The sequence below is a fragment of the Gastrolobium bilobum genome, unplaced genomic scaffold (assembly GCF_033153095.1).
Source record: "Gastrolobium bilobum isolate Gb01-03AN ecotype WA unplaced genomic scaffold, APGP_CSIRO_Gbil_v1 utg31257, whole genome shotgun sequence".
In the NCBI taxonomy this organism is placed as follows: domain Eukaryota; kingdom Viridiplantae; phylum Streptophyta; class Magnoliopsida; order Fabales; family Fabaceae; genus Gastrolobium; species Gastrolobium bilobum.
The window spans coordinates 134620-206708 of NW_026897159.1; the positions used below are offsets into that span (position 1 = coordinate 134620).

General features: G+C 34.0%; 3 protein-coding genes across 5 annotated transcripts; all 3 read right to left on the minus strand.

The window, feature by feature from the left end:
• Positions 1–8456: 8456 nt before the first annotated feature.
• Positions 8457–9779, minus strand: LOC133304598 (probable aspartic proteinase GIP2). The gene has a single exon (XM_061504648.1). The coding sequence runs from the start codon at positions 9777–9779 to the stop codon at positions 8457–8459; it is 1323 nt and encodes a 440-aa protein (XP_061360632.1).
• A 35919-nt stretch (positions 9780–45698) lies between these two features.
• LOC133304589 (uncharacterized) lies at positions 45699–50394 on the minus strand. 3 transcript variants are annotated; one of them, XR_009750620.1, is made up of 12 exons: positions 50169–50394; positions 50031–50090; positions 49764–49931; positions 49609–49629; positions 49138–49204; positions 48117–48325; positions 47903–48007; positions 47759–47792; positions 47518–47624; positions 46459–46508; positions 46275–46358; positions 45699–46145 (listed from the first exon to the last, which is right to left on the minus strand). XR_009750620.1 is itself a non-coding variant. In XM_061504639.1 (12 exons), exons 1-11 carry the CDS (start codon positions 50373–50375, stop codon positions 46321–46323), a joined length of 1050 nt encoding a protein of 349 aa, XP_061360623.1. In that variant the 5' UTR covers positions 50376–50394; the 3' UTR covers positions 45699–46145; positions 46275–46320. The 3 variants fall into 3 exon arrangements, 1 of the variants encoding a protein (XP_061360623.1); XM_061504639.1 differs by having other exon boundaries at positions 46275–46342; XR_009750621.1 differs by lacking the exon at positions 49609–49629.
• Positions 50395–61185: 10791 nt separating this feature from the next.
• On the minus strand, positions 61186–61852 carry LOC133304593 (early nodulin-like protein 3). The gene is made up of 3 exons (XM_061504643.1): positions 61645–61852; positions 61515–61549; positions 61186–61425 (listed from the first exon to the last, which is right to left on the minus strand). The coding sequence occupies exons 1-3, from the start codon at positions 61850–61852 to the stop codon at positions 61186–61188; spliced, it is 483 nt and encodes a 160-aa protein (XP_061360627.1).
• Between the last annotated feature and the right edge of the window lie 10237 nt (positions 61853–72089).

The window sequence follows — 72089 nt, forward strand, 5'->3', positions numbered from 1 at the left end:
AATCGTTTGTCCAACAATTCCAACATTTGCTCAAATCGCCGATTGCTTTCTTCCTTATACTGTGTCAAATCGTCAACAACTTCTTGAACCCGCATGTTGATAGTTTCTTGAATCCACCAAATGGAAGCACTAGTTGATAAGGGACGCGTACCCTTAAAGAGAGAAACACCTGTTATCAAAAAAAAAAAAAAAAAGAGAGAAACACCAGAACAATCTTATTATTTGCATGCCTTACACCTACCCCTAGTGGGGTATATATCAACCGAGTTTGTTAGCCAACGTGGCTTAACATGACTACAACAGACCCCTCAATACACATATAAACTAACTAACTGACACGTATACTTCATTAACCGTATTGCTATTTTACAGAGTTCCAATTTAACATAGTCTACAGCCCAAGATGGGCAACCTTTCACCCTTGTACTCTTCTCCCTAGTTATTATATCTGTAACAGTGACGTTATCACAAGTCTAGCCCCTGACGTAATTAGTTATTCCCAGAACGCGTACCATAAATATTCAACGTATAAAAATTAACATATATTATCAATAAAACAATAAATAAAGTTGTTTTTTTATTTTTTAATTATAAGTTGTAAAAATAAACATAGAAATAAAATATAATAATATTTTAAATAATTAAAATTATACTCAATAAAAATATTTTAAATTTATCAAAAACTAATATTCTTTTAATTATTGTTTATTACAAAATTTAGAAAAAAAATTATAATTTTTTTTTAAAAAATATCATGCGACAATTCTAATAAAAAAAGCATACTGAGAAGGATACCAAAAAAAAATAAAAAATACTGAGAATTTATGTGCATAACTAATTACCATTTGTTTTATTAAATAAAAAGTTGATGTATCAAAAAAAAAAAAAAGTTCAAGTTATGAAAATTGAAAAAATGGGAGAAGGTAATATCGATAAAGAGGCACTAGTAAGTAAAGGGCATGTATATTTTCACGGATCTGAATTGGTATATGTGATCTATATCCATTAACGAATCAACGCTTTTTGACATTGTAGTCTTCTGGTTTGGAATGGAACGTGGCAACTCTCTGCACGATCGAGTCTTCATCTAGAATGGTCCTTGATGTAATAGTTTGATTTTGTTAGTTCGGACAACAAAGAGTGATCTTAAGAGCTTCGCCATTGTAATTAACAGAAGGGTTGTATTCAGGTAAATAATTCGTAATTGACAGAAGGTAGGTTACGTTTACTGTATAAAATATCCCTAAAAACACGAGTAAAAGAAGAAAGTTAAACTATTGTCATATTGTGGTGTCGCCGGAAAGGCTACTGAAAACCCTCACCTGAAAGACAATATTAATGATTATCGGAATCTGAACTAGATTAAGCTTGTGCATCTATCCAACCCTGCTTAGGACGTGACTACTGAAGTGTCATTTTAACTATAGTGTAAGACCAATAATTGAATAACATTGCATCTAAAAAATTTTATTTAAAAAAAGGTACTATAATAAATGGAAATTGAAACTTCTTAATCCTTCCATCTACCCAGTGAAACAAATTAGTGTTTTAGATATCTATAAATGGGATAAATTAGTCTTATGCAGCAGGAAACAAGAAATATCTCCAGCTGACAATTTGATTTTTGTGCCAAATTTTTTTTTTTTCTTATATACTGGCTCCACGTAATTTTTTTTTATCTCACTGACAGAAGAGAAAGACTCACCTGCAACAGAAGAGTAATAATTCCCTTTATAAAATGATAAATAATTATATAATTATTTTTTTCAAACTGAATCGAAATCACTCCCTAATAAATGGCAATTGAAACTTCTTAATTAGTCCTTCAATCTATTCAGGATAGTGTACGTAATAAATGGAGGTGGAAAACTTTTTCCGCAGATTCATCCGTGTGAACAGATATTATTCTAACTGCTGTATAAAAACCATTTAACCAATATAGCATATTAAATTACCTTTATAAAATATAAATATAATAACTAAAACATTATTGTGGTACTTGGATAATACTTATGTCTTGGATATACAACATTTACTTTAGACTTTGTTCTCCACATTTCAAAACACATACTTAATGAATTATTTATCTTAATAAATATAATAATTAAAAAGTTTTTTTTTTTTTTTTGTAAATAACTTAGAAATATCCTTACTCAACCTTGTCCGGTTACCTTATCCTCAGAGTACGACCTTTTAAGACTAGCTCATCATTGAAACAGAGGGTATATTGGACTACTGTCATCGAAGGAAGGATGAGACTAATCTCCCTTAGAGGAGGAGACAATTTCCCGTTGACCCCCAAATAATTTCAAGAATTTGCTTTAGCCAAGATTCGAACCCCTAACTAAAGTAAATCCTTGAACACTTAGTTGCAGCTACCCTTGGGAGTTATTAAAAAGGTTTTTGTAGGAATATAATGATTCTAACCATAACTTAGTATAGAAAAATTTTCTCTGATTTTAATTAAATAATGTTAACATTATAGTATTTTAAAATAGTCAGACATCACAAATATATATATAATATTATCTGCCACAAAATTTTTATAAGCGTGATTTTTTTCTACAAATCAAAGCTTTCTATTATAAAGGGATTGATGTTTCTCACATTATAGGAGATAAAATTATTTTCTACACACACATAAAAGTGTATATGGTCTATATTTTTTTTTCCTATTCACATGGCCCACATGAGCAGTGGCGGATCCAGAATTTTTTATAATAGAGGAAAAAAAAATTAAATTATAAGTATTATTAAGATGTATAAGAGATATTAACTATTATAAATATTTTTGAGGGAGGGATTAACTGTTAATACAAATAGCCTATTATTATTAAAAAATATTATTTTATACATAAAATACTAAAAAATTGAAATTTAGGAAGGGGGCAAGAGGCAACCGCCTATGCTAGCCTTTCCCTCGATCCAACCCTGCACATGAGCCTCACAAAATTTATGTGTGTTTAGAAGATAATTATCTCCTACAACATGAGAAATAAATTAGCAATTATATATGAAATTATTGTTTATCAAGTTATAAAGAGTTTTTCCTAAAATTGCAAGTACCCTTCATTCTTTGGTTTCTCAATATTAAAGTCATCATTTATGATTTCCCTAGCCTCTATTTATAGGAAAAATTATATCATGCAAATGATAAAGTAATAATTAGATTTTATTTACACAATAATTATTGTTGAGATATATAGTCACATATTGGTTGTATGAGCAACTAATGTGGAGTTTATAAGGCCTTGGGCACTCTCACCCTTTGAGCTAGCTTTTGGGGTGGTGTATCATAAGGTTCTTTACATAGTATCAGAGCTTGAGTGACTAAAAGGTCACAAGTTCGATCCTCTCCGTCCCCCACTTTAAAGTGGAATAAAAAAGCACAAAAAGGTAAACCAAAAATTGGGGATGTGCAATATCCACACTTCAAGCCCAAAGGGCTCTTGTGTGAGAGAGCGTGTTGAGATATATAGTCTCACATTGATTGTATGAGCAACTAATGTGGAGTTTACAAGGTCTTGAACACTCTCACCCTTTGAGCTAGCTTTTTGGGTGGTGTATCTCAAGATTCTTTGCAATTATTAACAATTTTCATGTGGATTTATTAAAATTTTGTTTATAAATTCTAAAAACTTTATATGATTTATGCATTATATGTTCCAAGAGAACCCTAAATATGATCATCAAAAAACAATTAAAACAAACATAAAATAATAAACTTTACATATAAATTATTATATCATATATATATTTTTTAACTTAAATGATTATTTTTATTATTACAATTTATTTTAGGAATTTACATTATCAATATCTAACGCTAGACTCACACAGAAACTCGACATGAACCCGAATTTTAGTGAGTTTCCCCACATATTACATCGATGTCGCGACTCGCTACTCGCTACTGCCAGCTCATGAGCTCAATATGAACCGCGTATTCAAAGTTAGTTTGCCCCACATATGACATCGATGTCGCCAATGCGAGTGACCCCACATTACTGAGTCTCAATTTAGTGCGTTCTGACCCTCACGTATTTGGCAGATGCTTCTATCCAATTATTTAGAAATTAGACCAAACATTAAATTAGCAAAAATAAAATAAAATATTTATGCATGATTTAAAGATTTAATTATAATGAATTGTATTTTAAACAAAATATATGTATTTAATCATTATAATGTAATATGTTTAATAATATAAATATTATAACTAAAAAGTAGACGTGCCCTATTTGTTGAAAATGTATATATTAACTTTCATGATTCTCAAGTGCATTCATATTTTAAATATTATTTGTCAACAGTGGCAACGTGAGACGGATGAGTTTATCTGATTATCAGAGTGGGACAATCTCCCATAATTAGCTATTTCCAAAACGCTCAGCATAAATGTTCAACCAAATATTCCACCATGCATCAATAAATATCCGTACGTGTAATATTGGGCTAAATTGGAACAACCCAATATGTGTAAACTGAATTTGATCCGAAGTAATATTAGTCTAATTTGTAAAACCCAAATATGTCTCAATTAGTTACTGGGAAAGCGAGGTTATTCAAATTGCAGAGTCTTGGATATCTTATAATTAATTTACATGAGATTGAGATGAATCTTAATATATAATTATCTTTAACAGATGACATTAACTCATCATCAGTTGTTGGCTTCCGGTAATGTAAGGATATTTGCTACAACAGGCAAGACGTTGTGTTGCTTCGATATTCAAAAACAATGCAAGTGTATTGCTTTAAAAATCAGACCAAACCTAAATATGGCTGAAATGGTCAGTTTATCGATTTGGACAAATTTAGATAACAGGACGATTAGAGAACTAGGGGCAGAATCAAGGGAAGGGCGAGCATCAACAGTCATCTCTCCCTGAACTTAGGTTTTCTTTTATTATACGTATAAAATAATATTTATTTAATAATAATAGACTATTAGTGTTAATAGTTAACCCTTCCAAAAAATACTTATAATAGTCGTCAACATATCTTATTATTTTTAATAACACTTACTATTTTGGTATATTATTTTCGTCTCTCATCATAAAAAATCCTGGGTCTGTCACTATATAGAACCAGCCAAAAATCAGTGGTTAAAATCATTTTGAACATAATTTTGTTATTTTTTAATTAACCAAAAATGTTTCTTAAAACAAATAAAGACCCATATATATATAATTTAACTTTTTATTGTTAAATTTATATCTTACAAGACCTACAATATGTTGTTTAATATTAATTTAAAATTTTACTTAACTTAGTTTCAGTGATCTGTTTTGTTTAAATGCTATTTGAATTAACTCGAAGTTAACTGAAACAGAGAAACCTTAAACAACTCTAGATAAAATGAAGGAGAGGTGTGAATGGGTTTAGTCTTGCGCTTTGGAATCCATGTATTTTAATTCAAAGGCTTATATTCGATTTATTGCATTTCACTACCAACTATTTAGGTGGTGTTTGGTTGAAGAAATCTGAAAATTTTCCCATCCAAATGAACTTGGCATTCCAGAAAGTTGTTGTTTGGTTGAGAGGTTTATTGAAGTTTCCCATCTATGCTATTTGCATAGCATTTCCTATTTGGTTGTAGAAAGCCATGCATTGGCACTGTTTAGAATCTGAAGTTGGGGGTGGTTTTTTGGGGATAGCTGGGTAAGTTGGAAAATAAGAAAATGAAGCAGACCAAAATACCCCTTTGTAATCTTTCTCCTCTTTCTTTCCACCGTTTCAACCCAGCAGCAGCCACCTGCAACCACCAACAGCAGCCACCTGCAACCACCATCAGCGGTTCTTTCCACCGTCTCAACCCAGCAGCAGCCACCCGCAACCACCAACAGCAACCACCTACAACCACCATCAGCCGCCGCGGGCGGTCACCATGGACAAAAAGATAGAAATTGTAGCTCATAGCGAGGAAGAAAGAGAGAGAGAGAGGGAGTGAAAATGACTGGAACAGAAACCATAAAGGCCATGAAGCACAGATAACTATTACTGCTACCAAACAGATACAGGCTATGAATAAAGAAAAGTGATCATCATGATTCATCAGATTAAATTTACTGTTCCATTTTTTCAGTATGTTCGAAGCAACAACCCACAGATGCTAGAATTTTACATTTTCCAAAAAATTTCACTAATTTACAATTTTTTTTTCCAAAAATTTTAAAAACAGGGATATTTTCGTAATTGTCACTTATTTCCCCATCTATATCTTACCTCGAACCAAACATAGATTTTATAAATCTTACCTAATTTGCCCAGTAAATTTTTTTCCAACCAAACAACTTTTTTTACATTTTCCTATCAAACTCATTTTTCAATCATTTCCCTATCAATTACATTTCCCTATTTTCTTAAAATTTATCCTTAACCAACCGGCCCCTTAAGATTTGTGGTATGCTGGATATTTTGAAACGAGACTGTGGGCTTCGTGCCTAATGATCATTACGAGGGCCATACTTAAATTGGATATTCTCAAATTTGTGTAGGGAAACCAAGGCCAGCTATAATTTACTTGTTTGAGAGTCATCCAATATGAAGCACCGACACTTCAAAAATTCTGACGTGTTGTGTCCGACACTCCCCGACACTTCAACACGCGTTATAGAAATTCAAAAAAAGTTCAAAGGTTTCGTTGTGTTGAGTTGTTAGTTCCAACTATTAGATTCGTTGGATTACGATTACCATTTTATTGAGTTTAATATAAATATTTGGGATATCTTATGTTTCTTTGCAAAATTGATAAATATTATAAGTTTAGTTTCATTTTTTGTTAAATTATTGAATATTAAATATAATATACACTACGTAAATTGAAAATATTTTTAATATCAAAATGTGCCCTAACGTGTCGAAATCTAACATTTTTTACAATTAATGTGTTGGAGTATCGTGTCATATCGTGTCATGTGTCCCGTGTCAGTATCGGTGCTACATAGTCCGGGCATAAATAAAACAAGTCGTTTTTTAGGTTCAATCAAGACAATTTTCTTTTTTGTGACATTTTGGGCTTAGCTTAACTTCTTGTGCTACATAGGTATGGGCTTATGTGCCCTGTTTTTATTATGGAAAAGAATATTCAAATAAGAAATTTAAATATTTGGGCTTTGATTCGATAGAGTATTTGGGTAACTAAACCAAGGAGAAATATCCAATTGTCTGTTGAGCCCAAAAAATATATGCAAAACAAAAGACGAAGAAGAGAGTTCAATTTTTTTATTTATATTTTTTTTGGATAAACCACAAGTATTGATTATGGAAGACAATTTTGTTGGAGTTGTGAACTTTCACATAAGATACTTTTTATTTATAAGGACTTGAACCAAAATTTTTGTTTAAATAAAATCAAACATGTAGTATTTGAACCAATAAAATTCTAATTTTGCTTCTTCTATTTCTTGAAGATACTTTTTATTTATAAGGACTTGAACCAAAAATTTTGTTTAAATAAAATCAAACATGTAGTATTTGAACCAATAAAATTCTAATTTTGCTTCTTCTATTTCTTGACTTCACCTCTGTGATTCACATCGCAATCTGAGGCAAATCACAGGGTGTGTACTTCGTGTCGACTTTAAATATTTTGGTTGCATATACATCTACTTGTGTTAATTTTCTTCAATAATTTTAGCTTCCACATCCTTTTAGAATTGAATATTTCCTTCAATAAAAAAGATTTTGCACCGTCTGTTTTTCAATTTTACATGCATCCACAGCCAACCTTTTCACTTTTTCCCGCTCAACTTTTGTCTTTATTTTAAGGCATTAACGTATCTATAGTGAATGTAGATAAGTTATCTACATTCGCTCCAAAAATGATGTCGTTTTGAGTTGAAAAATTAAAAAATTATAGTAAAAAAAATTATTATAACCCTGAAATAAATTATAATTACAAAAATATCTTGATTTTCGTCCTAAAACGACGTCATTTTGGGTTCAATGTAAATAAGTTATATACATTGACAGTAAAAAAAGCGAACCTTATTGTAATTAACATGGCTGGACCCATCAAAGTTTTGGTAAATCACTTTGATTTTTGGGAATTATTTTTATTATGTTACATAACCTAAAATCATCTTCCTACACACACAAATTTATATGGAATCCACTTTAAATTTTTTCTCTTTTTCCTATTCTCTCTCCTCTCTCCTCTTTTGTGAGAGTAGGAAATTTGCTTTTAGGTTATGTTACATAACAAAAGCAATTCCCTTGATTTTTATGACGCACATTGAGGAAGAATAAAACCAAGTGCAAAGGAACTCAACATGTAACATACTTTCGTCCACTATAATAGCTCCGTCAAGCAACTGTCGTTTTTATTTTGAAAACAAAAAGTATTTAAACTTTGGGAGGCTATGCATAAATTAATAGAATCTCACTTATTCACCTCCTAGTCTACACACAGATCTTAAAATACAAAAACCGTGCTCTAAATAATCAAAATTCTAAGCAGAAGAGGTAAAATTAAAGTTGGCACAATTGGTGTGCTCCAAGAAGAGCGAGCGAAACCCAAGCCTTGAGGTTGCTAAATCAAATTGTAGCAAATTATTCTCCAACTGATGTGATCCAATTGTGATTGAAGTCATTGGGTGTGAACCACCCACCACAAATCCAACTTGGGATGTACTTGGGTCTGATCCAGCATCCACAAAACCCAAGCAAATTACATCATTAAACTGCACCATTGAATTTGCCCCAATAATGCTCCACAACACATCCTCAGTTTGCAACACTAGATCAATGGAAGGCACAGCTGGGCCCATTCTTGAAAACCCAATGTCTTTGGTTGCAAAGCAAGTCCCAAATGGAGCAACAGGCGCAACTGTAGGGGCTCCTACAGCTTTTACAAAGGCCCCAGCTACAGCTTTGTAGATTGTGGTCTCCATAACAGTGTATGGATTAACAGTGCTAATCTTAGTCCCACCAATGCCATTTCTATCTATAGATAAGAGGGTTGTATTCAGTGGTACTTTCTTGCCAGAGACTCTAATAGATTTCACCCCAATGAAGTATTCCACAGAGGGTTCCCCCAAGAAAGCACTTGGAGCAGTGCTGACAGGGTTTGTAATGAGAGGGGTGAAAGTGAGAACCTTTGAAACATCCATGTTCAAATTATAAGGGCCATCACCAAAGAATATTACACCATCTGTTCTAGGTGAAGAACTCAAACAAATTGCAAATTTCTTTTGAAAGCTGAAAAATGAGGCAAACTGAGAAGGAAGTGAAACTTTAGTCCTTCCAAGACCAGCCATACCTGTGACACCACTTGGAAGACCCTTTTGGACAACTTTTGATCCACAAATGAAGAGAAAGTTAGGCACAGAAACCACCCTACCGGGATTGTTTCCATCAGTGGATGGGAGAGAAACAACATCTCCATGAATGTCACCATACGTAGACACACCAGTTACAGTGTTGCTTGGAGACCGACCACAAATTTTCTCACCACTGCAACCATATAACCCAAAAAGTGAGCATTGAGCAGAGCCACAGTGGGCAGGTTTAGAGGTGGATGAGACATAGCCCTCTTCACAATTCACCCAAAAGTAGCCACCACCAAGATCAACACTTATCTTTACTGGCACTAGTGGTGTCCTTTGTTTGATTTGGGTAACATATTGAGGAGTAGTGGAAGAAACATCTTTGGTGACAGGAAGAACAAGTGCCTTTGGTCTGAAAGAGGTTTGAGCTATGGAAGGGGAGATGATCAATGAGAGAAAGGACAAAATGATGAAGAATCTAACTGACGCAACCATTGGAACAAGCATTAACTTAAAGAGAGAGAGATCATAAAAATATAGATAAGAAGGAAACGTGTGATATAATTAATGGGGAAGGAAAGAGACCTCTACTTATATAGGTTTCTCATGTGGGACTTTTCTTCAATTTTTGGATGATACCTTTAGACTTCAGCAACATGAGCACACGAGATCAATAATGGGTGTCAAAAATGGCAACTAAGTTGATGCAATGGCCGGCTCAAACATCCATTAAATATTCCGCGTAGATCTTTGACTCTCACTCTAGTTTTCAAAAGGCATAATATATGGGAAAACGTTTTTTTTATCGTCTTATATCTTAAACGTTGATTTTCGTCAACGATTAAGATTTATTGTAAAGAATTTCTCTGACATTCCACGTTTTCGAAACTTAATTAATAAATTTGTTCAATAAATCTTAATCGTTGATTGACGAAAATCACCAATTAGGATCTAAAATGACACAAAATTATATTTTTTAAAAAATAAATATTTATTCCAATATATATATATATATATATATATATATATATATATATATATATATGGGGTAAAATATTATTACTATCAAATAATATTATTACTAATATCACTACCATATCTTAATTGTTGATTTCCGCAAATCAACGGTTACTATATCCACAAATCAAATTAATTAATTAATTATTAATTCACGATAAATGATAACTTTTGATTTGCGGAAATCAACGGTTAAGATATGATAATAACATTGATAGTAACATTATTTGGTAGTAATAATATCCTATCCCTATATATAAATAATAAAAATTTTGAAATATTATTTTAAATTTTGTATCATTTTTTAGAAAAATAAAAGTATGATATAACTTTTAAATATATTTTATTAATAAAATTAATCCTAGCTTAAGAACTAATTTGATCAATGTTAATAAAATTAGACCGGACCGGCCCGGCCCGACTGAATCGACCCAAGAACTAATAAATCGGTTAAAATCGGTCCGGGTGAAGTAACGGACCGACCATACGTCAGAATCGGTGCGACCTGTTGTGACCCGACCAATTTTCGTGAAAACAGGTGACCCGGTAACCTGGTCCGGTCCCAAAAAAAATAAAAAAAATCCCAAAAAAAAATTTCAAAAAAAAGAAGTCATAATGAACATATTTGAGTATTTTTTGTTTATGGACTTACATAGGTTATGTACCTACATCACTAATATCATCTCAATTATGCATTATGCAAGAAATTTTGATTTGATTTATAGTTAGAGATGTTGTTTACTTAACTTGTAGTCTCATGTCACGATCATTATATTTTTGTTTAATCCTTTATTGGATAATAATGTGTGATTTATTATTTTTTATATTAAAATATTTTTGAAATTTTTATAATTTCTTTTAGATATTTGAGAATGAATATAGTTTTTTAATATAAATTATAGAAGGGATAGGTTATTGTGCCTACTCCTATTTTACCTACTTTTGCCTACCTCTTTCATTACCGTTCGATTACCATCTCATCCAACGATCCATATTTGTGATATAAAATAAACCTTTTTTTCCATTTTTTCTTCTTCTCACTTTCTTCCATACCTTTTCTCTCTCCTCCCCTTTCTCTCTTCCTCTGCCATATACCTAATTTTTTTCCCTTCTGCCGTCGTGGACCTCAATCTCCTGACAAACTGTTCGATTCTAATGATATTTTTAATCCTTATAAATTAATACGATTGAATCGATGACTAACAAAGAAGTTTTGATGTGATTCAAAGCGGTGGTGCCACTAGGTCGATCTGTTCACAGAATCCTCCTTGTCTCTGCTTCAATATGTCGATCTGTTCTTCCACATGATAGATACTCTTAATTTCTAATAATTAATTGGCTATCCGTATCAACATAATTGCTGGAATGGCACCAATTAACCCTCTTTCCAGATTTTTCCAATATCAATTTTTTTTATTCTTTAATTTTTTTATTTATTTTGAATCTTTTCCAACTCTGCACAGATCTTTTGAATCACATTAAAACTTCTTTGTTAGTCATCGATTCAATCTTATTAATTTATAAAATTTATGTTGTTCTTCAGATCTAAAAACTTGTTGTGATTTTTCAATCCATTGACACTGGTAATTTGATAGAAACTGATTCAGAAGGAGAAAATTTATATTACAATAATAAAAACAGAGACTAATGTATATTGACGATGATTTCAAATGCTGTGGTAATTGATTTCAAATGCTTCTGCGCCGTTCACCTGAGCAAAGATTAACGATAAAGGAAAAAAATAGGTATATGGCAGAGGAAGAGAGAAAGGGGAGGAGAGAGAAAGGGTATGGGAGAAAGTGAGAAGAAAGAAAGGAAAAAAAAAGGTTTATTTTATATCACAAATATGGATCGTTGGATGAGATGGTAATCGAACGGTAACGAAAGGGGTAGGCAAAAGTAGGTAAAATAAGAGTAGGCACAATAACCTATCCCATTATGGAATTGCATATAATTACCGAGTTACGTGGTTCAACTAGTGACCCAGTATCTCGACCGGGTTAATGATCGGGTCGCGTTTAATAACATTGAATTGGATCAATAATAAATATAGGGGCATTAACATCTTACACCGATATAAAAATAATAAGTTTTACATCAAATCTTAACCGTTTATTTTCGTGCATCTAATGATTAAGATTTATTGGGTTCCACTTATTAATTTTCAATAAATCTCAACCGTTGAAAGCACAAAAATCGATAATTAAGATATGATGTAAGACTTACTATTTTTACATCAGTATAAATTGATCCTCTTCCATAAATACAATATATGGGTAAGTATATGACAAATATAACGTTGTTTTTTCGGTGTTGAATATTTGTAAATTTCCTTTTGGGAGAAAAAGAAAGAAAGGGAAAAGTGTTTATATTTTTAAATGACACGATTTATATCCTTTCACCCTCACAAAGAGGTGGGACCCACACCTTTATTTATTTTTGTCAACTCTCTCTCCTCCTTTATCTATCTGTGATTCACTCCTAAAATGACATAACTTTCTATATTTTAAAATGATACACATTTTTTTCAAAAAAAAAAAAGAAAAATAGAGGAGAGGGTGTGTGTAGAGGTTTACGTCCAGTTTTTGTAGGAAATCTTAGATTTATGCGGAAGCGGTTTAGGACCTAGTACATTGGTATGCTTACCGAATCATCATCGTTTCACAATTACCTCTCGGTGCGCAGGTCTCGTGTAGAATCTTCCCTTGTAGGATTCCTCTTCACGAACAGCTCACCTCAGCGCCGCAGCACGAACAACCTCCTTGAAGCTGGACTGTGGCAGATCTTCCAGACTATCTCTCGAGGAGGATGAGATGGTTGTGTGGGCAACCGTTCAGATGATGAACGTCTGCCTTTTGGGGTTTGTTTCTGATGATCTATTCACCTTGGAGGCACAAGAGGAGAAAACCATGAATATATACGCTTAGGTCTTAGACATAACTCAACCCTAAGCCTCATGGGCTCAAGTTTCACTGAAGCCCAATAGGACTTTAGTGACCAAAAGAGCATATATCCAACAATCTCCCACTTGCTCTTTAAGATACAAACTTGAGTTCGTAAACCCAAGACCATGTAGCCCATAAGCTATCATCATCTGATAATATACCTCATCCCTTGTCTCGAGCTAGCCTGGGGACCTACCATTTGTCATTGATCAAGGCTCCTGATAATCTTTACAAGATTATCTAATTCGGTGCTACTCCACTAAAAGCCCGAACGTGAACTCCAAGATTAATGACCTTTATAACATTAATATGCATTGCCCCTTTATAGAATGTCTATAATTCATTGATTAGTTTTCTGTAACCCAATCAATTATTTATTCCCTTGACTTTGATAATTTCTCTAATGGATTACATGCACTGGCCAGTGTCTTTAATATCCAAGTACCGAAATATATCAAGGGGACATTTCCTATAAATTCCTTGTTGTTTATCTCATAAATACTGATAATCAAATAATCTCACTCCCAAAACACCGAGTTATTGGCCGTCAAAAGATCGGACCTCACCCGTTGGTAAATCAAAGAATGAAAACTATTTGATTACCTATTTATAATAAACTCAGGATTAAGAGCAATCACATAACTATAGTTAACTGGAGATTTGATACCTTATGACAGAAAAACAACCTTAATCAAATCTCTCCTTGATCCTTTCCATGTGAATGTTAATTCACACCAATATTTTACAATGATTCGGACAAAATCACTTCATAAAATATTGCAGCCTGAATGAAGTGCCCAACTTTATTTAATGGCTGTGACTTCATTCATCAATTGTGAGATCCTATGATCATGTCCTCCATGAACGTATCCATATGATCATATACTCCACAATTTGATCCGGACCTTTATGTTTGTAAATAGTGCGCAAAATAAATAAATAAAGCCTTATTTATGAAATTCAGAAAATTATTTTATTGTTTCATCGTCTTACTCCAAGAGCACAATGAAACCAATAACTCCCACTTGCTTAATGCAAGTCTGGGATCCTCCTAAGACCCAAAGAAGTAACATGCCTCTCGAACACAAGTTCAGGCAAACTCTTAGTAACTGGGTCTGCAAGATCCACCTCTAATGCTATCTGAGTTTAGTGAAAAACTCATAGCTCGAGGTTGATTTTCTTGAGTCAATATCCACTTGAAATAACTGAATTTTTGAAAACTCAGCTTTTCAAGACTCCCACTAGAATATACCAGCATATAATCTCTCGTTCTCCAAAGATACTTGAGTACATGCTTAACAATAATCTAGTATTCCTCTAGGTTCAAAATGGTACTATCTCTCTACTCCCACTGCGTGACAGATGTCTGGTTTAATGCCCAACATGATATGCATGAGTCTACCTTTGCCAAAGCATAAGATATCCTACTCATGCATTCTTTCTTCTTAGAAGTCTTTGGTTACTCCTTAGGAAGATGAATTCCACATCTGAGAATTATAATTCTTCTCTTAGAATTCTCATGTTGAATTTTGGCAAGAGTTTTGTCAATGTAAGTAGCCTGAGGTGATGCCAACAACTTATTCTTCCGGCCTCATAAGAGTTTTATACCAAGAATATAATTGGCTTCCCCAGTACTTCCATACCAAAACACTAACTTAGCCAACTCTTTATGCTTGATATTACCTCCACGTTGTTTCCAATAAGGAGCATATCATCTACATAAAGTACCAGAAAAAACTACTGTCTTCCGTTGGATCCTTTACATACAAATACACATCATTCATCAAGGTTCTCTCAAAATCAAAATTTTGATAACCTGATCAAAACTGATGTTCCAAGACCTGGATGCTTGCTTAAGACTATGAAATAGACTTTCACAACTTGCATACCGTGTGTTTCTACCCATTTGCTATAAACCCTTTTTGGTTGTAGTATGCAGATATCCTGACATCCAACTCCCAAAATTAAATCTCATAATTGAGACTTATAGCAACCAAGAGAATCTGGATAGACTCAAGCATGGCGTCTGGCAAAAAATGCCTCCAAGCTAGCTTTGAAGTTTTTCACCTTCCTGTCCATCCTCTCTTTGCCTTTTATGTCCACATGCACCTTGTTGGTTTTACCCCTCTTGGTGTTTTTACTAGGACCGAACGGAGTTGAAATACAAGTATTTCATCTCATTGTTCATAGCTTGAGCAACACTTGATCAACAACATTTTCTAGTGCATTATTGTAACTAGTAGGATCAATGTCACTCAACAAGAGACAACTTGAGAGTTAACAAGGTTCTCTCCCACTACGAATGTACTGCACTAGACCTTGTGTATTTATAGGTAAAACAAAGAGTGGGTCAAATGATGGATCTTCAATTTCTTGAGGATCCGCTTATACTTGATATTGTTCCTTTACATGTGATACTAATATTTCTACTAGTTTCACTTATATATTATCATGTTGAATTTTCAATCATGGTTCTCTTGTTTGTTCACTTAGAGATATATCTATCCCCTCTTGAACAATCAAGGGAACAGTGGATGAAGCTTCTAGAGATTCTGGAAATTCTTGATCTGAGATAAATCTCATCAAGAATAACCTAACTTCAGAGCTTATAATTTCTTATCTAGTCCTCCTTTAAGAAAATCATGTGAGTGCTCACTTAGATTATCTTGTCCTTAAGACTAAATAAGAAATCATCCCTAGTTCTCTTAGGGTAGCCAAAAGATATGCACTCTTCCATACAAGATTCCATCTCATTTGACTGCTGTTGTAGGACGTGTGCCATAGCACCCTAAATCCGAATATGGTTTGATTTGGGCTTGCACCCTTTCCATAATTCTTTAGGTGTCTTTACAACAAACTTTGACAGAATCAAGTTAAGAAGGTACATTTCCTTCTCTTAGGCATCTCCCTTGAACAATATTGGCAAAGATGAATAACTGAACATGATCTTCACCAAGTCTAGAAATGTTTGATTTTTGCATACTGCAACTTCATTCAACTAACACGTTCTTAGAGTTGACAGTTACGAAAACAATCCCCTCTTAAATCAGGTAAGACCTGAAATTACCAGATAGGTAGCCAAACACTTTAGTAGACCAAAGTGTTTTGATTTGAACACCTACATGCTTTTCTGCCTCAGACTAAAACTCTTGGAAATTTCCAAAAGCTTTAGACTTATGGCGCACTTGGTTCATCTGTCCAAATCCAAAGTAAACATTCATATAATGAAGTACTCATCACCTCTTCTGGTCTGAACGCTAAGTGGTCCACATACTTTAGTATGTACCAATTCTAGTTGAATAGTTGCGCAAACCTTTTTGGCCCTTGTAGGATTGCTTGGCCACTTTACCTTCCAAATAGGACTAACATGTAGCTGTTAGTTAAAAGATTCTTGAACTTTCAGTATCTCTTTTAACTAAAACATATTTTCTACTTGAGATAATGTGACTCAATCACAAAGGCCAAAGTTATGTTTCATTTGAAACTTTTATTTCTTTGGTGAAAATCCTTGTTCATCATCCTTTCCATTCAACATAACAAATTTAAAAAGGTTATAGGACATAGGTAATAAAGACTATTTAAACAATGTACCAGAACAAACAAGACGAAGATGAACTTCGAAATGTAACTGAGGAATCAATTGCATTGTCAACCCATGTTTTAACCAAAACAACTAACAAAAATTGAATTCCTCTTGAAATCTGGAACAAATAAACATTCACCCAAAACCATAGTCTTATAAATAACTTGTCCTACTGCAAATGCAGACACAAGTTCCCATTTTCAAGCTTAAAATATCTATGTCCATTGCTGACAGGCATGCCATGTTTGAACTACTACAAAGAGTAACAAACATAATCAGTGATTCCTGAATCAATAATTCATTCACTGATCAGGCCTTGATATGCCCATGTCAGGTTCTTTTCATCTCCTCTGGGCAATTTTTCTTTCAGTCTGCACTTAAAGAACTTGCCTTGCGGCTTCTTCATAGCAACTGGTTTGACAACTGATAACCAAGTCATTTTGTTCTTGTTACCACCCTTGGGTTTCCCTTTGGATTTAACAAGACTCTTAGCAAAACCTGCACCGACTGCATTCTGTCTAGCAGAGCTGCTAGACGCAGCTAACATGTCATTAAGAGTCTGAAGCATTTCTACTCCACTCTTAATCATGTACACTTGCTTCTGCAAGTATTTGGAAAGACTGACAATAATATAGCAGCGAACTACCATATCTGTCATTTCCCAATCTGAGAAATGCATCTTAGTTTCCGAAGACGCATCCTCTGCAGCTTGCTATAGCCCTCGCATTGTCTGAACAAATTTTAGCTTCTATGTTTTAGAACAATATCAAAAAAATTTGCTTTTCACTTATTCATAGTTGGTACCATCTAGAGGTTTTCGACTCAAAATCATTTCTAAGATATTTTCTGAAAAACATATAAAGCACACAATTACAAACAAATAATGCAATAAACAAACGAAGTGCAAGTAGATTCTCATAACTACTCTTGTTTATTGTTAACAATCCTTCAGTTTATCTTTACAAGGCTTACGATGGGCAAGTCACTTGTAAAAACCAAAATTGTTATTTGGGCCTTCAGTGCCATTGCCAGAGCCTCGATGGGAGGGTTAACAATTTTACCAAAGTTGAATGTAATTAACCATTGTTTAATTTCAAAATTATCCTTAGTGTCTAAGCATTGCCGACGATGGGCCGTACAATCCTTTACTAAAATTTTGAAATTATTAAGATTTAATCTAGTGAAATCTGATTATCCTTATCCGATGGGGCTTCAACGATAACCATTTCACTAATAAACCCACAAATGGAGCCCGCAGGTTTTAAAATTAATTAATTTTTAAAACCTTCACCCATTCAACATTTTTGTTTGAGAATTTTCATAAGCCCAGTCGAATTCATTGTTTAATTTCAAAATTATCTTTAATAACTTAGTACTATCGACGATGGGTCGTACAATACTTTATTAAAATTTTGAAATTATTAAGGCTCAATAAAATCCAATCATGCTTATCCGTTGGGGCCTTACATGATTATTTTATTGATAGGCCCACAATGCGCCTGGAGGTTAAATTAATTTCTTAATTTAAATCTCCTCCCATAGATATTCAAGTCCAATCTAATAAAATCCAATCATGCTTATTCGATGGGACTTCACATGATTATTTTATTAATGGTCCTATAATGCGCTTGAAGGTTAAATTAATCTCTTAATTTAAATCTCCTTCCATTCAACATAAGCAACATTTTCTAATTTCCAAGAATTATTTAATTGAGAGTATCCTTTGTTCGATTTCAAAAACTATATAATTAAGAGCACCGATAAACGTGCACTAAGCTTAACATAATTTTGAAAGCATTAAGGTCCTGAAATCCGGTCACTTTACGTCATCGTGTGCTCCAAACAATCATGATACATGAATGTTGTATGCAGCGTGTGTTATTCCATGACCATTTCAGAAAAAAACCCACAAATTACTCGCAAAATAAAAGAACTCTCTTAGGAAATTTTCTCTAATTATTTTTCTAGATTTAAATCATCCAAATAGCTGACTTAATTATTAATCTAGATTGCAACAATCTTAATAATTATCATTTATGAGGATAATTTGAAATCAAAATAATTTCCATAACGATTATTTGTCTTGATGTTAATTATCCAAAATTAATTAATTCAATTATTAATCTAGATTTTTAATAAAAATCATAATAATTATTAATTAATTTCTTAGGATGATTTAAAATCAAAATAATCCCATAATAACTATCATACTACTCGTTGAAGACATAATAGCTATTATGCTCATGCAATCATACAAGTTATGCAACAATATGGCACCACCTATTCTATATGGCATGTTATCGCAATAAAGCATGTTATCAATCATATAATTTATACCAATCAATAAAAGCATTAAATAATAAATCATAATTACTTTAATCCATGGCCTTCCTATTTTAAAGAAAATAAAATAAAATAAAATAAAATAATACAACTTTGGAATTCGACTTTCGCCTAGCCCATAGTATCTGTCTCAAGCCCCTTTAGGGTTTCATGGGCCCAAAGACCCAATCCTTTGGCGAGAAACCCTAGGACGCGAAAAAGGAACCCTAGCCGTCAGGTCTGCCGCGCCGTCACCCGAAGTCAAATCAGGCCGAAACTCCAGGGCAAGGACTGCGACATAGAGACAAGTAGACCGCCGCCGGAACCACCCAAAAAGGTGGCCGGACGCTCCCTCACTCTCCCATTCTTTGCCGGAGAGTGGCGGCCACTCTCAGACGCTTGTGGAGGCACGTGGAGGAGCGTTAAGACTCCGATGGCGACGATCCACCCACCGTTGCGTTCGTCTTTCCGTCCTATTTCCAACCATATATAGATCGCCCCATTCCGAGATCGGGAAGTCCTCGAAAAGTCTCCGACAGTACTGACTGCGCATCTTACTCGCGGTTTCTCGATCTTGAACTTTTACAAAATATTGGAAAAATACACAGAAATTCCGAAAATAAATAAAAACAGCAAGGAGGAAACCTAATCATATGGGATTAGCCTCCTTGTTACAAATCGAGAAATACACGAGAGACCCTAACCATGGATTAAAGCATTTTTATCGATTAAAATTTAAACTTTTATGAAAATGAATTATAAAATGCACATGCTAGATTCATACCATAATCCTAGAACCCTAGGTGCCACATTTCAAGAAGCAAAACTAATTACATGAATAGTGAAACTAGATTCACATACCAATGTACAGCCAAGGCTTTGATACCAATTGAAGGAAATCTTAGATTTATGCGGAAGCGGTTTAGGACCTAGTACATTGGTATGCTTACCGAATCATCATCGTTTCACAATTACCTCTCTGTGCGCAGGTCTCGTGTAGAATCTTCCCTTGTAGGATTCCTCTTCACGAACAGCTCACCTCAGCGCCGCAGCACGAACAACCTCCTTGAAGCTGGACTGTGGCAGATCTTCCAGACTATCTCTCGAGGAGGATGAGATGGTTGTGTGGGCAACCGTTCAGATGATGAACGTCTGCCTCTTAGGTTTGTTTCTGATGATCTGATCACCTTGGAGGCACAAGAGGAGAAAACTATGAATATATACGCTTAGGTCTTAGACATAACTCAACCCTAAGCCTCATGGGCTCAAGTTTCACTGAAGCCCAATAGGACTTTAGTGACCAAAAGAGCATATATCCAACAAAACATTTGTTGGAAATGGCATGAAATTAGATGCAGTATCAGAAAAATTGGGCGTTTTGAAAGATGTATTATATAAAAATACATGTGTGTTGACTGATGAATATAATTTAATTTTATATATGCAGACTGATGAATTTAATATAATTTTAAAAGAATTATTAAAATAATATAATTTTTTTGGAAAATAAATAATATATTTTTAAAAAGAGAAAGTGAATACTGGTGTAGGATCTGATCATATTTGTGGGGTTGGAATGATTAAAAATAGTCAAATCATATTATTTTAATAATTTTTTTAAAATTAAATAATTATATTAATTATTCAGCCATAATTTCAAACAGTATTATATTAATTTACACATGGCGACATCTTGGGGACTCAATGCTAACTCTTAGTTTTATGGGCTTTGAATGATTAAAAAATAGTTAAACAATTTTTTCAATAATTTTTTTAAAATTATTTTTTTAAAATGTATGAAAATTGAGAGTAGGTAACCGCATGCAGCAAAAAAATGGGAGAGTTACGTCCTCTTATTTGAAACAAAATAATAAAATTTAATAGAGATAGAGGAAATTTAAAGCTAACATTAATAATGAGAGAGAGAAAGGTAATTTAAACTTAATGGAGAGAGAGAAGTTTTTAATTTTTTATTATTAAATTTAATGGAGAGAGAGAGAATTTTTTAATTTTTTATTATTAAATTTAATTGTATTAATTTAAAAAGATAATAATATATTAAAGAAATCAATTTGTCCTATTTAAATGCAGTGACTTGGAAGATTTTAGATAACTGCTCATTCAGAATTCTTGCATCACACAAACAAATGAAAATCCTGTATACATATAACTACTTTCACAGGGAAGTTCATTTTGGTAATTGAAACAATTCTGTATTTGCTCTATTCTATCATGTATGAAATATATAAATTTTTCTGATGGCTCCTCCTACAATGTTTCAAAGACATTAGATCATTTTCCAGGAAACAAAAGTGTAATTAAGAGAAAAAGAAAAAATAAATTACTGACTAAAATTTTTGTAATTGAAGATACGAGGGATCCATATGCTAGTATAAAGATATGATATATACTTTCTTTCTCACTTAATTTTTTTTCTGTCTTGAAACCCAAAATTATGTTATTTTAGAGTTTGAGAGATTTTTTGATAAATTTAATTCTCTCTTACAATTGAATTTTATCAAAAACATCTACTTTTTTTTCAAATCCCCAAATAATAGATTGCTGAAAGTAACTTTATCACTTATGACGGAAAAATATTAAATGCATTTTTTTAAAAAAATATTTCCAAGAAATATATAAGTTCATAAGATTTTATCAGCTTTGAAAATGTTAATAATTTTTTAGCTACTTTATTAATTTAATTTGGTTTGGTTTTAGTGAAAAATATTTGTACTTAATCATACATTACTAAGTTTAACTATGACATTAACTACTTCAAAAGTCACATTTGGTGAGAGAATAAAAAATGAGAGACACACATTGTTGTAGATAGGGGTGTTAATAGGCCGAGCCAGGCCGTACTTTGATCCTAAAAGGCTAAGTTTGTGTTTAAATGTGTCAGTCTGGTCTAGCTTGTTACCTGTTATGAATATAATTATCGGCCTGTTGCCTGACTTATTTACAAAAAATAAAAGCTAGGTTTAGCCTGTTAAAAAAAATAATACAAATTTTTTTTATCCAAACAGAATATACAATCAACAACATTAATAATTTAACAAAGATTTATAAATTCAATTTATATCCAAATTATAATAAACCTAATTATATGACTTTTAAATTAGAGGGTTATAATGAGGACCTTATGGTCATAAATGGAATGAGGATGAAATTCTAAGAATTTTGATACCCATATTGAGGGTATTATGCACAGATGAATTTTCATCTGTTAATTTTGACTGTTGATGTAGTAACAGTCAGTATAATAGCTCCAAGTTAGCAAATTATAGTTAAAGAACTAATCTAATGATATAAACATCATGAATGAGGTTAGGATATGATTTGATGAAGATTGATACACATATTGGGGTATTTCTGAAAAGTCACTTCTGCCGAGTATTTTGTACTGACTTTACCAAGACACGAATTAAAACCCAAAGCTTGGACCTTTCACCATCAAAATGGTATCATGAAGCTCAAAATGCCAAGAAGTTGACCCCCTCACAACCAACTCAGAACTCAGCCTTGAAAACTCCTCCAAACAAAGGTCCAAACTCAGAAGCAAGGCTTCTAACTCACTCCCAACGATCTCTCTCACATATACAAGGTATAATGGTGAAGAAAAGTGGAAGAAAGGTGGTTTCTTGGTGAGTTCTCAAGCAAGGAAAGAAGGTGGCAACAAGGAGAGCTCAAACACCATAAAAGAGGCACGTAGAGTTGTAATAATCTGACCTAGGGCATTGTGCCCTTTAGCTTATATAGGTCCACTTAATTAATCACCCAGTATTAACAATAATATCTACGCTTAGCATTTTAATCTCAAACTTTAGATTCTGAACCTAGCCATTTTTCTAGGATTTATCATATTTTTATTTTATTTTTCGCAGCACCTTTCTGGCACCGGTTCTCATTATTTTGACTTGAAACTTGAAATCACAATCCTATATATTATTCTAGGAATAATCATGCACTTATTATAATTTTCTGGGATACTTCATCGGTACGCACTTATACCGTGGAGCAGAACCGGTATCTGCACTTTTTGTCAAAAAAATGACTTTCAACATTATTAATTACTTTCTATAATTATTAGGGTCAATTATGGAATTATATCAATTATCTCAATATTATCTAATTAAATTCCTTAATTAACGGTGTGGGTTCTTACATTTACCCCACCTTTTAAGGATTTTGTCCTCAAAATCAGAAACATACTTGTCTCGAAAGTCAGGATATTGCCGGAAAAGCTCATCCTCTCGCTCCCAAGTACACTCCTCAGGAGTTCTTCCTGTCCATTGCACTTTGACCATCGGAATGATCTTGCTCATCAGCTTCTTCTCGCCGCGATCGAGAATCATGAGTGGTCCGACGAGAGTCTTTAGGTTCTCCCGAACCTCCACATCATCCGGTTGCACCACGTGCGAAGGGTCCGCTATGTACCTCCGAAGCTGAGAGACGTGAAACACGTCGTGGATGTTGGCCAAGTTCAGAGGCAAGGAAAGCCGGTAGGCAACTGGTCCCACTCTACCAAGGATCTGGTATGTCCTAATGAATCGCGGGCTCAGCTTCCTCACTCTGAGTGCCCGACCAACACCGGTGACAGGTGAAAGTCTCACAAACACGTGCTCACCCTCACTGAACTCCAGTGGACGATGCTTGTCATCGTACTAACTCTTCTGGCAATTCTCTGTCTGCTTCAGCTTTTCCCTGATCATCTGGATCTGCAGGGTGGTATCTTGGATGAAGTCCAAGCCAAACAACTGACGATCTCCAACCTCAGACCAACAGGTAGGAGTCCGACACCTCCTACCATACAGTGCCTCGTAGGGCGCCATGCTCAGGCTAGCATGGAAACTGTTGTTGTAAGAAAACTCAACTAATGACAGATACCTATCCATGCTGAACCCTGCTCCAAAGTGAAAGCCCTCAACATGTCCTCCACATATATAAAGCCCGTGTAGGCCGAAAGCCCACAAAGTTCTATGGGCTAGGGCCAATCAGTAGGACTTCCAAAATTTTAATATCTGTTTTTATTTTTTAAAAAGAAAAAAAAGGTCTGATCGTTAAAAACCTATGTTTTTTTTATTTTATTAAAAAATAATAACATAGATACTTATCCCAAAATTTTGCAAAATTCTTACGTATTCACACAATTGCGGTGCAGAGGGGTAAAGAAGATATATGAATATCTTCATACTATGAAAATAGATCTGCTGCCAAGTGCAACTTAAACCTAAGAATAAGATACTCATAGTCATGGTAATTGACTAATTGTTGTGTCAAAAATCAAACACTGTCAAATAATTCAAATATTTTGAGACCTTACATCCTTAGGTTACTCATAAATGACAGAGAAAATGTTAAAACCATGAGTAGTATCAGTCCATCAACTATGTCACCAATTGCAGCAACATGAAGGATGAACCATGACAGATATGTCATCCAATACGTCAGTGGCTCGATTTACTACTATATTTACCCTTTTTTTTAATTTTAGATATATAGTAATCAATTTAGTCTTTTCGAAGGAGGAAAGAACATATGTTGTGCAAGTAAAAAGTTCCTGGGGATGTGAAGATACAGAAAAAGGAAGAGGGCATAAAATATAAATTATAAAAGATTGAACTTGAATAAAATCAACGTCGCTTAAATATATATCCGCGCAAAATCCAGAATATAATGCGCCCAAAATAAATGAGCAGAAGAACGGTAGTGAAGACTCTGACAGTTTTTTACATGGCAAAATTTAATAAGGTCCAAAAAATATCATTTTCATTTCTGTGTCCAAATGAACTCGAGACAATGCTCACGAAATATATGTTAGCACAGATCTTTCTTTTCAGCTGAGAAAAGAAAAACAACAACAGCAGAGTCTTGGTTATCCGATCAAGATCATAATTAAGTAACATTTTCCTTTTTTAAAAAAATAAAATAAACACAAAAGAAAGATCCATTTTCCTCTACTTCATTTTCTTCTTTTTTCACATGAATCACATCTTTTTTAATTTTTAAAAATGAAAAAAAAGGCTTCAACTCCAACAAATGAAACCATTCTATCAGAACCACAAAGAGAAGCCCCGAAGCACAAAAATGCAAAAGCATACACAAGCTGATGTCGAGAAACAATGATGTGGCACGAAACAAAAACAAAGTCATAGAAAAATCTGAAACTGAGAAGAAAAGGAAAGAACTCACCGATCCGAGGGTGAAAGAGAATGAGCCGGTGAGGAAGATGAAACCCCTAACAGAATCCAACCTAATAAGTGAGAAAGCTTTCAGGTCTAGTTAAAAGGGAGATGTTAAGAATAATTGTATTATTCACATAAGATACCAACAGTTAACAAAGCAAGGTTATAGTTATAGTTAAGGGGGGTTTTGAAGTAGGAGAAAAAAAAAATTCACAAGAAAATAATTTTGCCGGAATGTGGTGGGAAATACTTTTTCCCGGATAAGTTACAAAAATGTGTTTAATTGGTTAAAATTTGTTCTGCGAATATTTGGGTAAGTTTTTGAGTTGATGTTTGGTTGACCAAAATTGGTCGTGCGAATATTTGGCTAAGTTTCTGAGTTGATGTTTGGTTGATTGTGAAATAGTAGTAAGAAATGTAGGATTAATTTACAAAAATAACCCCAACTTTACAAATAGTACACAAAAAAGTCGGGTTAATTTTGTCCAGATTATTTCGCTATTTTTTTACTTCTCGAGCAAAAAAATATACCAACTTATCGATGGAGTAATTTACAATGTGTCTGTACCAGATTTTAAACGTTAACTACAAAAAGCAGGCAAAAGTGTTACCCGAAAAAGTGTAGCTTTTATTGCTATCAAACATGGATATCAAATTCTCCCTACACAGCTTTCCAAGGTGTTAGCACCTATTTTTGTCCTATATTTTGTGGTTCATAACCAATACAATAAAGGAAGGAATAAAGGGAAAGAGAGGTATTTTTATTTATATATTCAATTTTTTTAATAATATTCTTTTTAATTAATTAAGATAAATCAATTACAGATATTAAATACTCGTGCTTATTGAGACTTAATTAATAGAACATGAATTGAGATTTGAGAGTCACAAAAGAATGGGATGACAAATAGTAGTTGTATAAAACAGTTAAACTGAAGTAATTGTAACACAGAATTGATTAAAAGTAGATATGTTAATATGGGCTGGGGTTAAAAAGCATCCAGGAAAAAAGTCCACATATATAAATCCCATGTAGGCCAAAAGCCCAAAAAGTTCTATGGGCTAGGGCCAATCAGTAGGCCTTCCAAAATTTTAATATCTATTTTTATTTTTTAAAAAGAAAAAAAAAGGTCTGATCGTTAAAAACCTATGTTTTTTTTTACTTTATTAAAAAATAATAACATAGTTCCACGAATTGTTTCTCCCTTAATTCTTACTCAAATTAGGCTCATAATATGTTGAATTAAAGCTAAAGGTGTCTAGTTGTCGGCATAAAATTTTGAGAGAAATTGGTTTATTATATTTTCCATAATCGCAAAAATGGTAAAGGATGTTTAGGGCTCTGCTCGGAGTTGGCAAACAGCTTTGTTTGTCCAACTTCAAATGATGATAACCGGAGCTAGGGAACTCCAAATGAGGCATGTGATACCTTGTTAGAAATTTAATTGAGTCTAGATTAACATAATAAAAGATGAGAATTTTATAACAAGTGATTTACGCTTAGTGACTAGAAAACAGAAGCATGTACAGTTTTGGGAAAACCGTAAAAATGATATTTAAGCTAAGTGGGCTTATGGGAACCCTTACTAACTTTTAATAATCATAAATATGGCTTGGATGAGTTGAAAATAATCTAAGTTACCTAAGTGAGCCTTGCATGTGATTCTAAGTTATGTAATTAATTGAAGATTTAGGTAGCTTGTAATAATGCACTAAAATACGTAATTATATAATAATTGGTCTAGACTTATAATGGGCATATTATTGGCATATGAGTATGAAAAGTGGAATCATTAAATGATTAAGTCGTGGATATGACTTGATTAATTAATATGTAATTAATGATGTGAATGGTTCCTCCTCTAGGTGTTCCTAGAGAACCGTGCACTTGAGGATTTTGTTGGAGCATAAGTATATTATTGGAGTGTGGGCTTATGCTAAGCTCCCTGAGGTAAGCTCCTAGTTCTAGTTGACTCCTCTTTCTTGTGGCCCCACCATGATGGTTGGAATTATGGTTGTATTGTATGAAAGTATATGGTATGATGTATATGTGCATTCATTCACATTCATATAGATGTTATATGATCTTGATGTTATGATGATGCACTGATGATATATGTTATCAGGATCCTGGCTAGTAATCATGGTAAGTAGGTTGTCTATGACTTGACTCTGGGAGCTATTTCATACTAAGGTTGTGTTGACTGTCTATGGCTTGACCTTGGAAGTCACACATGTGTAACCGTCTAATTAAAATACGAGTAATTGAAATTTTTATGGTAATTGACACATGTGTATGAAATAGTGTGCTTGTAGGGGTGCAACATGTGTGATTAGACGTTTTATTAATCTTTATGAAAACATAACAATTAGACTATTGAAGAATTATCCAGTAAGAAGTTGACACATAATTTTTATGAATGAATGCATATAAATCCTGAATCAGTGAACGTCACCTCCAAAAATCATATACTAACCTCATTCATGATGTTTATATCATTAGATTAGCTCTCTAACTATAATTTGCTAGATTTTACGTGTGGGTGAATGGTGTACTTACCCATCCTTTCCTGCATGATAAGTCTATATGTGCGTTAATCCAACTTCAAATGGTGTTAGCATAGAATTTCAATGAGCCCACTTCCTGCATGACAAGTCGGATATAAAGAATATAATACAGACATACAACATAAATATAGCATCATCATATCATCCTTGTGTAACCCCAGGGTCAAAGCCATAGACGGTTACACATGTGTGACTTCTAGGGTCAAGCCATAGGCAGTCAACACAACCTCAGTATGAAATAGCTCCCAGAGTCAAGTCATAGGCAGCCTACATACCATGATCACTGGCCAAGATCCTCATAATACATATATCATCAGTGCATCATCATAACATCAAGATCATATAACATCTATATGGGTGTGAATGAATGCACATATACATCATACCATATACTTTCATACAAAACAACCATAATGCCCACCATCATGGTGGGGCCACAAGAGAGAGGAGTCAACTAGAACTAGGAGCTTACCTCACTGAGCTTATCACAAGCGCAACTCTAACAGTAAAATACGTATGCTCCAATAAACCCTCAAGTGACAAATCCTCTAGGCAAATCTAGAGCAGGAATCATTTACATCATTAAGGTTGCTGAGGCGACGAAGGAAGATGGTAGTTCCACTTCTTGGAGGGACAGGAAGTTTGGGAACAAGGGCAAGGGAAAGCAGTTGGCGGCTCGGCAAGCGCCAAATCAGTTTAAGAGGACTTCTGCTCAGGGGAGTGCAGCGAAACCTCCTTCTCCCAGGTGTTCGGGATGCGGGAAGACTCATTTTGAGCCGTGTTCTACCAGCCAGTTGGTTTGCTTTCAGTGTGGCAAAGAGGGTCATTTCTCCAGAGACTATCCGTCGACGATGACGAGAGCGACTGCTGTTCAGGCAGTGCCACTTCAGATGGTTCCCCTTCCACCTATTTCGGCACCTGTAGTGCCACCTGCTACTGGACGTGTGTATACGTTGGATCGCCAGCAGTCGGATAGATCTCCAAACCTTGTCAGAGTTACTTTGTCCATTGGTGATGCATCAGTTGATGTTTTGTTTGACTCTGGGGCTACGCATTCTTTTGTTGCAACCCCGATTGCTTTGGGGCTTAAGTTGCCCAGTGTTGTGCTTTCTCCAACGTTGCGGGTGACTACCGCCACCGGAGAAATATGTGATTCTACCACTGTACATCGCGATGTAGCGTTTCAGTGGGACGTCCGTGAGTTCTCGGTAGATCTGATAGGATTGCCGATGGCCAACTTGGAGATTATTTTGGGCATGGATTGGTTGTCCAGAAACTGTGCATTGATTGATTGTTGTGCCAAGAGAGTGGTGATGTCTCCATGTGATTCCACAGCTAGTTCCTCGCCATATATTTCGGTGCTGCAGGCTATGAGAGCTTTGCGAGCAGGGGCATTTGGTTATGTCATGTTGGGAGGATTGGTGAGTGGGACACGAGAGGATATCACTGGCATTCCTGTGGTGAGGGAATTCCTCAAGGTTTTTCCTGAGGAGATTCCTGAGTTTCCGCCACAGAGAAAGATAGAGTTCTCCATTGACTTGTTGCCTGGTGTGGGGCCTATTTCATTAGCTCCATACCGGATGTCGCCACCGGAGTTGGCGGAGCTGAAGAAGCGTATTGAGGATCTTTCAGCGAAAGATTTCATTCGATCGAGTGTGTCTCCTTGGGGAGCACCGGTCATCTTTGTGAAAAAGAAAGATGGGACAATGCGATTGTGCACCGACTACAGATAGCTGAACAAGGTGACGATCAAGAACAAGTATCCCCTTCCACGTATTGATGATTTGCTGGATCAACTCAGGGGTGCTTGCGTGTATTCGAAGATTGATCTCCGGTCCGGATACCATCAGATTCAGCTGAAGCAGGAGGATATCCCTAAGACCGCTTTTCGTTCGTGATACGGTCACTTTGAGTATTTGGTGATTCTGTTTGGACTCACAAATGCACCCGCAGTGTTCATGGACTACATGAACAGGATTTTCCAGCCGTACTTGGATCAGTTTGTGATCGTCTTCATTGACGACATCTTGATTTACTCCAAGACGGAGGAGGAGCATGCAGAGCATCTGAGGATTGTTTTGCAAGTGCTGAAGGAGAAGAAGTTGTATGCGAAGCCTTCAAAGTGTGAGTTTTGGCTCAAGTCTGTGAAGTTTCTTGGGCATGTCATTTCTGCTGAAGGAGTTGCAGTAGATCCGAATAAGATTGAGGCTGTGCTAGATTGGGAGAGGCCCAAGACGGTAACAGAAGTGAGGAGCTTTCTGGGTTTGGCAGGTTACTATCAGAGGTTCATTAAGGGATTCTCTACCATGGTTCTGCCATTGACTCGCCTTACCCGGAAGGAGACTCCGTTTGTGTGGACTCACGAGTGTGAGGAATGTTTTCAGGAGTTGAAGGAGAGATTGACTACCGCACCTGTGTTGATCCTTCCTGATCCTGATGAGGGCATAAAGCTTTACACGGACGCCTCCGGGAAGGGACTCGGTTGTGTGTTGATGCAGTTGGGCAAGGTGATTGCCTATGCTTCGAGGCAGTTGAAGCCTCATGAGGAGAACTACCCGACTCATGATTTGGAGTTGGCGGCTATTTTTTTTGCTTTCAAGATTTGGAGGCATTACCTGTTTGGGATGAAGTTTGCTGTGTTCAGTGACCATAAGAGCTTGAAGTATTTGTTTGATCAGAAAGAGTTAAACATGAGACAACGGAGATGGATGGAGTATCTGAAGGACTACGACTTTGAGTTGAAGTACCATCCTGGTAAGGCCAATGTGGTAGCTGATGCTTTGAGTCGGAAATCTGTGAGTCTATCCAGTTTGACTATGGGTGATTACGATATCATTGAGCAGTTTCAAGATTTGACAGTGACTTCCTTGTTTGGGGGTGCACTTCTCGAGATAGAGACTGTGAGAGTAGAGAATGAGCTTATGGAAAAGATCAAAGAGGCGCAAGTGCAGATAGAGTGCCTTGATTATGTGAAAAATCAGGATGGCGTGTCCTGAAATGAGGATGGACTTCTGTTGTTTCAGAAGCGGATTGTGATTCCTCGAGGTCCTTTGACCGAAGAGGTTATGGCTGAAGGACATAAGGGACAGTTTACTGTCCACCCTGGTGCAACTAAGATGTACCAAGACTTGAAGAGAAATTTTTGGTGGCCGGGTATGAAGAAGGACATAGCTGTTTATGTGTCTAAATGTTTGACTTGCCAGAAGGTGAAGATAGAACACCAGAAGCCGTCTGGTAAACTTCAACCTCTTGAGATTCCGGAATGGAGGTGGGAGAGCATTTCCATGGACTTCGTGCTGGGTTTGCTGAAGACTCAGGTTGGTTGTGACTCTATATGGGTCATTGTGGACAGATTGACGAAGTCTGCCCATTTTCTTCTAGTGAAGGTGAGCTTCACTACAGAGCAGTTGGCCAAACTGTATGTTCGCGAGATCGTGAGGCTTCACGGGGTGCCCGAGAGTATCATTAGTGATAGGGACCCGAAGTTCACATCTCGGTTCTGGGAGGCACTGCAGGGAGCTTTTGGTACGCAGTTGAGACTGAGTACAGCCTATCACCCTCAGACTGACGGTCAGACTGAGCGGACTATCCAGACCTTGGAGGACATGTTGCGGGCTTGCACGTTGGAGCAAGGCTCGGCATGGGATAGGTACCTTCCATTGGTGGAGTTTTCGTATAACAACAGTTTTCATGCTAGCCTAGGCATGGCACCCTACGAGGCGTTGTACGGTAGGAGGTGTCGTACACCTACTTGCTGGTCTGAGGTTGGAGATAAAGAGTTGTTTGGCTTGGACTTTGTCCAATATACCACCCTGCAGATCCAGATGATCAGGGAAAAATTGAAGGATGCGTAGAATCGCCAGAAGAGCTATTATGATGTTAAGCATCGTCCACTGGAGTTCAATGAGGGTGAGCACGTGTTTGTGAGACTTTCACCTGTCACCGGTGTTGGACGGGCACTCGGAGTGAGGAAGCTGAGCCTGCGGTTTATTAGGCCCTATCAGATTCTTGGTAGAGTAGGACCTGTTGCCTACCGGCTTGCCTTGCCTCCTAACCTAGCCAACATCCACGACGTGTTTCACGTGTCTCAGCTTCGGAAATACGTAGCGGATCCTTCGCACGTGGTGCAACCGGATGATGTGGAGGTTCGGGAGAACTTGAAAACTCTCGTCGGACCACTCAAGATTCTCGATCGAGGCGAGAAGCAGCTGAGGAGCAAGATCATTCCGATGGTCAAGATTCAATGGACGGGAAGAACTCCTAAGGAGTGTACCTGGGAGCGAGAGGACGAGCTTCTCCGGCAGTATCCCGACTTCAAAGACAGGTATGTTCTGATTTTGAGGACAAAGTTCTTTAAAAAGTGGGGTGAATGTAAGAACCCGCACCGTTAATTAAGGGATTTAATTAATTAATTATGAGAAATTAGGAAATAATTCCATAATTGACCCTAATAATTATTATGAGGCTTAAATAAATATAGTAAGTGGGTGATAATGCCGAAAGTCGCTTTTCGGAAGAAAAGTGCAGATACCGGTTCTGCTAGTCGGTATAAATGCGTACCGAAAAAGTATCCCGGAAAATTATGAAAAGTGAGTATATATTACTAGAATAATATATAGGACTTGTAAAACGAGTTCCAAGTTAAAATGATGAGAATTGGTGCCAGAACTGATATTGGCTATGAAAAAGCGCGTACCGGAAAGGTGCTCCGAAAAATATAATAAAAATATGATAATTCTTGTAAAATTGAGTAGGTTAAGAATCCTGAGTTTGGGATTAAAATGCTAAGTGTAGCAATTAACGTTAATACTGTGTGATTTCATTTAAGTGGACTATATATATGGCTTTTAGGCACAAAACGCTAGGCCATACACTCTTGTACGTGGATACCGTGGAGGCTGATCAGTTTTGCACTGTTTTATTGCTCTCTTCCCTCTTGTGTGAGCCTTGTGATCTTCTACCTCCATGATACCTCTTCCTAAACACTTGGTCTTGAGTGTGTGAGCCTTGTGAGCAGAAAATGGTCACCTTTCTGAGTTAGAGAACCTGTGTGAGAGAGGTTGAGCTTCTGAGTTTTGTGTTTGAGGGGTGGGAGTCTCATTCTTGGCATTTGGTGCTTCAAGAAACTTCCTTTGGTGAGGAGGGACCAACCTTCAACCTTCATTTTCGCTCACTGTTGAAGTCAGTACCTTGGAGCTGTTGTGTGAGCTCCAAGAGCACCATTTGTTTCTGTTTTTAACTTGGGGTAAGCCTTGCCATCCTTGAACTTGAGTTTTGATGCTTAAAAATGGAACCTTGATGCATGTAATGGGCTTAAGATGATAACCTAACGTTGGGTAATGTCAAACACACCTAGAAATGCATGTTTAGGCTTCTGTAATCGCTAAAAATGGAACCTTGAAAGGATATCTTCGCGAAAATGTAGAAACTGCATTCTGTCGCAAAATATCCAGATATTTGCCCGTGAAATATCCGGATATTGATATCCGGATATGGGAATCTGGATATCCGGATATTGATATCCGGATATTGGATATCCGGATATGTCCCCGAGGAATATCCGGATATTCTGGGTTTGCGAAGAACAGTAGCTGCACTGTTCATACAGTAGGCTATTGGGGGTTGTGGTTCCTAGAATGATGAAGTTGAGCTTCTGTAATGATTAAGTTAAGTCAGAATCAAGAGATTAATGGCTTATGGCTTTGTGAGAGGCCTTAAGACGTCAAGCGTAAAAGGAAAACGTAGTCTTTATGTTTATGCTTATGAGCTATGTATATTGATATGCTTGCTGGTCCTAAATCAGATTGTGATATGCTGTGTGTTGAACTTGAGCGGTGTGTGGACTCTTAGTTTGGATAGCGAGCTTGCAAGGTAAGCTTTCGTGTCCTCGATTTATCCATGTTGTGGTTCCACCATGTCCCATGGGGGTATGGTTATATGCATGTTGTGTTACATGCTTTTGATGTTTTGGAAATGCTATTGAGTTGTTATATGCAATGTTCCTTTATGATATACATGTGGTGTTCCACTTATACAGTAAGCCTGAGTATGTGGTACATACAATATGGTGAGGATGTGGGTGAGGTGCAAGCAATGTTCCTTGTACTATCTGTAGGTAATAGACGTATTCCTGCATTTCTCTGATCAGTAGAATAGTGTTAAACACACATGTCATGAATATCTGTTGCACTGCATAGTTTTGGAACTGATATTGAAATTACTTCTTTTAGAACTTATATTGCACATGTAAGTGAGCTTGGGGTGGAAGATCCTTGAGGACCCCTTATCTTACTGAGATTTCTTTTTAGAGATCTCACCCCACGTTTGGGGCACCGTTTTCAGGTTCAGGTAGTATGGGGGCTGATGCCTCTGGCGGCAGGAGGCCGGAGCTTAGCTAATTATGATATTGCTGGTTTTATGTGCTGACTTGTTGGATGCTGGATATGCTTGCTGCTATTATGCTTTTAGCTTCATTTATGTTATGGATTATCTTGTTGAGACGCTGTTGATTTGGTGAGCATGGGGATTGTCCATGCCACATAGACTTGTTTATCGTCTTGTTTTATTTAGTGTTGTAATTAATAACGTATCAGGATATTGTCTGGACTACGGGTTGTAGATCCGTGACTTAGATACTCACGTTGTTTATATATGAGGTATTTCAGTTAGATATCTTTGCAATACTTATATACAGGCGATGTTTTTATGAAAATGATTAAGTAATCAAGTTGGTAATGATAATGATGTCATAATTGAAAATAAAAAGATATTCTGCATTTTTAAATTAAGCATGGCTTAATACGATGACATGTTAACAAATCGGGTTAACACGGGGTGTTACACCTTGGTTCCTAAACCGCAAGAAATAGTTCCTATCGGTAATAAATGGGTCTTTGAAAGAAAGACTGATGCAAATGGCAACGTTCAAACCTACAAAGCTAGGTTGGTTGCGAAAGGATATCGTCAAAGACAAGGAGTTGACTATGATGAGACTTTCTCACCAGTTGCCATGATCAAATCTATTAGGATCATGCTTGTAATAGCAGCATATCACGACTATGAAATTTGGCAAATGGATGTCAAGACCGCCTTCTTGAATGGATTCTTGAAGGAGGAAGTGTACATGACACAACCTGAAGGTTTTGAAGCCAAATGTCAACAGCATATGGTATGCAAGCTTCAGAGGTCGATATATGGGCTAAAGCAAGCATCAAGGAGTTGGAATATCCGTTTTGATGAAGTCGTTAGGAGTAACGGTTTCATCAAGAACGAGGATGAACCTTGTGTTTACAAGAAGGTTAGTGGGAGTAATGTCGTCTTCCTGGTACTTTATGTAGATGACATATTGCTAATAGGAAATGACATCTCCACATTACAAACAACGAAAGACTGGCTTTCAGAAAGCTTCACCATGAAGGATTTGGGAGAAACGGCCTTTATACTTGGTATAAAGATCTATAGAGATAGATCCAAGAGGCTACTGGGTTTATCTCATTCCACGTATGTTGACAAGATGCTAAAGAGGTTTAGCATGGAAGGGTCGAAAAGGGGTTTTCTTCCCGTTAGTCATGGGGTACATCTTTCAAAGGCTATGTGTCCTAAGTCACAGCCTGAGAAGGATCGCATGAGTGGAATTCCATATGCTTCGGCTATTGGATCCATAATGTATGCCATGATATGTACGAGACCATATGTCTCATATGCTTTGAGCATTACGAGCAGATACCAGTCTGACCCTGGAGAGGGTCACTGGACAGCAGTCAAGACCATCCTTAAGTACTTAAGAAGAACTAAGGATGCGTTTCTGGTCTATGGTGGGGTTGATGAGCTTTCAGTGAAAGGGTTCACTGATGCCAGCTTTCAGAGTGACAAAGATGACTGCAAGTCACAGTCAGGGATCGTATTCACCTTAAATGGTGGGGCAGTATCTTGGAAGAGTTCCAAGCAGGAGACAACAACAGATTCAACGACAGAAGCTGAATACATAGCTGCTTCAGAAGCGGCTAAGGAGGCCGTGTGGATCAAGAAGTTCATATATGAACTAAGGGTGGTTCCAAGCGTGGATGAGCCCATACAGTTGCCGAACATAGTACAACACACACCATTGGTAGCTTGCTTTTCTTTTGTTTGTGGGCACTTGAATTGAATCCTTGAAGTCCACACTTTTGACCTCTTTCGGTAACAAAGTCATAATAATGTAAGACAATGGAATCACCTCTGAATCTAAAAAGTGTCATGATTTTTCCTTTGAAAAATATTCATGAATACCAGAATTTTCAAATCACTTTTATATTAATTGATGATATCTTACTTATTGACTAATAAGGTGTGTAAAGTAGTGTTAACAGAGTAATAGTTTGTTTGCTACACACTACAAAAAAAACGGTGTTTAGCCACGTTTAAAAACGTGGCTAATTGGCACAAAAAATGTGACTAAATAAAGCAACGACACTTTTAATGAATGTGGCTAATCGTGGCGTTGCAAAATTTTAGCTACGTTGGTTGTTTCATATAGCTACACTCTATGAATGTGGTAACATTTATTTAGCCACGGTCATAATTATTTAGCCACGCGAACGTCCATAGCTAATTTCTGTAAAAGAACATTTGATATCCTTATTTAGGCACGTCTTGACCATGGCTAATGTACTGTTATTTTTTAAAAATAATTGATAGCCAAACATGGCTATTTTTTTAATTTGCTAATATTGTTCAATTGTTAAGCCATTAAATCAAACCTCAAATTTAATTTCCATGCAGTCAACTTTTTCTCATAAATAGAAATAAGATCCATTACTTTTACTTTATTATAATCTAAATAAATTAACCTTCAAACTAAAGTGATTATCGCAATGCTAGCAAAATAACTTTAATTAGGGAGGAAGACTCCAACTTGATAATCACAACATTAGTAACTTAAGTGATTATCAACTAGTTCCTGTCTACAAAATCTCTGTGGCAATCATATTTCTCAGAAGCAGCACTAGAAATGCACCTGTAGCAGCAGACAAAAAAAGGAAATACATTGAAATTTGATGCACTTAATTTTGTTAAAAAAGTGACAACGAGTAAAATAAAATATTTAACAAAATCACCTTGGAAAGAACATGGAACATCCTAGGTTCAACAAGACTTTGTTACTCTTAAGTGGTCCGCTGTCCTGGGAAATCCAACAAGACTTTTCTAATTCATAATTGGGAACAAAGCATAACAAAATGGCTAATGCAATGCTTACCAGAATGCATTAGGCAATAAGAGATATCAAGAGACAAACTAGAACGAATTAAGCTACAGCTAAGATAATTAATTCTAAAGAAGTGCCTGCAGTAGAATCATATCAACAATAAATCACATACTTTTCAATTACTGAGAAACAGTATTGTATGTTGGGTTTAAACTTTAATAAATAAAGTAATTAAAATAAATAAGAAATGAAGGGTTTATGTTATGAAGAGGTGTGTCCCTAGGAATTTGTTAGTGGACAATTATTATGCTTAGAGTTTGGTGAAGAGGTGTGTCCCTAGGAATTTGTTAGTGGACAACTATTATGCTTAGAGTTACTAGGTAACCTTTTAATTATTTTAGTCATTTGCTATTGCTTATAAATAGCACTATGTAAACCATTTCAAAATGGACTTGGCATATACAGTAATAGAAAGAGGTATTGATCAGAGAAAAAGAACTTCTTGTGTGTTTGAGTGTTTGAGAGAAACACTATTAAAGGACCTGTGAATTACATTGTAGCCATAAAGGCAAGACTCCAACAGCACTGCAGACTGTAAGTAACATATAAGATAATAGTCAAAATCACATATCTTCAATAATTCAAATTATTACTAATGTTAAAGAAAAAATCTCACCACTACATCGGCCACCAACCTAGTCCCAAAATGCAAAGGCATTATTAGGAACAATGCCAAACTTTTCCACAAGTTGCATCAGAAATTAAGATGATAGAAAAAGACAACTATTGGCCCAGCCTTGAATAATTGATATATGCATACACATGGAAACCATACAAAGAATTTTTAACAAAGCTTGACACAAAAAACATATGTCTATACCGTGAGATTAGTGCTGACTGATTGCCACCATATGTTTTGCAACTGGTAAGGGCCTAAAGGTAAAATGGAATCGTAAGCCATTGTCTAGAACACTGTCAATTCCATTTAGTATATGTTGTTTATATATAAACTACAAATATGCTTTGAAGAAGCCAATAGCCCCAATAGATGCTATCGGCAGCGCAAAAAAAAAAAAAAAAAAAAAAAACTATTAGAGATGGATAACTAAATTAGAATCAAACTCCGATTTTAGTTTCAAAATGGTAAACTAAATTACACCATAACAAATTCAATTTTTTTGTGGTTAATATAACAGATTCAACTTAAATTTTCCCACACAACCCTGATAGGTGTCACCCAAAAATTTGATCTATATGGTACATAAATTCAAATGTTCAAAAGAAAGATGAAACCAACATCTGAATGGGATCAGTCACCACCACTACTAAGTGTTCAAAAGTCCTATCACACTGAGAATCGAACCACCTTATATGAAAAACACTTTAATCTTCATTAACTAAACTAATCCTGCTGAGACATTGGACCATTTTAATTTTTAAGTTTGCAAAAAAAAAAAAAAAAAAAAAAAATTGGTGAAAAATTACAAAATAAATTATATATCAATCACGATTAACATGAACAACTAATATGACATCATGTGTAAATTCATAAAATAACAAATACTATCTGTACTGATATATTTTTCATAAAATAATTTACAATGGAAAAAATTGTTATATGTTGTCAATTATTCAAATATTTTTTAAATTTTTATAATTGGTTATTAGACATTTATAATAGGAGAAGATTCACCGTTAATATTATTATTAAAATAATAATATGAATACTTTTATTTTTACACAATTTTTATTATATTTTTTATATTTTCATAATAAAACAAAGAATTGCATATTGATAGGCTCTTTCTCTATTATTCTTTTTATTTAAAAAGTGGAACAATAGTATTATATTTTTAATATATAAATAACATTACCTGAATATTTATGTCTCCACACAGTTGACACTTGACAGTGTTCCCTTATTTCTTTTCACATGCTATGATCAGCAAGAAATTAGTAACACTTCCAGTTAGGGGTGTGCATGAAGCGGTTCGGTTCGATTTTTATCAAAAACTGAACTGAACCAGTTTTAAACTATTTGATTTTTAAACCGAACCACTTTTTAAAAAAAAAATCGGTTTTAATTTGTCCAAACCAGTTTGAAATCGGTTTAAAAATCGGTTTATGGTTCATAACCGGTTTTGATTTAAAACCGATTTTGATATAAAACCGATTTTAAATCAAAACTGGTTATGAATCATAAACCGATTATTAAGTTAAAAACTGATTTTATAACAATTTTTTTCTGTAAAAATTCAAAACCAATTTTTGATGACAGACATTGTAAGCTTATTGAAGATTAAAGGAGGCTCAACACTAAGTTCATAGTCATATTAATCCTCGAGAAAAAAAAAAGCAGATTGAACTCTATAATTACTCTATTCTACTTTGTCTCAGAGTTCACAGACATTGTAATTTCTAAGCTTATTCCAAAGCAAAATGAATAAAGTAATTATTGAACAGACCTGAAAATGATTGCAACATACCATGACTATACAAGCAACTAATGTGAGTAACAAAGTAGAATAACCAGCAAGGAGAGCTACAACTTACAGTAGATGAAGTAACTTAATTAATGGATAAATACATGCATAATGAAAACGATTGAAAGCATAACATATATACCAAGGACGTAATACTTATCATCTCCCAAGCTCTGTGGACAACTGATTATGCACACGTTCTAAATGGTCACATCCTCACTGGAAATTCTACGAGGAGTTCTATGCTCTAGAAGCAAAATCAAAGAGAGCAAGACCATATTCAACAAAGAGTTAATTCTTGCTATTGCATAAAAAAGGTAGATAAATAAGTAAAGGTGATAAAGGATAAGCTATATTAAGTTAGTTATGATGGTTATTTGTTAGTTAGCTTCTTCTTTTATCCTTTCTAGTCTTTCTCATCTGCTATATATAGCAGCTTGTAATCCTCTTCCTAATGATTCAATACATTCAGAATTATTCAGTTTACCTTTCTTTTCATTTCTTGTTTTCACTCCAAGAGTGAGATTTCGTTTATGTCATTAAGGTCTGATACCTTACATGGTATCAGAGCAGGCAACGATCCATGGAGTCACCTAAATCTACTGCATCATCAACAAGCAATGCAAATACATTAGCAACAGCAACAGCAACCAAACTCATCATGAAAAGTTTCTCCAATCCGATTGGTGACAAGCTAGATGAAGATACCTTTCTTCCTTGGCAACAACTTGCCCTTGCTTCCATCCATGGGCACAATCTTCAACATCATCTCACCAATGACAAGATTCCTCCTCAATATACCGAAGAAGCAAATCAAGATCCTAAAACTGAAACACCAGATTACATCCATTGGCATCAACAGGACAATCTTCTAGTTTCTTGGCTTCTTTCCTCCATGAATATGTCCTTCAAAAATCGTATGGTAGGTTGCCACTTTGCTCATGAAATTTGGACCAAACTACAAGTCTATTTTTCTTCTCATACTCAAGCCAAAATCAAGCAATTAAAGAATCAATTAAAATCTGTCAAGAAGACTTGCCCAGCATCCGAATACCTTCTGCAGATCAAGAAAGTGGTAGACTCGTTAGGAGCAGCTGGTTCTCCTCTCACAGAAGCTGAACACTCAGAGGCAATTCTTGATGGCCTCAATGAAGAATATGCTCCCCTCATCACTTCTGCAATGTCCAGAAATCCGCCTTTTACAGTCATTGAATTAGAAGCTTTTTTGCTTGCTCAAGAAAACATGCTTGAAAGATTTAAGAAACCTGATAATGTCACACCTATTCAATCTCACTTTATGCAAAGACCTCCGTCCCAACCCAACAATGGTGGTCGTTTCTTTGCAGGCCGTAGAGGCAGAGATGGACGATTTTTTAGAGGTGGTAGAGGTCCACCCCAATCTTGGAACACAAATCGTTTACAGTGCCACATTTGTGGAAGACCAGGTCACCCTCCATGGAGGTGTTTCTATCGGTTTGACTCTTCTTACCAGAATGCTTCTCAAAGCACCACTCCATCCTCCTCACAAAACACTCAACATATGCGCACACCTCTTCCTCCACCTCCTTCCTTTTATAATTCTGCAACTTACTTAGTTGAACCTGCTTCACTTCTTGACAATTCTTGGTATCCAGACTCTGGCACCACCAATCACCTCACACATGACATTGGTAATCTCTCTTTTATATCTGAGTATTGTGGCTCAGATCATGTTCTAGCTGGTAATGAAGCAGGTATGCCTATTACCCATGCTGGTTTTTCATCTTTTACTTCACATGATTCATCTTTTACTTTCAGACTTGATAATCTTCTCCATGTTCCTCACATTACAAAAAATTTAATTAGTGTATCACAGTTTGCAAGGGATAACAAGGTATACTTCGAATTTTACCCTGATTATTGCCTTGTTAAATGTCAGGTAACCAAGGATATAGTCCTCCAGGGCAAGCTTAAAGATGGCCTCTATCAATTCACTGATGTTCATATTAATAAAATGCCCCATAATCCCAAACCCCCTATGGCATTGGCCACTTCTTCTGTCTCTTTTGATTTGTGGCACAAAAGATTAGGCCATGCTAGTTCTCCTATTGTAAAATTTGTCTTGCAACAATGTAATATTTCTGTTTCTGTTAATCACCTCAAACTTAACCCATCTGTGTGTGAAGCTTGTAGTCTTGGAAAAATACATCAGTTACCTCATTTTTCGTCTACTACTCATTATACTGCTCCCTTGGATTTAATTTTCACTGATGTTTGGGGTCCAGCTCCCTTTGCTGGTTTATCAGGAAGTAGATATTATGTCTTATTTCTTGATGCTTATACAAGATTTGGTACTCTTTATCTTATCCAAAATAAATCTCAAGTATATTCTGTGTTTATACAATATAAGGCAATGATTGAAACCTTAACTGGCTTAAAAATCAAGAACCTACAAACTGACAATGCTAAGGAGTTTACTTCCACTTCCTTTGTTCAGTTTCTTCATACTCATGGCATCACACATAGACTGACTGTTCCATATTCTCATCAATAGAATGGGAGAATTGAAAGAAAGCATAGACACATCACAGAAGTAGGTTTGGCTCTTTTAGCAAATGCCAAATTACCCCTTTCTTATTGGGAAGAGGCATTCTCCACTGCCATATATCTTATAAACAGATTACCAACTCCTGTTCTTCAATACAAGTCACCCTTTGAATTGTTGTATCATAATAAACCTGATTATAGTTTTCTTAAGGTATTTGGATGCACTTGTTTTCCTTTGCTTAGACCTTACAACAAAAACAAACTTAATTTTAGATCCCATAAATGTGTATTTTTAGGCTATGCTATGAACCACAAAGGCTACAAATGCCTCTCCCCTACAGGAAAAATTTACATTTCCCGAGATGTTTTATTTGATGAAAATGATTTCTCTTATGTTACTCTTTTTCCTACTGTTTCCATGTCAACTCATGCACCCACTTCTATTACAATTCCTCAAATACCTCTAGTTTCTCAAGAAACTGTTACTACTCATCCAACCAACTCCACTTCTACATCTACAGATTCTACTAATACATCTTCTAGTCCTCCAATTTCAGGTTCAGCTCAGACATCAACTTCACAACTTTCTGCTGATGCACCACTACCACCACATCAGAATTCCACTCCTCCTTCTGATCCTCCACCCATTCATCACATGCAAACCAGAAGCAAGTCTGGCATCTACAAACCCAAAACTTACCATACTTCTGTTCACCAGCATCTCTCTAATCTTCATGACACTGAACCTGCAAACATATCTCAAGCTATCGATTGTCCTCACTGGAAGCAGGCCATGACAGAGGAATTTCGAGCTCTTATCAACAATAATACTTGGACTTTGGTACCTCCTCCACCTGGAATTCAACCAATTGGTTGCAAATGGATCTTCAGAATTAAAAGGAAACCTGATGGCAGCATCCTAAGATACAAGGCCAGACTTGTGGCCAAAGGTTTCCAACAAAAGGAGGGCTTCGACTTTGGTGAAGTTTTTAGCCCTGTTGTAAAACCTACAACCATTCGTTTGATTCTGTCTATAGCCCTTACTCGAGGATGGATCATCAGACAATTTGACTTCATAATGCTTTCTTGTGTGGAGTTCTAGATGAGACTGTTTATATGTTCCAGCCTGATGGTTTTCATGCCACAGATTCTCCATATGTTTGCAAACTCAACAAGGCTATCTATGGTCTAAAACAAGCTCCTCGAGCTTGGTTTCATACCCTCACTCTGACTTTACAGCAATTTGGCTTCACAAACACCAAATCTGATGCCTCCATATTCACCAGATTCACATCTACTTCAATCACCTACATTTTAGTGTATGTTGATGATATTCTCATCACTGGTAACAACTCCACTGAAATAGCCTCTCTTATATCCAACCTCAACAGCATTTTCTCTTTAAAAGATCTTGGTTCCCTTCACTATTTCCTTGGATTAGAAGCTGTTCACACCTCACCTACTACTCTATTTAACTCAAACCAAATACATCTCTGATCTCCTCACCAAAGCTCACATGACTTCCGCTAAACCTATGCCAACTCCTATGATATCAAATCAGAAACTGTCTGCAACAGGTGACACTGCTTTCTCTGATCCCACTTTATACAGATCCATTGTTGGAGGACTTCAATATGCAACCATAACAAGACCAGATCTTTCCTTTGTTGTCAACAAAGTTAGTCAATTTATGCACAATCCTCTTGAAGTTCATTGGAAGGTAGTCAAACTAATCTTAAGATATCTTGCTGGCACTCTTACTCATGGTCTTGTTTTCTACAAGTCCAAGGATTTTCGGTTAATAGCTTTTTGTGATTCAGACTGGGGGTCTGACATTGATGATCACAAGTCAACTAGTGGTTTTTGTGTGTTTCTTGGATCCAATCTCATTTCCTGGTCAAGCAAGAAACAGCATGCAGTCTCCAGGTTCAGCACAGAGGCAGAATTTCGTAGTTTAGCTTCATCTTTGGCTGAAATTGCTTGGCTTCAATCACTTCTTCTGGAATTACACATACCCTGCAGCACTTTACCTACTGTATTCTGTGACAACTCTAGTGCTGTGATGTTGTCAGCCAATCCAATCCTTCATAATCGAACCAAGCATTTTGAATTGGATCTGTATTTTGTCTGAGATCGTGTTCTTCAAAAATAGGTTTTTGTTCAGCATATTCCAGGTTCCGAACAAATAGCTGACATCCTTACAAAACTGATTCCTGCTGCTGCTTATTCTAAATTTCGGTACAAACTCAAGGTCATTCCACTGCCCATGAGTTTGAGGGGGGGTGATAAAGGATAAGCTATATTAAGTTAGTTATGACAGTTATTTGTTAGTTAGCTTCTTCTTTTATCCTTTCTAGTCTTTCTCATCTGCTATATATAGCAGCTTGTAATCCTCTTCCTAATGATTCAATACATTCAGAATTATTCAGTTTACCTTTCTTTTCATTTCTTGTTTTCACTCCAAGAGTGAGATTTCGTTTATGTCATTAAGGTCTGATACCTTACAAAAGGTAACAACGAAAATTAAATAAAATAACATACAGGATTTCTCCACAAAAAGAGCATTCAAGACGATATTCTTATACAATTGGTTGGCTCAACTGATATATAATATTTTCCAATAAATGCAAGGACTTAAGATCCAGTTAAAACTTCACTATTTAGTTCCTAACATGTAAACCATGCCAATAGGCAACTAAAAAAAAAAAAGGTATGTCAAAAATTTACCAATTAGGATGCGACTTTTCGATTCATGCGTAATTTTTTTTTTTAAATAAATATTTTCTACTTGAGCTGCTTAATTTTTTTTGTTAGTTTATTGTTTAGAAGTTTGAATCAATTGACTAATATAATAGGCATGATAAAAGATAATATTTGTTCTTTAATTGTAAAGCAGTTAGGTTATGGATAACCATAGATAACCAATTATTTTTATAGTTTGGTAAATAACCAGTTTATAAAATAAAATGCAGTTTTATATAAAACTGATTTTTAAAAATAACCGATTTTTAAGATGTGGAGCGATTTAGTTATGGATCGATTTGGTTCTTTTGAACATTTTGAACACCCCTACTTGCGATTAATGCTGGCTATGGTATATTTGGAACTCATGTTAATTCATTGGGGCTTAAATGGCTATGGTATATTTGGAACTCATGTTAATTCATTGCGGCTTAAATCATATGCACTCATGGATGTTATTTGGAATATGTGTTTCTGGGTAAGAAATTACACGGTCATGGCTTGTTTTGTAACAGCACATATTTGAAATCTTAATGTTATATAGCATTTGCACTTTTAAAGTTATATTCTTATACACTTTTGAGGTACATTTACAAAATGCTTATGCAGATTTAGCATGCCACAAATATACGGATATGGAAACTTCTGGAAGATGTAGGAAAATGAGAAAACAACATCTTCATTCCTATGGTAAATTACATAGCCATTGAAACATTAAAGACCATACATATTCTATTATATTTTGGATCAATTGAATATCCCTTTCATGGTCCTTGGTACCACCAAAAAACTGCATCATTCACACAAAAGTAAAGGGGGAGGGAGGGTTTACTGTGGAAGATAAAATACGCATAAAACAGATATAACGGAGGAAAAAATGGACTAATGGAGATGTTTTAATTTCTCACTGCCTTCACATTTTACAAGAGGTGTTACTAACGAAAAAGAAAATTCAACAACCTCTTCCATGTTACAAGTCATCTATAATTATCAATTATCTCAATTACAATTCTATATAAAACATAGCTACATCTGTTGAATCACAATCTCAGTCTAAAAATGGTAGAAATCCCATCTTCATTTCTTCCACTTTTTCTTTCTACCAAGAAAGGACATTAAATTTTCACTACTCAACGGTTTATCCTATTTTTACCTTTTTCTGCTTTTGATTCTAACAAGCACATGCTTGAACCATCATGGATGCCACCACCATTAGTTTGTCAAATAAGTAAAGCTTCAAACAACCTTCTCATATTATTGTCTATCTTCTCTGCATTTTGAATCTGGAGACTGGTTTTGAATATTGAGAACCAGAAACCTGCCAAAATCAAATCCATGATAATCATAGGTTTAAGACCATGATAAAACTGCAAAGCATCATGGTACAGAAACCTAAGCAAATATTTTTCTTTATTCATAATACTATGTACAAATCGGGTAAATCTACCTCTAAGGAAGTTGATCTTTGTTCTCTTGAAGTTGTTTGAATATTCTCAGCATGCTCTATGATGGAGCCTGTAAAAGTAAAAGCCTGCAGAAAATATTTATTCAAGAAAATTATCGGCTGCTGCACATTTTGTTGCAGGGTGCATTACAACTTGTGAGGGTATAGACCATAAATGTAAACATACCTTGCTACTATCGAATGATGGAATGATGGTTCTGAAGTTTGATGCGGAACCTGTAAAGGAAATAATTGTACATGTCAAGGACCAAGTCACGTGAAATGTTAAGCAGTTCTTTGAAATCCTTTTGTTTTCCAGAACAACCACACTTTTACATATTTTTGCCAACTTTCAAATAGCATACTTTCAGTCTTCATTAATTCCTAACTCTAGCTTTCTCATTTAAAACTTTCCACTTCACTGTTGACACCTACATATCTTGCAAATTATAGCTTTGAGTCCTTCAGAGCTGTGCTGTGGTCATAAACAAAAGTAATACAACAGAGTTGTTGCAGATCTGTAGGCCTTACATCTCTTTCTCCTAATCTCAGATGTCCAACCTAGACAAATAGTGACACTATTGATAAACTTGAGGAGCAGACTTATCAGGAAGCAGGGAATTTTGTGATACCAAGAGCCATTCTAGTATGTATTGTTTAAGAGAAACGAGAATAATGAAACTTTAGGATTCTAGAGCTTAGAGAATCCCACGAGAAAGAGAAAAAAGCAAGAACATAATGTAGGAGAGGTAAGAATGGAGAATTAGGAAAAGAATGATGTATCTGTTACTGAAGACGGAATGAACAAGTAGAATACTCCTTCACAGGGGTCGCCCCCTTTACAACTGAGTTCCAAGATTCAGTTCTGCTAACAATCTCTAATGCATGCTTTCTCCATAGTCCATACAGCTTTCCCCCTATTTAACCACCCTCCTAACTACCTAACAGAATTTCCATTATACTAGCAACCCTGTCTAACTGTCTTAACCTCTCTAACTTTTTTTATATACGTGATTCCATGTTCTAATTTTATCTAGCTGAAGCCTAAAAGAAAACCTCAATACAGTTCAAGGCATACTGAAATAATAAAGTTGTATGTTCCTTCCAACTAGAAAATAAAACTTAGTCTGTTATCTCAAAGCAAAGGAAGGTAGTATTTGCAATTCCATTTGGTTCCAAAGCAGTATAGACCACAACACAAGAAGCAGGAAGCTATGATGGAAAATTCATCACAAGATCTACATACCTCAATATTCGATGCAGTAGTTGCTTGAACTGTCTTCTGTTTAGGAAGTATGGGAAGCTTCTCAATAGGAATAATGGATTCCACATTTTGTTGAGAACTTTTCCCATCTGAGAGTTCAGACAAAACAGAAAAACTAATTTCAGAATGGATGCAAACAGCACAGATACCCATTAAGAAATACAAAAAACCAAGAAACATGCATACACAGAAAATGAGAGTCAATAACTTATTGAAGACTAACCTCTGACCTTAGATTCCATTGCCAGGCTTGCAAACTGCATTTTGAAAATCAGAATGCAAAAGCATGATTCTTCAGCTGAATAATTATATAACATAATAAACAACTTTAACACTGAACCAAGACAACAAGAAAATACCATCTTACATTCAACTGATCCACTATATCTTCTTGATGATTATTCTTTTTTGGAGACTCAGTTGCTATAATGTTTCTGTTAGTCTGGTCCAGCGGTACGCATTCATGAAAGTCCTATTTGACCAGTCATAGAAAATGAATTATAAGCTATCACAGTCCATCGTGCTCAAAGCCTCTAAAAAGATTTCTAAACCAGAATTCAACAAATCAATCAATATATTACTTCTAAATTTTGGAGATTGTCATCAATAGGTCTCTGATATGAAATACCATCAAAATCAGCAGTAGGTTCCTCATTTTGATGACTCTGATTGTCACTTTCTGCAGCTAGCTCTTCTTTCTCAAGTTCATCCAATCTAGACACTATACGAGCATATTCCCCATCATCAGCTATAGCATTCTCAAAATTAAAAGCATCTTGCTCCGGTGGACCTGAAGAAGAATATAAGCATCCCATTCAATCATAATTTCAACATTTCGAACAAGTTTAGAAGTATGATCAATTGTTGGTGCATTGATAAACATTAACATATGAAACAAAATATAAATAAAAGAGACAAATGATAAGCATATATCAAAGTTCACATTTAAAAAACAGAGCAATGAAGTCAGAAACAAAAAAGAAAACCAGAAACTTAAAAGTGAGCAAGTCAAAAAACTGTTGAAGGAAATAAAAATATAATATGTTCTTCCACTTAGAAGTAAAGCCTACAATTATTCAGAAACTACTACAGATAAAGAATATGTAACCGGTTATTAAAAAAAAAAAAAAAGAAAAAAAAAAAAGAAAAGAATATGTACCCTTCACAGGGATACAAAAGTTATGTGTATGCATACACACAGTTATAAATGCATGTCTATCTACATGTATTTTGATACATGTATCCACTACTGCACATGTGTAACCATTTAATAGTTCATGTTATGCAGTATAACTGACTTGAATTATAAAATATTACTTGCATACGTATGTTGTTTAGTAGTATTGGAAAGCAGAGAGGTTAGAGAAAATATTTCCAGACATATGCTAATGATAACAAATCTTACAGTATAAAAAGTCACAGTCAAGAAGAATTAAGACTTGATTCGACAGAGGATGACACTTACTGCTAGTTGGATAATCTTAATGAATTCAAAATCTTGAGAGAAAGGACTTGGAACTTTATTTAGACTTTTTAGCCTTCTCTCTGTCAGCTTCCATTTATATATTAAACCTTGGAAAGCAACAGACGGCAAGAACTTGCCTGATTTAGATTCCCCTTCGTTAGAGCCTTCCTCCTCATAATCTTCCCTTATTTCCACAAAACCCTTCTACGCAAATTAAACCACCATAGTAATTAATCATTTATACAAACTTAAAAAATATTAATACCCAAGTGCTAACAGAATCATACAAAGACAAAAGCACAGGAAGAATTATATCATAAGAAAAAAATATAGCTTAGGATGCATAGCATAGGAAGCTAAGTTTAGTTCTGCAAACACTGCTAAAAACTAATAACAATTCACATTAAAGCACACTCAAAAGTTTTGCATGTAAAGATATTCAATAAGCATGTATATCCAACAACCCTTCAAAAAAAGAAAGAAAGAAAGAATGAAACAACAAATCCACATCAATGTTTTAGAATCCGGATCAGACAGGCTGGACCGTGAACCCAACTATATTTCCAATTCAACCACAAATTTAACTGGTTAAACTAATCGGCACTGACCCGGATATATTTCCGCTCCAACTTTTAGAAACAGTCAATCCGCAAATTCATAACAGAAAACAGTTGTGAATATTTGAAATCCCTTCAACAAAAATCAAATTCAGAGTTTCAAACTAACGAGAAAAGTGATAAGACAGAAAACAAGTGAACCCCACCGCTGCTTCAGAAGCTGTGGAATTGAAAAACGAAGACTCTGCCTCAAGGTCCTTGATCATGGCCTCAAGAGAATCAACATGAGAATCCAAGGACTTCCCTCTTCGTTGCAGAATCTCAACGGCTTGTTTGGACGTTCTCTCTGCATAATAGCCTTCTCCCAAAAGAACCTAACAAGAGAAAAAAAAAAAAAAAAACTCATGCCGCTGTTAAATAAATAAACAAGAAAAAAAAAATTAATTCAAAAATGAAGACAAGAAAACGCGTACCAGGAACTCGTTGGTGTGAATCAAACAACCTGGGAAGAACGCTGCTTTCCCAAAAGGAACCTAAGAATCAATTCCCAAGTTAGAAACCATTTTTCAGAGGGAAATTTGAAAAAAAAAAAAAAAAAAAGTTTTACGTACCATGATGTCGTGAGAGAGGTGGTCGAGGAGCTTCTGGACGAGGTTAACGAGGTTGTTGTTGTCGCCGACAAAACCTCGTAGGGTGTCGAGCTCGTTTCGCTTCTCGGCGATGGCATCTTCGACGCGCTTCGCCGCTTTCTGGGCCTCCTCCACCGGGAACAGAGACGCAAGTGACGTCACTGTTACTTTCCTTCTCGACTCTTCCATTTTCCCTCTCTCGCTCTCCTCGTTCTGGATCCGATTACTACTACTTCTCGCCGACCCAATCACCCGACCCGCCAAGTAGTACAATCTCAAGGGCCAGGTAAAAAAAGCCCAAGATTTTGGGCGGGCTTTGAGGATTTGAGTTTTGTAATTTTATATTTTTATTATGATCAATGTCAATTAAGTAAAGTTTTATGTCACGTACGTAGTCAATAATTGAATAATTGACAAACCAGTAGATAGATTTTTTATAATTAAAAAAAAAATTGGGATTGATATAAAAAAATGTGGAGATTCGATTGTTGAAAAAAAAACATTTATTTGGGAGTTAATTTTAGGAGAGGAAGAAAAGGAAATGGAGGGTTTTATTAGTAAGTCATTTCCTTGTTTGTGAGTTTTAAAAAATGAGGGGAAGGAATTGGGGATTTTTAGTAAACCCTCCACCCTCCTTCTTCTTAAAATTAAAGTTTCCCCAATTTGGGGGGTTTAAGGGAGAAAATATTAAAAATTACTTATCTACCCTTAGCATTAAAATGTGAAAACAACATAATTGTGAATCATTTTTAAATGTGACATTTTTAGAAAAGTCTCAAATACCGACATAATTTATCGACAAAAAATATTTCGTCAAAAATAATGATACTTTTTTTGATGAAAATCATAAATGTCAAAAAAATTCGTCAAAACTACAGACAAAAATAGAGACGAATCAGATTTTGTATAACCACAAAAAAAATTCAGTCAAAATTATTGATAGAATCTAAATTCCAACGAAACTTTAAACGAAAATATTTCTGTTCAACATTTTTACGAAACACATTTCCATCGAAAACTTTCGACGTAAAAAAATTATGTCAAAATTTTTTACGGAAAATATTTAAATCAAAAAATTTCGACGAAAAATATTTCTATTAAAATTTGTGACTAAAAATATTTCTGTAAAAAAATTTGTCGGAAAATTTTTTTGTCACCAATTTTTAAGGAATCTAAATTTCGTCAAAATATTTCTCTCAAAATATTTCACAAAAAAATATAATCATTGAAATCTTTGACGAAAAATATTTTCCTCAAAATTTTCAATGAAAAACATTTTCATAGTAAATTTTTGACAGAAAAAAATTTCATCAAAATTCTTTAACGAATTCGGAAACATTTTCGTTAACCTTTTTGGCAAAAAAAAATTCGGCCAAAATTTTTAACGAAACACATTTTCATCGACAATTTTCGGCAAAAATTATTTTCATCAAAATTTGTGACTAAAAACATTTTTGTAAAAAATTTTGTTAGAGAATTTTCTTTGTCAAAATTTTTTACGGAATCTAAATTTGGTCAAAATATTTCACAAAACAACATATAACAAAAAATATTCCCATCAAAATTTTCAACGAAACACATTTCCATCAAAAAACTTTGACGGAAAAGAATTTCATCAAAATTCTTTACAGAACTCAAGTTATGTCGAAAGTTTTCGACGGAAACATTTTTGTTAAACTTTTTGGCAAAAAAAATTTCCGTCGAAATTTTTAACGAAACTCATTTTCATCTAAAATTTTCGTCGAAAAATATTTTCGTCAAATTTTTTGATAAAAAATATGGGGAAAATGTGTGTCATTTTAAATGACACACCTTATATCCTTTCACTCTCATATAGAGGTGGCACCCACATCTTAAAAAAAAATCACTCATTCTCTCTCTTATGATTTATCTATTTCTCTCACTTAAAATGATACAAGTTTGTGTCCTTTAAAATGATACACTCTTTCTCCAAAAAATATTTTCATCAAAATTTTTAACACAACATACTTTTGTCAAAAAAATTAAACAAAAAATATTTTTGTAAAAATTTTTGACGAAAAATATTTAGATAAAAAATTTGGCGAAAAAATATTATGTCAAATTTTTTTATAGAATCTAAATTTCCATCCATAGAAAAAAAAAATTTCTTTAAATTTTCATTGGAGAAAAAATTTCGTCGCTTTTCAAAGAAAAGTATTCCGACGAAAAAATAATTTTGTGACGAAATTTTCATCGTTTGCAACGTAAAACTTTCATCAAAAATACGATCATTTTTAATATTGTGAAAAGTATAAAAATAATTTTGTTAGAAATTTTTAATTTAATTTAATTTGTAAAACAAATTAATTTTATTAATTTTAAAAAATTGGTAAAATGATAAAAATATCTCATTAACCCTCCATTTTTCTTCCTTACCATTTTTTTAACTCCCAAACAAGGGAAGAAAATACCCTCCAATTTCTTTTCCTTCCTTCCCCTTGGATTCTCTTCCTTCCCTTCCCCTACAAACTCCCAAACGAATTTAGGCTTTGTTTGAGAGTTAATTTCAACAAAAAATATTTCCATCAAAATTTGTGACAAAAAATATTTCTGCAAAAAAATTTACCAAAATTTTTTTTGTCAAAATTCTTTCGGAATCTAAATTTCGTCGAAATATTTCAACAACCAAGATATTCATCGAAATTTTTGATGAAAAATATTTCCATCAAAATTTTCAACAAAACACATTTCCATGAAAAAAAATTTATAGAAAAAAATTTCATCAAAATTCTTTACAGAATTTAAATTTCGTCGAAAGTTTTCGAGAGAAATATTTTCTTTAAAATTTTTGAAAAGAATATTTCCGTCAAAATTTTTAAGGAAACATATTTCCATAAAAAAAATCGACAGAAAATATTTTCGATAAGGTTTTTTATAATCATTTTCAATTGAACATATTTCTGTCAAAAAATTTGGACAGAAAATTTTTTTGTGAAAATTTTTGACGAAAAATATTTAGATTAAAATTTTGGACGGAAAAAATGTTATGTCAAAATTCTTTACAGAATCTAAATTTCGTCGAAAGTTTCAAATGAAACATTTCCCTCTAAATTTTTGATAAAACAATTTCGTCGAAATTTTTGTCAAAACATATTTCCATCGAAATTTTGAACGGAAAACATTCAGTCTAAATTTTTGGCGGAATTTGTTTTTCATTTAAAGCATTTGACGGAACCTAAATTTCATCGAACATTTTGTTAGAAATTTATTTTTGTAAAAATTTTCGTCGGATAAATAATTCCGTCATTTCTCGACGAAAAAATAATTTGTGACGATATTTCCATAGTTTGCAACTTACAAATTTTGACGAAAAGTACATAAATAATTTTGTTAGAAATTTTAAATCTTTTTTAATTTGTAAAATATAATAATTATATTAATTTTTAAAATGGTGTAAAATGGTAAAAATATCTCATTATTCCTCCATTTTTTCCCTTACCATTTTTTTTCTCCCAAACATGGGAAGGGAATACCCTCCAATTTTCTTTCCTTCCTTCTCCTCCTTCCCCCTTTCTTCCCCTCCCCTCCAAACTCCCAAAACAATTCTATTGAAAAAATATTTCCCTGTTGAAATACTCTCCATAAAAAGGCGACAAATTTTTTTATCAGTCGATATTTTTTACAGAAAAAAAATCTATCAATAATTATAATGGAATTTAGTTTCCGCCAAAACTTTTTACAAAAATAATTTCTTAAATATTTTCGACGAAAAGAAAAATTCTGTTAAAAATTTTGACGCAATATTTTCCATCCAAAATATTCGATGAAAATTTGTTTAGAGAAAAATTACAGCGAAATTTTTTTTGTGAAAATTTTTTATGGAAAAATATTTTTTCCGAAATCTTGATTCCATAAAGAATTTTGACGATATTATTTCCGTCAAAATTTTTAAATAAATGTTTTTTGTTGAAAACTTTTACGAAAATATTTTTTTTGACTAAAATTTTCGATGAAAATATTTTCTGTCAAAAATTTAGATTTTGTAAAGAATTTTGAGAAAAAAAATTTATTGAAATAATTTTCGTCACAATTTTTTATGTAAATATTTTCCATCAAAAAATTTCGATTAAAATGTGTTATGTTGAAAATTTTGACGGAAGTGTATTTCGTCAAAAATTTCGACAGATATGTTTTTTTGTCAAAAGTTTTTGGGAATTTAGATTCTATAAAGAATTTTGGCAAAAAACAATTTCTGCCGAAATTTGTTACTAAAATATACGAAAAATATTTTAACGTAAATATCTTTGGTCAAAATTTTCACTGTAAATGCGTTCTGTTGAAAATTTTGATAGAAATATTTTTCGTCAAAAATTTTGACCGAAATATTTTCCGTAAAAAAAATTGACGAAATTATTTTATGTCAAAATTTTTTTATAGAAATGTGTCTCATCAAAAATTTAGACAGAATTATTTTTCGTTGAGAAGTTTGACAGAAATGTTCTATCGAAAGTTTCGACGGAATTTAGATTCTATCAAGAATTTTGACTGAATTTTGGCGGAAATTTGGACAGAAATGTTTCTATCGTATGTCAGTGATTATGACAAAATCTTATTTTGTCTCTAATTTAAATTTTGACAGAAAACTTTCGGCGGAATTTAAATTCTGTTAAGAATTTTGATGAAATTTTTTTCGTCAACAATTCTCGATAGAAATGTGTTTCGTGGAAAATTTTGATGGAAATATTTTTCGTCAAAAATTTTGATGAATAAGTTTTTTGTGAAGTATTTTGGCAAAATTTAGATTTCGTAAAGAATTTTGATCCAAAAAATTTTTTGCCAAAATTTTTTACCGAAATGTTTTTATTCCCAAATTTTGATGGAAATATTTTTCGTCGAAATTTTTTGCGAATAATTTTGATGGAAATATTTTCCGTAAAAAATTTTGACGTAATTGTTTTACGTCGAAAATTTTCAATGAAAATGTGTTTCGTCAAAATTTTGGACGAAAATATTTTCGTGAAAAGTTTCGACAGAATTTAAATTCTATCAATAATTTTGACTGAATTTTTTTTTCGTACAAAATTCATGTTAATGATTATGGCAAAATTTGGTTCCGTCTCTAATTTCATCTTTAGTTTTGACTGAAATGTTTTTACGTATATGATTTTCATCAAAAATTTCATCACTATTTTCGACGAAATATTTTTCGTCAATAAATTTTGTCGGTATTTGAGACTTTTCTAATAATATCGCATTTAAAAATGATTCACAATTATGTAGTTTTAACATTTTAATGCTAAGGGTAGATAAGTAATTTTTAATATTTTCCCCCTCAAACCCTTGAAATTGGGAGAACTTTAATTTTAAGAAGAATGAGAGTTTTGAGGGTTTAGTAAAAATCCTCAATTTCTTCCCCTCCTTTTTTTAAACTCACAAACAAGGGAATGACTTACTAAAATCCTCCCTTTCCTTTCTTTCCCCTCCTAAGATCAACTCCCAAACAAAGCCTTAGGGATCAAAACTGCAATTAAGAAAGAAAAAAAAATATAAAAGTTAGGGAATACGATATTTGTAATAAAAGATACGAAGGGTTTGTATTCTAGTGTAAGACTTGATACCTTTCTTTTACACTAAAAAATTATAAGTTCATAAATTTCATCACATTTGAAAATTGGTTAATGCTTTGTTGTATTATATTCGATCCTAGAGAACCGATGATTTATATTGTATGGCATGCGCTCATAGATATCTTAGAGATAGATATCCTAATTGGTTTATAGCCAATACTCCAATCACCGCGCACTATCAATGGGCTTGTAGCTAAGACGTGAGTATGTGCATAATGTTGGCTATAATAGTGAATAGGTTAAAAGTGTGTACATGAGGTCTTTAGCCTCTTATTTATAAGGATTACGTACCTTCATAGGCTTGGGCCTTTGAGATCTCTCAGTTGATATGAAATTTTCCTTGATTCATGGGGATAAGGATCTTATCCCTTGATCCTCTCTAGATTATATTGTTGTGATATCCCTATCCAATCTTGCTAGTAATAGGGTTGTTAGGATATGGATCCAGTCCATAACAGTTTCCCCTCATCCTGATAGTTCAGAAGCTCGGAGTGTTGGGGTGCCTAAGTCTGATTGATAGGTCAACCCTACCGAGGTGCTATGATCCTGCCTTGGGTCTGGTACGACTACCTTTTCTTGGTTTGACTTTTTATACTAGCTTCTTTTCTCTTGAAGTCTCTGAGTGGTGAGGTGATGTTTGCTTCTTTTTGACTTTGAGCTCAACTTCTCTTGTTGAGGCTCTTTAATTTTGACTAGGCTTATTGTCAGTCTTTCATATAGGCGTTCACCTAAGTTTTTGGACGGCGTTTCGTGCCTCTTTAATAATTAACTTGACTTTGCACTCCCTGGCTTTAAGTGTCGTGTTTTCAAATTTGGCTCGGTCTCACATACCGAGATCTTTATTAGCATGGATTTGACCTTTTGCAAAAATGTCTTGTACTTTAGGGAGCACGACTTCTCTTACTGTGATTTCCCCCTTTTGGATTTGGCTTGCTGCCAATGTCTTAATTTTGGGAAGGTCTTTCGTGCCTTCTTCAATGATTAGTCTGGCTTCGTATACCATGATTTCTCTTGTTTTTTATGGACTTGGCTTCTTTTGCCATAGTCTTCAAATTTATTGGAAGGGATTGTGCATCCATAACAATTAACCTTGCTTCGAGTGCCGAGGCTTTCTTATTTGACTTGATCATTGTCGTCTTGAATTCGGTGATGTCGCCTTCTTTGTCGAACCCAACTATCATGATCGGGATTGTTTATTTTGAGCCCCATTTCTTTCATAGTAGCTTTTTATCGAAGCACAACTTTGTTTGTTGTTGCCTTTCAATTAGAGCCTCGTTTCTTTTACGATGGCTTTTTATGTGAACTTGGCTTTTGCCTTGTCTACGCTTTTGAAGGCGGTACCTTCGCCTTTCTAATTTTAGCCTGGCTTATCATACCACGACTTTTGTATTTATGATTTTGTCATAGTTGTTTATATTCCTGGAATTGGTTTTCACCATATTTTATTTGAGCTCAGCTTCGCATGTCGTGACTTTCCATTGTGACTTGACTTCTTTCACTAAAGCCTTATATTTATGGAGGCAGACTTCGCCTCTTTGATTGGAACCCGGCTTCTTACGTCGTGGTCTTTTAATTTGAGCCCTGCTTCTTTCGCGGTGGCCTTTTTATCTGAACCCGGTTTCTTACATTGTGGTTTTCTTATTTTGAACCCCGCTTCATTTGCGATGGATTTTTATTTTGAGGCTAGCCTGTTGGGCCGCAAACTTTGTCATTCGGCTTTGTTGCCAAAATCTTGAATAGGAGCCCGACATCATATGTCGCCTCAGTTTTTTTTTTTAAAAATCTCAAATTAGGGTGTGATCATTTTCCAAGATCACGATCTCTCCAAATTCTTCTTCTCGGATTGGGTATGATCCTTTTGCTAGAATCATATCTCTCCAATTTCATCTTCATATTTATCTCGGATCAGGGTATGATCCTTTTGCTAAGATCACATCTCTCTGATTCCGTCTTTATTTTTATCTCGGATTGGGGTGTAATCCTTTTGCTAAGATCATATCTCTTCAATTTCATCTTCATCTTTATATCGAATCGGGGTGTGATCCTTTTGCTAGGATAACATCTCTCTAATTATATCTTTTTTTTATATCTCAGATTGGGGTGTGACACATTTGTTAGGATCACATCTCTTCTTTTCCATCTTCATTTTGATATCGAAGCCTGAAGCTATGGTTATGGCTGAGTTGAAGCTCAAGGCTGAGGTAAAGCTTTAAATTTGAAGCCCTTAACTTAAAGCCCTTAGTCGGGCTGAGTTAAAGCTCTAAGCTAAGATCGAGCTTTTAAACTTTAAGCCCTTAGTTGGGTTGAGTTGAAGTTCTAGGCTAAGGTCGGGCTTTATTCTTGAAGCCCTCAGTTGGGCTGAGTTGGAGCTCAAGGTCGAGGCTGATCTATTAAACTTTAAGCCCTTAGTTGGGCTTAATTGCAGCTCAAGGCAAAGGCCGAGCTGTTAATCTTGAAGCCTTTGGCTGAGCTAAGTTGGAGCTCTAGGCTGAGACCGAACTTCATTCTTGAAGCCCTTGGTTGGACTGAGTTGGAGCTCAAGGCTGAGGCTGAGCTATTAAACTTTAACCCTTAGCTGGGCTGAATTGCAGCTCAAGGCTGAGGCTGAGCTTTTAATCTTGAATCCCTTTGCTGGGATGAACTCAAGGCTGAGACCGAGCTAATAAATTTAAAACCCTTAGTTGGGTTGAGATGAAGCTCAAGGCTGAGGCCGAACTTTTATACTCGAATCCCTTCGCTGGGATGAGCTTAAGGCTGAGGCCGAGCTAATAAATTTGAAGCCCTTAGCTGGGCTAAGATAAAGCTCAAGGCCGAGACCGAGCTATTAAACTTAAAGCCCTTAGTTGGGTTGAATTGCAGCTCAAGGCTGGGGCTGAGCTGTTAATCTTGAAGCCCTTGGCTGGGCTAAGTTGGAGCTCAAGGCCGAAACCGAGCTTTATTTTTTAATCCCTTTGCTGGGATGAGCTCAAGGCTGAGGCTGAGCTAATAAATTTGAAGCCTTTAGCTGGGCTGATATGAAGCTCAAGGTTGAGGCCGAGCTTTTAAACTTGAATCCCTTCGCTGGGATGAGCTCAAGGTTGAGGCCGAGGTAATAAATTTGAAGCTCTTAGCTGGGCTGAGATGAAGCTCCAGGTTGATGTCGAGCTTTAATCTCTAAGTCGACTGAAGCTGGGTTATTAATGATCTGCCAGTTCCGTAGCCCACAAAACTTGAGATGATACTTCCTTTAATAAATAATTCAAAATTCCTCTATACCTTTTTTCTTATGATTTAATGACCTCCGGGCCTTCTTTTGCTCCATCAAGAATTGCGATGACGAGAATCTCTATCACATCATCACCTACTTGGATCTGGAGCTCCATTCTAGAGTCTCTCGAAGGATAAAAAGCCTTTTTGGCGGTAGGGTTCGTCTGCTCATATAAATATATGGTTTCAGAAATTTTAGGGTACGCAAGGCAGTCTGCAATCTATGGCTTCGCGCTATGTCTTCACTATGGATGAGAGTTGAAATTTGCCGATTTCCCACAGACAGCGTCGATGTTCGGTCCTAGAGAACCGAGGATTTATACCGTATGGTATGCGCTTAGAGATATCTTAGAGATAGATATCCTGATTGGCTTATAGCCAATACTCCAATCACTGTGCACTATCAATAGGTGTGTAGCCAAGACGTAGGTGTATGCACAGTGCAGGCAATAAAAGTAAATAGGTCAAAAGTGTGTACCTGAGGTATTTAGCCTCTTATTTATAAGATTACCTTCATAGGCTTGGGCCTTTGAGATCTCCTAGTTGATATGAAATCTGTCTTGATTGATAGAGATATGAATCTTATCCCTTGATCCTGTTCTGGTACCTTTCAGTGATATCCCTATCCAATCTAACTAGAAATAGGGTTGTTATGATATAGATCCAGTCCATAACAAATTACTTCATCAATTTAATTTAGTGTATGATATGAACTACTACCTCGCATATGGGGTTTATTGTGTTTTTGTGTACGTGTTTTTTTTTTGAAGGGTTGTGTGTGTTTAACTTGTATGGTGATATAAGATTACATGATTTTTTTTCATGATTGAATTTCGAAGCTAATTTTTAAGTCATTTATATTCAAAAAGTTGATGACTACTTAAAGATTCTTTGTCCAGATTCGCGTGATGAAGAGATCAAAACACTCACCATTAGCTAATTTAAGCTGAGACTATGTCATGGTCATCAAGTTTTCTTTTATTTTGACTCTTTCTTGTAGTTTAAGCGTGCTGCACTTTGGTTTTCATGATCAAAGGTCCATAATTTTAGGCAATAATATAAAGTTTGTGTTTTGGGTTAAAATGGCTAAGTAGTTCCCATAGAAATATCTTGATTTTTTAACCATTTAGTAAAAAGAAATATGACATTTATTAAAGGGATATATTAATGATGAAAACAGCTTGATGTTGAATATCAAGACCACACTTGCACATGCAGCAAGGGCCACTCTGTTCGGAAAAATGATCAAGAGGAAACACTTACCCTTTAGACACTTGAGCGAAGAGTGAATTGATAATTCCAGTTCATTTTACTTTTTTTTATTATACTTAGTATAATTATTCAATTTTACTAAGTATTAGTACGAGGAGTGTGTTTAGATTCAATTCTCTATGCTTAATTGATAGATCTCTTATTGTGGTTCTATGACCTGCTTATTTTTGGAAGATGCTTGATTGGATGTCTATTCTCAGAGTCTTGTTATTTCTTTGATAAATTTGATCATTGATAGATTGAGCCACTGTCTGATTCTTTTATTGATGATTCATTGGGTACAAATTTTATACTTTTGCATCTCACATGCTCTTAAATTAGTCCATTGCTAGGGACAACAAAGATTAAATCTGGGAATGATTTGTTAAATGTCAATTATACTTTAGGACCTAAAGTATGTTAAATAATGTTTAATACGGTCAAAGACATAGCAAATATTAATAGATATAAAAGACTTTTCTAGTTTTCATGCTTGGTAAGATATTAACTGAAAAATATTCCAGTTTCATATTAAAATTGCTATATCAGAATATTGAATAGTCAAGGAAGCTGGAAGAAATCAAGACTCAAGCCAAGTGAAAGCCAAGTGAAAGCCAAGAGATGTATTTCACGTTGCATCTCACTGAATTTCTCGCTAGAGCAAGTTATTCAGTGAGAAAACATAAAAAATGGCAAGTTTTACAAGTTTGCTCGATGCATCAAGTAACATAGCGAGTTGTCACTTAATTTTGCTATTCAAGGAGGATAAGGAGGAAGATTGATCAACATAACATCGTAAATAAGGCACACATGGCATGGAGAATAGTGAGTCCAATTTTTACTTCTTATTTATTATTTCTTACATTTAGTTGCTACATGGATATACTTATCCATCCAGTTTATATGGTCTGCCTTTAGCAACAAGTGCAAAAAGTTAGGGTACAACATGGCTGGGTGCATCTATTGTCATCATTTACTCCTCCACTCCAACCTCCGCCATCCCCTCCTCCATGTCTATATGAGACACTTGCCGGTGACCGGGAAGGTGGTGTAGCCTGAGAAAGTGTCTCTCTTACGGCGATGGCAAAAATTATAAGCTTTTGACCATTTTTGCAGTTGTCAACGTTACCACTAATAAAGAAAAAGTGACCGACCTGTCCAAAAGGAAAGTTGAATTCCCATCGTCCATCGTATGAATGGGATTATTGTTGTTACATGAAAAATAATCCTCTTTCTTCACTACCAGAACTAAATCGTCCCCTTTCTTGTACTTGAAATCTGCATGCATCCAAAATAGAACATGAATATATATTAGAACCCTTTTATATATCCTTATTTCTTTGTAAAGATAAAATTAATATTATTAGACTTACATAGAATGTCATTGACTTGAAACTTGTTTTCTTGAGCCCATTGATTGTAATATTCGGAAGGTTTCACAACCCAACCATCTTTACCACCAATAGAAAATTCCTTTGCTGCTACTTGAGATGAGGATGATGAGCTAAGAAGAAACATCAGTATCATCAAAAGCAAAAGGCCGAGAAACTTGTTAGGTATTATATTACCAAACCCTACCATTTGCACACTGCAGAAAAATGACTGAGAAAAGATAATGTATGAAGATTGAATGGTGATATCTGATTGGCTATTGCTAAGAAGAGAAAGCCATATATAGGGTGGGGTGAGAGATATAGTAATATATAAGGAATGAGGATTGAGAGGAGATAACCGTTGTTGACTGGAGCATGGAAAATGCTTTCCATTGGGTTACATTTGTTGTAAATGGCATGAAATTAGAAGCAGTGTGAGAAAAATTGGGCATTTTGAAAGATGTATTATATATGGGGCAGGATATTCTTACACTGGTGTAAGAGTTAGAAGTCTTACACTCAATCTTGAGTATTGATCCACTTGTATCCAATGGCTCACATTACTAACAAATTAGAGCCGTTAGATATAAGTGAGATCAGCGGACAAGATTGAAAGTATAACTTACACTGGTGTAAAATGATCTTGTCCCATTATATATATATATGGGATAAACATTTCTGCAGCCACTTTAGATAAAGTTATCTACAGTTATCTCAAAAACTACGCCATTTTGATTAATGAAGGGTGTTTCTGTAATTTTAGGTGAATTAATGAAGGGTATTTTTGTAATTTTTTTATTTTCCTATCATATTCATTTTACAGAAACACCCTTCATTAATCAAAATGACGTAGTTTTTGAAATAGTTGTAGATAACCTTATATAAAGTGACTGTAGAAATATTTTTTCTTAAATATATATATATATACATATGTATGTATATGTGTATATTATGTATATATTGACTAATGAATTTAATATAATTTTAAAATAATTATTAAAATAATGTAAATTTTTTTGGAAAATAAATAATATAATTTTAAAAAGAGAAAGTGAGTACAGGCATAGGATCTAATCATATTTGACCGGTTGGAATGATTAAAAATAGTCAAATCATATTATTTTAATAAATTTTTTAAAATTATATAATTATATTAATTATTCAGCCATAATTTCAAATAGTATTATATTAATTTACACATGAAGACATCTAGGGGACTCAACGCTAATCCTTCTCTTAGTTTTATAGGGTTTGAATGATTAAAAAATAGTTAAATTATTTTTTCAATAATTTTTTAAAATTACAATATATTAATTAATCAGTTATTTATATATATATATATATATATATATATATATATATATTTAAAATGTATGAAAATTGAGAGTAGGTAACCGCGTGTAGAAAAAATGGGAGAGTTATGTCCTCTTAATAATAAAATTTAATAGAAATAGAGGAAATTGAAAGCTAACATTAATAATGAGAGAGAGAAAGATCATTTAAATTTAATAGAGAGAGAGAGAAGTTTTAAATTTTTTATTATTAAATTTAATGGAGAGAGAGAAGTTTTTAATTTTTTATTATTAAATTAAATCTTATTAATTTAAAAAGAAAATAATATATTAAAGAAAAGGAAGATTATACTTACAACCTTTTTTTTACAACCTCTTACAACCATATCTTAACACCATTGATTTTCGCCAATCAACGGTTATGATTTTCACAAATTAAACTCATTAATTAATTATTAATTCACAATAAATGAAAACCGTTGATTGACGAAAATCAACTGTGTTAAGATATGATTGTAAGAGGTTGTAAAAAAAAGGTTATAAGCTATGAAGCACCGACACTTCAAAAACCCTGACGTGTCGTGTCTGACACTTCCCGACACTCTCGGACACTCCGACACTCCAACACGCTTTATAGAAATTCAAAAAAAGGTTCAAAAGTTGCGTTGCGTTGAGTTTTTAGTTCCAACTATTAGATTTGTTGGATTACGATTACCATTTTATTGAGTTTGATATAAATATTTGGGATATCTTATGTTTCTTTGCAAAATTTATGAATATTATAAGTTTAGATTCATTTTTTGTTAAATTATTGAATATTAAATATAATATACACTACATAAATTAAAAATATTATTTAATATCAAAATGTGTCCTAACGTGTCGAAATCTAACATTTTTAGAATTAACGTGTCGGAGTGTCGTGTTGTATCATGTCACGTGTCTCGTGTCGGTATCGGTGCTACATAGGTTATAAGTATAACCTTCTTCATTAAAGAAATAAAATTGTCCTATTTGAATGGAGTGACGTGGAAGTTTTTAGATATAAAAAATTGCTCGTTCAAAATTCTTGCATCAGAAAAACAAATGAAAATCCCATATAAATATAGCTACTTTCATAGGGAAGTTCATTTTCGTAATTAACACAATTTTGTATTTGCTCTATCTATCATGTATGAAATATATAGATTTTTTCATATGGCTTCTCCTACAATTTTTTCAAAGACATTAGATCATTTTCTAGGAAGCAAAAGTGTAATTGAGAGAATAAGACAAAATAAATTACTGACTAAAAATTTTGTAATTGAAGATACGAGGGATCCATATGCTAGTGTAAAGATATGATACTTTCTTTCTCACTTTAATTTTTTTTTTTTTTTTTTTAAAACCCCAAAATGATGTTATTTTGGAGTTTGAAAGACTTCTTGGTAAATTTGATTCTCTCTTACAATTGAATTTTATCAAAAATACCTTTTTTTTTTCAAATTCCAAAATAATAGATTGCAGAAAATAACTTTATCACTTATGACAGAAAAAATATTAAATGCATTTTAAAAAAAAATCCATGAAATATATAAGTTTGTAAGATTTCATCAAATTTGAAAATGTTAATACTTTTTTTAGTTACTTTATTAATTTAATTTGGTTTGATGTTAGTGTAAAATACACATTTAGGGATCAAAAGTGCAATTAAGAAAAAAAAATACAAAAGTTAGGGAATAAGATATTTGTAATAGAAGATATGGAGGGTCTGTATTCTAGTGTGAGACTTGATACCCTTTCTTTTACACTAAAAAATGATTTCCATGAGATATATGAGTTCATAAATGGGTGCAGCTCAGTTGGTAACTTGACGCTGAGTTAGTGGGGTTGGATATGTGTTCGATTCCCGCTGAATGCATTCTTGGGGAGGGGGCTGAACCTTTAGGCATCACTGTTCCTCCACACTCCGGATTAGTCCCATAGCCGGCTCAAAGAGTCGAAGCTCGTGGGGATACCGGAGAGAGCCAACTCGTCTCAAAGAGATAATTAGGGTTGGGTAACTCCAAAAAAATAAATTTCATCACATTTTAAAATCGATTAATGCTTTGTTTAATTACTTCATTAATTTAATTTAGTTTAGGTATGATATGGACTACTACCTCGCAGATGGGGTTTCTTGTGTTTTTGGGCATTCGTGTGTGTGTTTTTTTTTTTTTTTTTTTTGGGAAATAGAAACTTAAAAATTCTTTGCCTGTGAAGGGGGTTTAAGTGCCCGGTAAGGGGGCTTAAGGCCCCAACCCCATTTTTAAGAAAAAGTAATTATCTCTTGAAATAAGTAATAAGGACTCTCTACACGGTTAAACATAGTAAATAATGTTAAACATAGTTTTAGTTATTCCACAATTTTACACGGTTATAATAATGAAATTGGTAGATTAAATTACGGTCTTGTTAATAAAGAAAATGAGCAATGTTTTAAAAAGAAAAAATTATCCGTATTCTTAATTGAATCAATGAGATTGTAATTGCGATTAATATTATAAAATAATGATAAAAAGATCGATTCTAAAACGGGATGTTACATTATGTGTGTTTAACTTGTATGATATAAGATTACATGATTTTTTTTCGTTATTGAATTTCAAAGCTAATTTTTAAGTCATTTATATTCAGAAAGTTGATGACTACTTAAAAATTCCTTGTCCAAATTCGCATGATGAAGAGACCAAAACACTCACCATTAGCTAATTTAAGTTGAGACTATGTCATGGTCATCAAGTTTTCTTTTATTTTGACTCTTTCTTGTAGTTTAAGCGTGCTGCACTTTGGTTTTCATGATCAAAGGTCTATAATTTTAGGCAATAGTATAAAGTTTGTGTTTTGGGTTAGAATGGCTAAGTAGTTCCCATAGAAATATCTTGATTTTTTTAACCATTTAGTAAAAATAAATATGACATCCATTAAAGGGGGATATATTAATGATGAAAACAGCTTGATGTTGAATATCAAGACCACACTTGCACATGCAGCAAGGGCCACTCTATTGGGAAAAATGATCAAGAGGAAACAATTTGTTTAATATGAAAGCTTCAAAAACCACAACAATATGAAATTCAACATGAAAACAAGAAATAAATTTGATCCCAAGGGTTACCTTCATTTCCTTAAAATATTTTGTTCTGTCTGTGGAGCCCAAAAATAATGGATAATTGTTTCTATAAAATAAATTACCTCTTGTGCAATTGGCGGAACTACCACGGCAAAAGCTCCTTCGAATCAACAAAATGGTCGAATGATCAACGTACAAAATATATATATATTTTTTAAGAAAATTTTCTATTTATAGAATAGGTTGGCCATGTCAATAAACATTTATGACCATTACCGTTTATGTTTGTTGATATTTATGGCGGTTACGTTCGAAAAATCTCATTCAAAAATTCAAATTTTCTTCTGCGTTAATGACTATTGAAAGGAACCACATGAACAATTTTAAAGAATTTCCATTAAGCAAATTTGGGGATTAAACAAATAGGTGAGGGTATTTTGAATAAAAATAAAATCAAAATTATTTCAAAGCAAATGATAAAGCGTGTATGTACGTGGTGGACTAAGCATCACCTAATTAAACTTCTTCCATCACCCTCTTTGTCCAATATGGCACTTCTTTCTACATTGATTCCCATTCCTTATTCCTTTATCTCATTCTTCTTTTAACTAACTTGTTATTCATAACCATTGCATTCTACGCAAGAATTATTATTATTATTATTATTTTGTATAAACTACGCAATAATTCTTATACACTCATTGTCACTTTATATAGCACCCATTAAGCATATCACATACCTTCCACTCAGCAGCTAGTGATATATTTTCATAGTAGGCGGTTTTAATTTTATTTTATTAACTAAAAATAAAAAAATCATTTATAAATCAATTTTTTTCTGTTATGAAATTTGACATAAAAAATTAACAAGGTACGAAAAATTATTTTTTTATATTTATATTATAAATTTTGAATATTTAATTGGTTATATGACTTATTATGGACTGTTATATGTATGAAATATAAACTATATTATATATATTAAAAATATTATTTAATATCAAAACGTGTCTCAACATGTCAAAAAATGTCATTTTTTAGAATTAACATGTCGGCATGTCGTGTCGTGTCTCGTGTCCCGTGTCAGTGTCCGTGCATCATAGGTCTTCGGTCCTGAAAAATGAATGAGATCAAAAGACATCCTAAAAACATCTGATAGAATAGGTATAGGTATTGGTAGTAGAAGAAGAGAGAAAGGGAAAAAAAGATTTTATATCACAAATAAAAAAATAAGGGTAGATAAACAAAATAAGAGTAGGTAGAATAACATATCCCATTATAAAGACGTTGACATTATTTTTTTAAAAGGATGAGAACCTGATTTTCTTCATCCTTTTCTTGAAGAAGAATAAAATATTTTTCCATTTATGATGTTGCGTTTAGAAAGTAATTTTGATAGGCTTATTTATTTGGTATAACTACAAGAGAGAAAAAAGGTGAATGAATTATAAAGATGTGTAGTTGTTGACATGATTCATGTTCCTTCCATCAGTTTCTTTGAGTGGGTGACATGTCTTTGTACATCTCATTTAATTGTGGGCAGCATCAATAGGATCTTCTCTAGTACTATGTCTCAATATTTTTGGCTGAAACTAACCGTTTATCTTCAAATGGGCGGGCATGAGGAAATTAATTTCATTGAAAGCTACACGATGAAAAGACATTATTCTATGGCTTGTCTATGATATACTATTAGATAATAAAAAGTTTGTAATTTTATTTTCTTAAAATGTCTCATAATCATATCAAATAAAAATTAAAGGAGAGACTAACCAAAAAAAAGGAGACACTAATATCCAAAAAAAAAAAAAGGAGACACTAAACGAGAGCCCAAAATTTGGTTTTCAGCATATGTAAGTAACTTCCAAAGATCTAGAATTCCATCCGTTAATGTACTTACATGTATCATGTGTAAATGTTATTTTCTATTAATATTAATATCTTAAATAATATGTTATAATTATGTATTAATTATTTAGTTTTTATTCTATAGGATTTATTTATAAATTTTGTATTTATTGAATAAAATAGCATTAAATGTTAGTACCTGATTTTAATATAAATCAAATAATTAATAATTTGTAATAAGAGAAGTCAGTAATGTCTCTTCATTAAAACAAATTCAAATATTCTATTTCTTCATTAAAATTTAACTCGTCTATTGTTTTTCTTTCTTAATTGAATGCCAATAAGCTTAGTTCGATTCGAAATAAATATATGAGTGTTTTTTTGTCCATAACAAAATATAGAACTTGCTAATATGGAGCATAGCAATCCCCTCAATACACACACAGTTCAATTTTAGTCTTATAACAAGTTTTGATAATGCTCAAATGTGATTTCGACACAGATACATAGGCAATCACATTATACTGGAAAACAAGGTCAACCTGGTTGGCTGTGCAGTGATATTAATAAGAATATTAAGAATGATCCATTTACAAATTTTTTTTACAAATTATATAAAATATGACCAGTCGTACACTTTGATTAGTGTGTGTCCGGTCAAACATAATATAGTTTGTAAACAAAAAATTTGTAAATATAACATTTCCCTAAAAATATATTGGAGTACTTTTGCATCACAGTGATTAGTGAGCTAGAAAGTGATAACATTAAGTTGTTTCGTATCCTGTGTAACAAAGATGTGTGTCTGTATCAATATGTAATTCTCCTTAGCAGGTTACAGGGGTAGTTTAAAGAAAATTTGTAAAGTAAGATACAATGTGATAATTTTTCCTTATATGAAGTAAATATTCTGTTCTCCGCCAAATATTGATGGTAATAAATTTATGTAACATAAATATGTGCTTAGCTAAGTATATCAGAATGGTTTCTCTGTTGAGTGGCAGACAATATTTATTGAGTGGTTTCTCTATGAAGTACATTTCTCCAATGGTCAGAACTCAGAAGCCGAGGAATCTTCTTTTATATTGATTTATCCATCGAAATTTGGCTAAAAGCACAAATACCCCAATTTGTCTACAATATTCCAAATGAAATTTGAAAGTTAAATCTTTAAAGAGAACTACATGGTGCTCAATTACTGGCATTCATTTAAAGATTTTGTTTCTATAAAAGAGTATAAGAACACAACCAACAAAAATGAAGCTTAACGGATAAAAGGGTAAAGAATTGGTGTTGTGAGCATCCTAATTTTGTTTATTATTTTTTATAAAAAAAAAATCATAAAAAGAGAGAAACTTTACAACAAAGCTCAAACATAATTATGGAAAATTCGTGAGAAGAAAAATTGGACAAAGACATGTATAACTTGGCCTTGCTGCGGATATTATCTTGTAGACAACTCCTGGTATACCCAACGAAGGCACCCACACCATTTTAGACACTTTTATAGTTTTATTCGATGTTAATAAAATCGAATCGGCCCGGCTGAGTCGACCTGAAAATCAATAAAAAGGTTATATAATAGGTTCGGATAAAGCAACACACCGTCCATGCATTGGAACCGGTGCGACCTAGCCAGTTTTATTTGAGTATTTTTTGCTTATTGACTTACATGAATTATGTACCTACAATATTAATATTTGATTAAAGCTCTTTTTGGGTCCCTAACAAAAATATGGTCCTTACTTTAGTCCCTTGCAAAAAAAAAAAAAAAATAGTCGCATGTCCCTATGAAATTCAAAGTAGACCCGTTTTAGTCTTTTTGAGGAACTAATGTGGATTTTTTATGAATTTGTGAGAGACCACGATTTTAACGAAATGGGTCCAGTTTAAATTTTTTAGGGATTTCGGGACTAATTTTTTTTGTAAGGACCAAAATGAGGACCGTATTTTTTTGTTAGGGATCCAAAATGGGCTTTACTCTTAATATTATCTCAATTATACACTATGTAAGACATTTTGATTTGATTTGTAGCTAGAGATATTGTTTATTGAATCTGAAGTCCCGTATCACAATCATTATATTTTTGTTTGATCCTTTAGTGATTGAATAATAATGTGTGATTTATTATTTTTATATTAAAATATTTGAATTTTTAATATTTTTTTAGATATTTGAGTATGTTTATAATTTTTAATTAAATTATAAAATTACATATAGTTACTTGGTCATGCAGTTCAACTAGTGACAGTGACCTGGTACCTTGACCGAATCATTCACCTAGCCAGTTTTAATAAAATTGGTTTTATTTGTTGCAGAGTGAACCGAAAAAAGAGGACAATCAATGTAAACACCCAATTTTGTCCCAAATATTAAAAGGGTAAGGATCCGTTTATAATTTTTTTTACAAATTACACTATCTTCTCCCGGGAGAACATAGTGTAACTAGTGTTCTCCCTGGAGAAGATAATGTAGAACATAGTGTAACTAGTGTTCTCCCTAGAGAAGATAGTGTAGTTTGTAAACAAAAAAATTTGTAAATATAACCTGCCCCATATTAAAAATATAAAAAATAATAATAATGTTATGAACCACTTAAGTGGTTCCCACTTCCTATCCCACTACATGGAGTATCTTATTCCACAACTCTCTCTTAACTTTCTTTCATCCACTACAAATAACCACCACTAACTAAGCATTGCATCACACATTAAGTCACCTGCAAACAGTGGCGGAGCCGGGCTTCAGTTTGAGCCTGGGCCAAAAATTATACATGTATTTATTTTTCTTAATTTTAGTTAGTTCATATAATAATATATTTAAATTTTAATAAATATAGAGCCCGGGTCATATTTAACTTCAACTATGGAGTGTTTATTGAAATATTTAACGTACTAACTCACTCAAATATTTGCCAAAAATCTACTTGTACAAAAAGTAAAAGTTACGTATCTCATAGTGTTACTTAGACAGTAACGGCCCTCCGGACTGAGCCCATTTTTTTATCTCTAACTGTCAACATTTTATATCAACATGTAATAAATAAAGAGTTGTCTCTAAATTAATTTTTCTGAAGTGTGTATTTGTGACATATATATTAGATGAAGAGTTAGCAAATATTTGAGTTATTACGTTTAATATTCTAACAAATACTTAGCCACACAAAGACGAATTTGTTAGACAATAAATATAAGAAGAAGAAAAATGTGTTGGCGGGCAGGGTGGGTCGGCCCTCCGGGTCGAAACCAATTTGCTACCTCTCACTATCAACATTTTATGTCAGCATGTAAAGTTTTTATATTTAAAAATAGGGTAAAGGATTTCACCAATCACCGGAGATAAAGTTATCTCTAGTGAGCCCAAAACGACGTCATTTTGGGACGAAAATCAAGGTATTTTTGTAATTCTAATATATTGCAGGGTTATATTATTCTTTATCATTATAATTTTTTAATCTTATAACTTAAAACGACGTCGTTTTGATCTCACTGGAGATAATTTTATCTGCAGTGACTGGAGAAATATTTTTCCCTTAAAAATAATAAGTTATGCCTGACTGCAAACTATACATAAAGATTACACATATTCTTGACTTGCATGTTTTCTAAACATTTGTTGGTTTTATGATAGTTATTGTTTAGGTTTTCCAATATATATATATATATATAGGTTCGCTTTTTTACGGCCAATGTAAATAACTTATTTACATTGAGTCCAAAACTACGTCGTTTTGAGGCAGAAATTAAGATATTTTTGTAATTATAATTTATTTCATGGTTATAATAGTCTTTTTAATTATAATTTTTTAATTTTTCAACTCAAAACAATGTCATTTTGGGAACGAATGTAGATAACTTATCTACATTCACTCTAGAAGTATTAAAGCCTATATATATAGAGAGAAATATTTCTCAAGCTGCTTGAGATATATTTATCTCTAGTTAACCCAAAACTATGTCGTTTTGTTTATTTATTTTCTTATATTAATTGATTCATTTTTGAATGGTTTTGATTCTCCTTTTCTCTCTCTCTCCCTTTTAAATATTTGGTGAATCGTATTCGAAATTTGATGCAGCGAGATTGGCAGATTTATATGTCTCACATTCACCGTGAAGGAAATAGAGTAGCGGACTTTCTAGCCTCTTACTCTTATGGTTTCTCTTGGGTAATTCAGGAATTTGATTGTCCACCGTCAGGTTGTATTGATAGTCTG

Excerpts from the sequence above, each read along its gene's own strand:
- LOC133304598 (XM_061504648.1), bottom strand. The coding sequence starts at position 9,779 with ATGCTTGTTCCAATGGTTGCGTCAGTTAGATTCTTCATCATTTTGTCC.
- LOC133304589 (XM_061504639.1), bottom strand. The coding sequence starts at position 50,375 with ATGGAAGAGTCGAGAAGGAAAGTAACAGTGACGTCACTTGCGTCTCTG. Across the intron at positions 49,205-49,608 it reads TGGAGCGGAAATATATCCGG|AAGGGTTTTGTGGAAATAAG; the intron begins GTCAGTGCCGAT and ends TAATTTGCGTAG. Across the intron at positions 48,008-48,116 it reads ACAATCTCCAAAATTTAGAA|GACTTTCATGAATGCGTACC; the intron begins GTAATATATTGA and ends CTGGTCAAATAG.
- LOC133304593 (XM_061504643.1), bottom strand. The coding sequence starts at position 61,852 with ATGGTAGGGTTTGGTAATATAATACCTAACAAGTTTCTCGGCCTTTTG. Across the intron at positions 61,550-61,644 it reads TCAAGTCAATGACATTCTAT|ATTTCAAGTACAAGAAAGGG; the intron begins GTAAGTCTAATA and ends GGATGCATGCAG. Across the intron at positions 61,426-61,514 it reads AAGGGGACGATTTAGTTCTG|GTCGGTCACTTTTTCTTTAT; the intron begins GTAGTGAAGAAA and ends CCTTTTGGACAG.